Source organism: Triticum aestivum, chromosome 5B, assembly GCF_018294505.1.
Source record: "Triticum aestivum cultivar Chinese Spring chromosome 5B, IWGSC CS RefSeq v2.1, whole genome shotgun sequence".
In the NCBI taxonomy this organism is placed as follows: Eukaryota; Viridiplantae; Streptophyta; class Magnoliopsida; order Poales; family Poaceae; genus Triticum; species Triticum aestivum.
In genome coordinates, this window is record NC_057807.1 from 581,796,086 (window position 1) to 581,868,174 (window position 72,089).

Genomic DNA, 72,089 nt, shown 5'->3' on the forward strand with positions numbered 1-72,089 from the left:
CAAGCTTGTGGGAGACTCTCTTCTTCAATTTGCACAAAGTTAAATATTTCCTAAAGAGCAGCTTGTTTCTTATGAGCAGGAAAATATTTTTCAAAGAAGTAATATATCATATCCTGGGGACTTCGCACACAACCAGGAGCAAGAGAATTAAACCATATCTTAGCATCACCCTTTAATGAGAAAGGAAATAACTTATGAATATAGTAGTAGTGAATTTTTTTCCTCATGAGTAAATGGGGTGGCTATATCATTCAGTTTAGTAAGATGTGCCACAACAATTTCAGATTCATAACCATGGAAAGGATCAGATTCAACCAAAGTAATTAACTTAGAATTGACAGAGAATTCATAATTCTTATTAGTAACAAAGATAGGTGAAGTAGAAAACTTAGGATCATATTTCATTCTAGCATTCAAAGACTTTTCTTTCAACTTGACTAGCAATTTCTTAAGATCCTCTCTATCACTACAAGCAAGAAAATCCCTAGCTACCTCTCCATCCATAGCATAACCCTCACGTATATCAGGCAGTTCATATCTAGGATAGCTAGATCTAATAGATGTTCCAAAGTTTTCAGTTTCAGTAATTTCATTTTCTTTAGCTCTAGCAAGTTGTTCGTTAAGGAATTCACCTAATGGCACAATATTATCAAGCAAGGTACTAGCATCTTCATAAACATCATTCATAGCAGAAGTAGCATCATCAACTACTTGCGACATATCAGGATTAATAGCAGGTGTTGGTGTTGCAAGCTTACTCAAAACAGAAGGTGAATCAAGGGCAGGGCTAGATGGCAGTTCCTTACCTCCCCTCATCCTAGAGGGAACGATCTTGGCTCTGGTATCTTTTAGAGGATTCATAGTGATCAACAAATATAAATCCCAAGTGACTCAGCGAATAGAACTATGGTCCCCGGCAACGACGCTAGAAAAAGGTCTTGACAACCCACAAGTATAGGGGATCACAACAGTTTTCAGGGGTAGAGTATTCAACCCAAATTTATTTATTCGACACAAGGGGAGCCAAAGAATATTCGCAAGTATTAGCAGTTGAGTTGTCAATTCAACCACACCTGAAAGACTTAATATCTGCAGCAAGGTGATCAATAGCAACATAGTATGATAGTAACGGTAACACTGGCAATAGTGACAATAGCAATTTTATAGTGATTGTAATAGTAGCAACAATGAAAGTAACTTAGCGAAGATCAATATGCGAAAAGATTGAGGCATTGGATCAGCGATGGATAATTGTGTTGGACTAGGGACACGGTGTTTTGTCTATTTATCCATACATGTATCAAGTTTCCGATTAATACAATTCTAGCATGAATAATAAACATTTATCATGAAATAAGGAAATATAAAATAACAACTTTATTATTGCCTCTAGGGCATATTTCTTGAAGTACCTTCAGTTGTTGATCCAAGAGCTCTGCATGAGAAGGAACAACAGGTCAGATGAGACTATATGGGCGTGCGTGGAGTAAATAAAGAGCACCAATGGATGTGCCTGCAATTATCTATGGCCGGCAAGTGGCACACGCTGATCAGTTGCCATTAAAATCTTGTAACATCGATTATTACCTCCTCGATTTCCGACGACTATTTGCTTCTCGTGAGGTGACCTTTTCTCCCGTATCGAATGGAAAAGGCATAGAATCATCAGGCCAACGAGGCATACATGGAACTGTTAACCCATACGCCTAAATAACAAAGTGCGGATTTTGTTATGCGAGCATTAGCCCAGCTTGTATAGCACTCGATGTTCAGCACCAAAGCCCACACGGGATTGGAAGTACATCCAAGGGTCAGAAACGTATAGAAGTTTAGGTAGAATGGTTGAAAATGTTGACAGCCTGAGAATGATAGATTAAGCAAGGTTTATGGGAGAGGAAATTATTTTTATACCTCGGAGAAGCTGTTGTAGTGTAATTGAACTTTGGATAAATGGGAAACAAATTCGGTTTCTGTTGGGCTGTAAATCTTGTGGCACTTTATGATAACATGAACAACCTCTTGTCTGATGCCATCTCTAAAACAAAAAAGTTAAGCAATTAGTCTAGGGCATTTCTGTAGGGATGAGTTGGGTAAGAAATCACAAACTCCACAGAACTTGAAGGATTCACATTCATTTTAGCAAGTGCTCACTGTCGATTCACACTGTGAAAGGCCTGATAACGACTGCTCTGAAAATGTAAGCATATCCAGTAAGATTTCTTGTAAGCTATGGATCATCTTCCGTTGCCATCCACATATGATCTATAAATAAATAAGTTAGATGTAGAATAAACTTGTTGGTGCAGACAAAGGAACATGTCCAGACCGGGTGCTCGAGCAAGGTTGGATCTAGCGGCAGCACGCCCAAGGACTCCAGATGTTGTGTAGGAAAATCATCTACTGGCTCCCGCGGTGTGGTGCCGCAACCGGCCTGATGTGGAGCTCATCACCGTCACGAGAGAAGACGGAAAAAGGAGAGTGTGGCCGAGGCCTGAGGCACGAGGAGCTGCAAGGAAGGACAAGTGGTGGCGGCGCAACCTGTGTAGTGGGCGATAGAGGAGAGATCAATGGTGGAATCGAACGAGAGAGGCGAGAGGTCGAGGTTGTCCTAAAGAAATGAGAGGGCATTGATCGTGCATATTAAGCCCAGGAGCAGCCCATGCGCGAGAGGACGGCCGCCAATTTATTTGTTTAAGGAGCATCTGCCCAACCCGTGTAGCGCTCTCAACGGGATTGAAGTTGCATCCAACGGCCAGAAATGTCGAGAATCATAGATCCGATGGTCAAAATGCTGATGGCATGAGAGGGCTCGATTAGTGCTCGGTTTTAATGTATCTAAATAATATTCATCATGTAGCAGTCATAACCTAGGGCGACACAGAACTAGCTCCAATTCATCAATGTAATGTAGGCATGTATTCAGTATATAGTCATACGTGCCTATGGAAAAGAACTTGCATGCCATCTTTTGTCCTACCCCCCACCCCGGTGGCAGCGGGGTCCATAAGCAAACAAAGGGATATTAAGGCCTCCTTTTAATAGATAACCGGAACAAAGCATTAGCACTTAGTGAATACATGAACTCCTCAAACTACGGTAATCACCGGAAAGAATCCCAATTATTATCACCTTGGAGTATGCGGATCATAACTCGTAATAGGTGCATATCACTTGCAAGATAAGATCAAGGACACACATATATTCATGAAAACATAATAGGTTCATATCTGAAATCATGGCACTCGGGCCCTAGTGACAAACATTAAGCATAGCAAAGTCATAACAACATCAATCTCAGAACATAGTGGATACTAGGGATCGGTCCCTAACAAGACTAACTCGATTATATGATAGATCTCATCCTACCCATCACCGTCCAACAAGCCTACGAAGGAATTACCCACTCCCTGTGGTGCGCATCATGAAATTGGTGATGGAGAAAGGTTGATGATGGTGACGACGATAGATTCCATCCTCCGGAGCCCCGAACGGACTCCAGATCAGCCCTCCCGATGAAGATCGGGTGGTGGTGGTGGCTCCCTATCGTAAAACACGATGAATCCTTCTCTCTGATTTTTTCCTTGGCGAATAGGTATATATGGAGTCGGAGTTAGGGTTGTCGGAGGTCCAGGGGGCCCACAAGCCTGGGAGGCGCACCCTGGGGGGAGGGTAGGCGCACCCCAGAGCTTGTGGCTCTTGGGTGGCCCTCGTCTGGTATATTAGAGTCCAAAGCAAGGGCAAAAGAGTTTGAAAAAGTAGATACGATGGAGGCGTATCAAGCCTCCGCACGCTTCCCCGGCATCCCTTCTCACGTCGTCCCACACATCGGCTGCCCCGGCCAGTGGTGGAGGGGTGGGGAGTGGGGTGGCCTAGTCAGAAGGGGGCAGCTCGCGGCGCTCTAGAGGAGGGGCCAGAGCTCGTCGGGGCAGGTCAGGGGAGGGGTTGTGTCCCGGGAGCCACCAGATCTGGTGTGCGGCAGCGCGCACGGGATGCTGGGTTGCGGATCTTGCCGGCATTGGGAGGGAGAAAAGGTGGAGGAAGATGGAGGTGTCGAGGGGAGGGGGAGAGCAGATGGGGCGGCACCGGCCATGAGGAAGATGACGCGGGGGCGGCGGCGGCCATGAGGAGATGAAGTCGGGAGCGGTGGATGCCTGTGTATTCTTTAACAGTCAATGCAAACGGTGTTAGCATGGGGTGCCACGTGGACCTGACTAGTGGGCCCGCCATGTCTGAAATTGGATTAATTCATCTCAAATTGTCTTCACTGTTTATTGAGAAAATTAGTGAGAAAATCGGTAGATTTTTTAGGCGCTCAAGGAATATGGTAGCAAATCTGAGATTGAACTTAAAATGTGGTGGTCTTTTGTAATTCACTCCATTAACAAGAATATGAGGTTCTCTGTCGAATGCTTACTTTAATAGCCTTTGCGAGTGTTGTGAAGGGGCGCTACCTAACATTTCTGCAGTAAGGCCATGAAACATATTATTGTTGTTGTAAATTTTAGGGCGTCGAGATAATTTGAGGTAACAGTAAAATATTCGCTTCCACTTGTGCGCACGGACAAATATTATGTATGTTTTCAGAGCAGGGTTGGAGACGCCCTAAGCAACAAGGGGGGAATGGGAATGGTACGAGTACTTGCTCTATTTTGAATGTTTGATACCGGCAGCAAGGAAGCCCCGGCTTGCAAAATTTCATGTTTTGACCTTTTCACGTATAAAATCGAGATCTGACCCCGTTATGATTTTTTTCGACATTTGACCCTTTTGGCTACCGCCGTAGAACCCGGGGGTAGGAATGTACAGGCTACCGCCGTCTGCCCTGGCGGTAGGTTGCTTTGACGGTCGTCTAGCCGTTAACGGGGTCTGACATGGCAGAGGGGCCTACCGCCGCCCGCCCTGGCGGTAGGCTCCAACACCCTACCGCCGAGGTCTCTGGCGGCAGGGTCCTGGAGGATAAGGTTTGGTGGGGTCCACTCACCACCCACCCACTCATCTTCTTCCACCCCGAGCTCTCACTCTCTCCCCCTTTTCTCCCCCACCCAAGCACCCATTAGATCCCCCTCCATTGCTTGAGATTTGTCCCGTGGATCGAGGCCATTTGCATCACCCAAGGCACCTCCCCCATCCCTCCTTCATTTGGTTGGTTCAAATCATCTAGTTTTGTTGGAATCAACTAGTTTTGCAACCCCCCTAGTTCTTCCTCTAGTTTAGCATTTATTGTGCATTTATGGCACATTTATGGGGCATTTCTGGTGTATTTATGGTTGACCGAAGTAATATGTGTCGCTCTTTGTTGTGGCAAGCTGGATTAAGTGTTAGGGTTTGGGGTTTAGTTAGGTTAGGGTTAGGGTTAGTCCTATGATTAAGGTATACTAGATCTTAGATTCAAATGTTATATTTTAGATGGTTCATCCATATGAAATGGACGATCCATGGATGACTCAATTTTGTTTCATTGTTTTTAGATGGATAAACTAGTGAATGTGCATTATTTGGACAAGGCAACTTTCATGGATGGAAATGCCGGCGAAGGGGAGGAGGCCATGGTTTTTGACACAAGCCCGAGCTAAGATGATATTGTCGTGAAAGTGAGAAGCGTTCTCAATTGGATTAACCCAAGTGATGGTGTGAAGCTTATTGGACGGTATGATGTGGGAGTGGGAGTAAGATCCCGATTAAATAGTATGCCCATCACCTCTCAATTGCATTGGGATGTGTATAAGGAGAAAGTTGAGGGATCACAAGACAAGTCACTTGAGTTATTTGCCACAAGACAAGTAAAGGTTGAAGTTCCTCGGCCACTACTTGACTTGAACTGGAATGTGTCCTCCCCAATACATGATGCTGTCATGGTGTATGACCACAACGCGGCTAGCCAACCAAATGAAGAGGACATCAATGCTAGAGCAATAGTTCTTGTAGGTGATGATCATGTCGGAGATGAGGTCGTTGCTCATGTTGATGAACATGCAAATGTTCATGTTGATGAAGATGCCATTGCTCATGTTGATGGAGATGTTATTGCTCAAGATGATGTGTATGCGAAAGAAGAAGAGATTCATTACAATCCCATTGGTGACTTGGATGTCATTGTGCATCAACAAGACATGGACCGGAACCTCCCTTATAGCTGTATGTGTTGGTATGAGTCGGATGATGAGGGTCCACCGGAAGAATTGGATGAGGATGGATTCACGCCGCAAGAAAATCAAATTTACAAGAATGTTGGGAGCCATTGCTCATTGGAACCCGGGCATGCGCCATAGGGTCGAGTCAATCAAGGGAGTGTTTCATCGAGCTTTTTGGAGCTTCGGGCAATGCATCGATGCATTTAGGCATTGCCGCCCCGTGTTGTCAATTGATGGCACGTTCTTGACCGAAAAGTACAAGTGCACGTTGATGGTAGCAATGGCCCACTCGTCTAATGACAATGTGTTGCCGGTGGCATTTGCGTTGGTACCTTCTGAGCACGATGATAATTGGCAGTGGTTTATGGATCATGTTAGGACGAAGGTGATTGGCCCCCAAAGAGAGGTGTGCATCATATCGGATCGCCATCATGGGATTCTCAAAGCAACAGAAGTTGACATTCCAGGCTATCCAAAGCTCCAACACTGTTGGTGCATGAGGCATTCCGTGGCAAACTTTTACCGTGCATGCAAGAGTAAGGAGTTTTGCAAAGATCTTACCCATATTTTGCTGGGTTCTATGGTAGGGTGCGTCGACTACAAACTAAAATTTTCCTACGCGCAAAACAACCAAGAACATGCTACAGGAGATGGATCACATATTGTTACCACTAGACGCGCAATGTTGTGCAGCGGAAGAAGAGTTGGGGCAGCGCATCCGCGTGTATCGTCTCCTCCTCGTCCGATATCCCTCGAACAGCCGGTCGTCCGATCTGACGTACAAGTTCACCGGAGCGGCGCAAGTGCGCCGCCTCTAATGGTATCCGCGCGTGCAGGAGGAACACCGTGCGGCGGATTGCTAGGTCCGATCACACAGTCGGCGGCGAGTGGAGGTGGCTATTCGCAACACATGCAAACCCTAGTCGCAGCACCGAAGCAATCAACCGCATGAGTGTGTCGCACCTCTACCTTATATAGGCGTCCATCGCGGGCTCAACACTTGGGCCTCGCATGGACCCTAAAGCCCACAATTCTACTCGGCCACAATCTGAATACAGCTCGGATCACATCCGACCAGTGTCCTCGGATTCGACCTTGTAGGTTCCTTCCCTTAAGCGCGCGACCCCTTAGGTTCAAGTCGGCTTGGTCGCGGTTCGGATCACCTTCGAACTGCACAATTGGTAGCGGTCTCTAGCAAGGCATGCCGAACACCAAGCAGACTATGAAGCTGGTTAGGCAAACCTGTACAACATGTCACACTTCTGTTCCCTTTGCCTCACGATATATGTTGTCGGGCTCAAGGCGAGACTGTCATCCTTGTGCTAGCCCGACCTCTTTCTCGTTCCAGTGATACCGACCACAAACTGGATTATCTCATAATCCTTGTCGCATGGACATGCTTATCTTTGTCAGATCACACGAGGGGCCCAGAGTATATCTCTCCTAATCGGAGGGGCGAATCCCATCTTGCTCGACCACGTCTCGCGGCATGGGTCTGGACAAGCCCGAAACCTACCTTTGTAACTATCCAGTCAAGGAGTAGCGTTTGGTCGGCCCAAAGCAGGTCTGTCACCATCCCGAGTACATGCGTCAGCTCATGTCTTAGGACATAGAATGTATGTTGTACTAGAGACTCACAGATGACATATTGCTGCGTCTCGTAGTTGGGTCTGTCCGACTCGGGCCTTATCTCGACTCGGATCCAACTACATCGAATCCGACCACACCTTTCCAAGTCCATATTATCCGGTTAGCATCCAATGCTCCATGGCTAGTGAGACCAAGCCATCGACCGTGTCATATGCTAGTCTAGTCGGCTGCGCGTCCACACAGCCCTTTCGACTAGGGACCTTTTAGGGCAGTCATCATACAATGCATAGTCCCACAAACAAGTCACGTACTTGCTGATACACATCATTGATAATGTCCAAGGACTATCTTTATTCATAAACACATAGGAAATATCATCATACATGATTGCCTCTAGGGCATATCTCCAACATGTTTGTGTGGCATTCAACACCAACACATTCCAAAGCCGCTATGATAAGCTATTCAAGGCGTTGGAGAAGAACAAAGGAGGGAGAGAATTCTTGACAAGGAATTTTCCGGAGAAGCATAAGTGGTCACGTGCTTACGATGAAGGAGGTTTCTGATACGGAGACATGAGAAGTAACATGGTGGAATGCTTCAACAATGTGCTCAAGGGTGTCCGTTCCTTGCCGGTCACTACAATAGTGAAATATACCTTCTTCAAGCTCAACGAGTATTTTCTGAGGCATTCTGAAGAGACGGCCAAACGGATAGGTGAGAAAATGGAATTTCCCTTCAAAGTTGAGGATTGGTTGAAGCATCAAGCGCGCAAGTCTTGGCGTCAACAAATCATTAGTTTCAATGAAAAAGAACAAATCTACCAAGTCGATGAGCCGATTGGCACAACAAGGGACGGCATGACGTACGGTGGAGTAGCATATGAGGTGCGCCTCAAGACCTGGTGGTGTCAGTGCGAGAGACCTCACGAGTATCATTGGCCTTGCTCGCATGTGATGACCGCCGCAAGGTTCAGAAACTTGAAAGTATCCGATGGTACCACCTTGCGGTTGCATGATTTCACATTGGAACGAACGAGGTTGACATGGGCTCCTAGGTTTCATCCCTTCCTAGATTAGCCATAGTGGCCTGAGTATGATGGGCCACACATCGTCCCCGACCCCGAACTCATGGTGCCTACAAAGGGAAGAAGAAGAAAGAAGAGGTTTAGGGGTGACATCGATGACCTAGCTGGATACACCGGAATGAACCAATTTGGTAGCGGCCATTTCATGGAGGCACCGGACATCAATAGTTGTGGTAAATGTGACGAGCCGGGACACAATGTTAGGAAATGCACCAAAAAGCCACGGACCGATGCCAACACTCCGGATCCTAGTTAAAGTGGTGCCCCAAGAGGAGGTACCGGTGGCACACGAGGAGGTAGGAGTGGTAGTGGACGAGGAGGCGGGAGTGGTGCGCATGGAGGACGGACAAATCTTGGCGGTAGTGGACGAGGAGAGAGTATTAGAGGGCGTGGGGGACGGTCGGGTACCGGTGGCCGTGGTCATAGGATGAGAAGGGTTGATAGAGGAAGGCCTATTGACATCTTGCTTAACCCAGATGGTTGAAATAATGTGAATGGTATTTGTTATTTGGTCTTGTTTTTTTTGCATACATACATGTTATTTTACTTTACTAACTACCAAATTTGTCTTTATAGGCATGGCTTCTTACAGTTCTGTGACGAGGCCACCATGTGCTAACCGTGAGGACATGCTGGACAAGTGGACAGACGCCGAGTTGGATAAGGTGAAGGACAAAGATATGAGAACTCCATCATGTTGGTGTGGAGATGTTTGCAAAGTTAAGGTATCCACCGACCGCAAGAAATCATGGACGGAAGGAAGAAGATATTTTGTTTGTCCCAACTATGCCTACGATCGTCCTCGTCCAGCTCACGCCTATGATGTACCGCCGGTAAGTTGTTCAAGTTCAAAAATGTCGTCAACCATTGAATCTATCTTACTAATGACCACATTTTTTCTTTATTCGTACGTAGTCGCCGCCTCCACTTTGTAAGTACTTCACATGGATAGATCAAGATGTGCCAGAAGATGTTAAGAAAGATCAACATCGAGATTGTCTAAGGAGGCAGCGGTTGTTTGAAGAAGCATTTCAGAGAGGCTTGGATGAAGAGCGTCATGAAAAGGAGAGGCTGGAGCGAAAGAAGCGTGAAGAGGAGAGGGCACGCAAGGAGAAGATTGCTCGTCAAGAGGAGAGAGCAAGAAAGCTTGCAAGGGCTCGTGAAGCCCAAGAGGAGGATGAGGCACGCGACAAGAAAGGAAAATGACCTCGTGTGACTCAATAAGGCCTTACTTTCGAAAAACTAGTCATGAACTATGCCTCCGCTTCGAGAAACATATGATGAACCGTGTCTTTGATTTGTGAAACTTGTGTTGAACTATGTACTTTATTTGCGAAACTTGTGTTGAACTATGTCGTCAACTATGTCTTTGATTTGTGAAGCTTGTGTTGAAACTATGTCATGAACTACATCTGTTATGATGCTGTTTTTGTTGTCAATTAGAAATGATGAACACGATGGAAAACAGAGTAAATTTTAGCTCTGCTTTGCACCCTACCCCCAGAAGCCCCGGCGGTAGGTTATGACACCCTACCGCCATAAGGCCTGGCGGTAGGCCACGAATCCCAACAGCTAACCTACTAGAGCACAAAATCTCCCCTGTTTTGCGGTAGGGTTGGCTAGCCTACCGCCAAGGGCAACGACGGTAGGGTGACCACCCAAACGGCTGCTCTGCCGTGACCAAAATATGCATTTTTTGGCGGTAGGGTTGGCCACTCTACCGCCGTAGTCCCTGGCGGTAGGGTGGCCACCCAAACGGCTGATCTGCTGCTTCTCCTGTGACCAAAATATGCATTTTAGCGGTAGGGTTGGCCACGCTACCGCCATAGCCTATGGAGGTAGGGTTGGCCATGCTACCGCCGTAGCCTGTGGCGGTAGGGTGCTGATCCATGTCCCACTTCACTTATTTTATATGCTTTTCCTTTCCATTTCTTACAAACTTCTATGAACTAAGCATCCACAAATGACATCCACAAATGATCGAGTAGCAAAGACATAAATATCTGAGCATATAGTTCATTACATCCACAAAATGACACTCTTCTAGCGATTCATGTCCCCCTTCTAACGATTCGAATGACATAAGTTCAAACTACAAATGATCAAGTAGCAAAGACATACATAACTGATCCATGTCCCCCTTCTAGCGATTCAAATGACATAAGTTCAAACTACAAAGCTCAAGCTCGAGCATACATTTTCTACTTCAGAAAGAAAGATCTAAAACGCATAAGACGTTCAATTTGTGCGTCACGATATGATTAGGCTTCAGTTGATAATCCGACGATCCCGCCCAATTCTCCAACACACATTTCGTTTCGCTAAACTAGGCCCGTCGAGCACGGCGTTCCGGAATCTCTGACTTGCCTTGTCTAATTGCCCATCCAATGACCTGTCCGGGTTTTCTCAAGTCCAGCTCGCGGAATTCTTCTATGTTCACAGAGAAAAAGATCTCCGTTGCCACAGAATGTGTGCAAGCATATTCCTTCTCATGCAGCTCATTAAGTATCTTCTATTTTTCTTTCACAAGCCTACGAAAAACTTTTCTCTCCTTAAGATCAGAAGGTTCCTCCATGAATGGATAGTTGTTGAAATCCATCATGGCAGCAAACTTCTCATCATTGCTCTTGAACCATGCTTCAAGCTCCCTCTTGATACCAAGTTCTCGCTCCGGTACAATCTTCTCAGACGCTGCCGCCAAACTCTTAGATGCAATGCCACAACACTTCTCATATAATTTCGTCAACTGCTCCAGGGTCATGTTTTCCATGCTACATGAAATGGAACAAACCATAACTCAAATCAAATGATACAATACAAACACAAAGCATAACTTATTTATAATGACCTAGGTTACATAATGTTCTCACTGGTTCAAATGACATAGGTTGCATAAATGATAAGGGTACATGCCATTACAGTCCAAATGACACTACAACATCATTTTTTTCAACCCCCTCTACTACTCCATCAACAAGACATCTTTATTGTACGGCCCGAGGTTGCAACAAATGACATCATTTCTTTCACGGACCCAAGCCCAATGAGTTACCCGACTAAGTATCGCCGATGATGGTTGCCTAACTAGCCAATCAATGATCTGGCCAGGGTTGTTAAAGTCCATCTCATTCACTTCATCTCTTGTTCCACACAATGCAATTTGCCTTGCAAGAGCGCGTCTATGATTTTTCTCTTCATTCTTGAGGTTGCTTATGTTTTTCTCTTTAGCTTCGTATAACTTAACTCTAGCATCGTCGCACTTCGACACATAATACTTTGAAAAATCTCTACAAGCTGCATTCAATGCATCAACGGCTTTAACCCACAAGTCCATCTTTTCCTCAATGACTGCACGTTCACGCTTCGGCGCCGCCTCCGCGGAAGTCTCAACAAAGATGATCGATCCCATCCTACAAGTCGAGGGATTACTGTAACGGTCATCAAAGGCAAAAATCCTAACCATCTCTTGACAAAAACTAAGACCCTAGGAGTAGATCGAGCTATAATTCGAGAGGTAACTACTCTAACAAAACCCTAACTAAACTATAATCATAACGTTCGTCATATAGGCATTTACTTAAGCATAACCATAACCATAACCTTAACCCTAACAAAACCCTAAATGATATTTCTTACTACCCAAACAATGCTAGTGACACAATACATTGTCAAAGCACAAACATTACCCTAAATGCATCATTAATTTCACCACAACAAAACCATGAACTAGTGATTCCAACAAAATGAGCAAAATGCATGATTTGAACCAACCAAATGAAGGGGGGTGGGGGAGGTACCTTGGGTGATGCAAATGGCCTCGATCCACTAGCCAAATCTCAAGCAATGAAGGGGGATCTAATGGGTGATTTGGTGGGGGAGAAGAGGGGGAGAGAGCTTGAGCACGAAAGAAGAGTGGGGTGAATGAGTGGGTGGGGGAGCAGCTCAGCCCCCTCCCTCCTCACAATCTTATCCAGGAACCTACCGCCAGACTGCCCGGCGGTAGGTTGCAAGAGCCTACTGCCAGCGGCGGTAGGTCCCTTTGCCACGTGTACACGGCCGTTAACGGATAGACGGCGTCAGGCAACCTACTGCCAGGGTGGACGGCAGTAGCATGTACAACTCTACCACCGGGGTCTACGGCGGTAGCAAAAGGGTCAAATGTCAAAAAAATTCATAACGGGGTTAGATCTCGATTTTATACGTGAAAAAGATCAAAATACGAAATTTTGCCGCATCGGCTCGGCTCGGGTCGACATGGTCATGAAGCATCGCACGCGACGCACGGCACCAACAAAGATTCCACATGGAGTGCTCCCCCTGCCCCCAGTCTAGCACGCCATGGCCAGAGAAGAATCGCCTGCACACATTGACGCTCCTTCATTGCACCATTATTCCCTTTTGCTTTACCGCCTTAAATCCCGCAAGTGCCGATCCGCCGTCAGTCCCTGTCGCCGCCGCAGCGTCCATCCATCCTTTCTTTCTTTTCCCTCACGGCCTTAACCAGGAATCAATCAAATCCCCTTTGAATAAAAGAGAAAAATATTGGAGTAATACCACCACGAACTAATCAATACTCTTGTGCCGATCCCACTGGTGGGGGCCCCGCGGCCACCATTAGTACAGCCAACGATGAACCAGCCCTCTGACTGGCTGGGCCCTATCCTGGGGATCGACCGAAGCAGCCGCGCCGCGCCGTTCCGAGGCAGCCCCGCACGGACGGGAATGTGACGGGACAGGAAACAAACAGGCGATCCATCTGGTCCATTCCCCTCCACACTCCACCGGCCCGAGGAATCCGAGGCCGATCCCACCGAAACCCCCAAACCAAAGCCGGCCGCCGCCGCGCCGGACCTCTCTCTCCCCGCCGCCGGCACCGGCAGCGGCGGCCGTCGACCGCGTACCCGGACCGCGCAGGGGAATCCGAGCGTGTGGCCCCACGTGGCAGGCAGGAGGACTGACGAATCGTACCTTTTCTTTCCGCGGTTGGACTAGGGAGGGAGTGGTGGGGCCCTGGGAAGCAGGCTTTCGGGCGACCATTGGATCGACCAACACACAGGGATTAAAAGCGCTCATAATTGTTTTATTTTTGCTCTACTAGTACCGCTTTTACTACCGTGACGAGCTTCTTTTCTCCGGTGTGATGCTTGTGCCCCCCGCCGGTTTGTTTAATTGCGTTTGGTCCTTTGGCGACCGGGCGGTGGTTGCAAAGCGTACGCTGAGAATGCTCCACACAATGATGGCCGTGCCCAGTGCCCAGCCTATATGTAATCCAAAATGTAGCCTTCAGACAGCCGTGCGTCCTCCTCGGATGAATCCTTCTCGGATGAATGATAAATTGTAGCAATAATTTGTTTAAAAATATTAAATTTTTGACATATATTATAATACTGGTGAAATGTTGTTTTTCCCAAGCTTTTTAGAACACATTTTTCGGCCAAGGTAACGAATGACATTTTCTTCACAAGAATCTGCACTCAGATGGAAATCACAAACATGGTTGTTGTGAAAAAAATAGTTTTTATTTTTAAACCTATTTATTTTGTTAAAAAGTATTGGGTGGCATGCCGAAATCGTAGGGTACCTCACTATTTAGCACGAATATTCCTATATTCTAATATAAAGATAATCAATTACCGAGTGGCCACACACTTGGAATACCGTGAGAACATTTGGGCTATGTAAGTTGCAATGAAGAGCAGGGAGGGGTAATGAACAGGAGAAGAAAAGGTGGATAACAAAAGAACTAGCCAGAGAGGTTAACAAGAGTCATACTGGTAATGTAGCTCCCCGGCGACTTTGTATGTACGCCTGACCGGAGTTGTGTCACCTTTGTCTTGATGCTAGTGACGTGAGATGTGTAAGAAGACGAAGATTGTGGAATAGTAGCGACAGATGACGACGAAGTCATAGGCGAGCGCAGGATGCTGAAGACAGAAGAAACAAATAGCGCGAAGAGCAGAAAACACACAAACAGACACTAGAATCCCCACGCATAGATTTTTTTTAAGTGAAAAGCACCGCGCATAGATGATGTGATGAAGATGAGTGACATGATAAAGAAGGTGAAGTGGTCCCATGTCGCTCTGCCGCTAAGTCCATGGAGCTAACCATCGCTCCGTACTCCTAATCCCGTGATATTCGCATGTTGGCACGCCAACAACCTGTCATTTATTTTTGAGACACAACATAGATAGTTTGTTGTACAGTTTAGGTATCCATTAACTACGACATTTGACTAAACGAGTGAGGAGTATTATTGGGCAATCGGACACTATAGGATCCAAAGTACTTGCACTAAACCGGCGCGACAAATTTTGTGTGTATGAAAGTAGGATTAACACAATGAGAACGCGAGACAAGCATAAGGTAAACAATCAATGAGAAGATAACATACCGACATAATAAAAATAAATAAAAAATACAGTGACACATTAACACATCGCACTGTTCCTAAGCCATAAGTGCATGCAAATACATTCAACATGTCCAACCACCATTGCTAGTACCAGCAGCACATGTACATGCCACCACAGTACTCCTTGTAGTACGTACTTCGTTGAAAGGAGTCCAAAACAACCGCGTTGGTACATTCGGCTGGCTGGCCGGCCCATGTAAAGCTCCGGACGGCGTGTACGTAGCGAGTCCACCCAGGAGATAAAATGGAAGGCATCACGAGGGGAGGGATAGATAAAAAGATGGCCCGTTTTGCAAGGTTCGGAAAGGAGGTTGGGTGGTACTACTACTGTCCTCGAGTATTTTTAACACTTGGTGTCTGTTACTTTCTCTCTCTCCCCCACCGGGAAGCAAAGCCAAGGGTGGACAGATTCTCCCCCAAGTCCCAATCCCTAAACAAAGCCCATCCATTACTCTAAACAAACCGGACCGAGGAGAGAGAAATACTACATAAAAACCAATCGTCCTCATGATAACTGTCCCATAGGAAATCCGATCCCCCGGAATAATTATACCATATCATAGCATAGCATAGCATAGCACAGCAGCACACTTGGAATCGGAATTGGAAAGAGAGAAAAACGTAGTAGTACCACGAGTCGTCCAGTTCCACACCGGAACCGTGAGAGGGACAGCAGCCGGTGGCGATGCGTTGGCAGGGGAGGGAGGGGGGGAATGGTATAATAATACGGGGAGATGTCTGGGTTGGTGATTGATGAGAGAGAAAGCCGGGGGAGAGGGACAGGGCGGGTGATGGGGAGGATCAGCATCAGGGGGGAGAGGGAGAGGGAGAGAGAATATCAGATGTCAACAAATCTGCCGTCCTTGCGGCTCGTTTAGAAAGAGGGTCCAAGGTGGTTCCATTCCCATCCCCCCCCAGAGGAGAGAGGAGAGAGAGAGGCCAGGCCAAACGACGCCAATCCAAAACCCCCAAAAGGAGCAAGGGAAGAGAGAGAGAGAGAGTGGGGAGTGAGGAGCAGAGAGAGAGCAAACCAAGATACTCCTACATCCGCAGACAAGTGGTTCGTTCGTTCGTTCGGGGACGAGGACGAGGACGAGAACGAGAACCCACCGCTTTCTCTCCCTCTTCCTCGCCCTCCCTGGCCCGGCCCCAGCAAATCCGGTTCCGGCCGAACCCGTCCCGGATTCGTCGGAGCTCCCAGCGTCCTCCTCCCCGATCGCCCCCCCTGCCGCCGCCAGAGAGATTTGCCTCTTTTTTCTAGGACATATAGATAGATAAATAAATATCCTGCCTTGGTTGGGTTGGGTTGGGCGGGTTCTTGGGCGGCGCGGGGTTTCTTGGGGCATGGCCGTGGCGGCGGTGCCGGACACGACGCTCGCCCGCCGAATGCTGCGGGTCGTCAGGCTCAACCCGCTGCAGCGCAGCGCCAAGAATCCCTGAGGTCAGAATTTCCTCTCTTTGTACTAGCTGGTCTGGTTCAATTAATTAATTCTGCTCGCGCGCTGTCTGGATCGTCGAATCGAGCTAGCACAATCGAAAGGAGCGGTGTTGATTTGCTTTCCCGACGTGTTGGAGCTCCAATCCGGGGGCACCTGGGGGGATTGGAGCTCCGATTTCGGACGAATTTCTCTCTGCCCGACGCCCCTGTCGCTGTCGCCGTCGCCGTCACTGTCTCTTCGTCCGCTCCTGGCCTCCGCCCGACGTCCAGATCCGGCCGCCCTCCACGCGACACATCGGCCTCGGCCACCGGCGCCGCCTCCTGCTCATTGCCGCCCTCCTCCTGTTGTCTAGATCCGGACGCCTGCCGTCCGTCGCCATCCGTTCTTCGCTTTCCTCTTTGTACTCCAGGTGTCTGGCTCGACTTTGGCGTCCAGATCCACTTCCCCTTCTATTCCCACCTCCGTGCCTGTAGCTACCATTGTCAGTTCGTCGTGCGATTGCCTCAGTTTCCCCGTGCGTGCTTGCTCAAGTATGCTTGCCCATCTCTGGCCTTTATTTACAGTTCTTATCATCCAAACTGGAGTTGGAAATGGGTTAATCTTCTATTTCCAAGACACTTCGTAATTCTCCCCTTTCTGAACAAACTGGAATTTTCCTTGGTGAAACCAAACATAAAACTTCGAAGTGGACGCAAATTCCAGTTCAACTGAAATTGGAATTGGGACTCTTTGTGTTATAACTTGTTTGTTGTAATTTATTTTGGGCCTTTTATTAGGTTCCGGGGTTCTTATTTTCTGTTTTGGTGATTAGGTCTGTGTGACGTTTCAGTTGGATTGAACGTGAGAAGTCAATGATTGCATCGGATGGCCATAGGTTTCTATTTTCCACGTTTGGTAAAGATGATGATATATCTCTTTAAAAGAACTAGTCCTTAGGATTTTATTAAGTTGGTTGAACTATCGCCGGTTGACTCGTCTTCTCTCCTTTAGTTATTTCCCGCCCGATGAATTTAGAAACAAACAGGTGAAGTGCATATTCTATGCCATTATGTGAATACAGTATATATTAAAAAATTAGGCCTTTGGTGTTGTTTACTCTGTTGCTGTCTAGGTTTGTTTGATTATCGTAGGGGTAGTGAGTTTTTGTCATGCATTTTATCCATGATACATGTAGCATCTTATTTCCCAGATCCTTTGTTATTACTCACTGCAGTATTTATTGGCAGGTTATTTCTCTTGAAGTGATATTCAGATTGGAAGGTAGTATTGATTCACCTGAGCAAGTCAAGCTGTCCAGTTAGCTCAAAGCATTAAAGATTGGAATTTCACACGCGCATTGCATTCACACTGTGATTTCCCTTTGGTGTCCTGTGATGTGATGATCAGTGCTGGTTGCCGTCCGGGTCAAGGGGAATTTTAGCATGATTGCTACATGCTCATTGTTTTGGTAATTTATCAATGGAACCCCTAAATCCTTAGTTGTTTTTGTTTTTGTAAATCTCTGTTTGATATTACTTACTCAGATGCTAGATTCTTAGCTCTTCTCAACTTGCTCCCATGCTCTTAAGTAAAATATCTTGCCGAGGATCTTAAAAGCACTATCAAAATTTGTCTGCACTGTGTTATTTGTTTGGGTGTTGCACTTGGAAAAACCATTCAACAAGCAGTATGCTGTACGCTACTTGCTTTCAAGCTTGAATTTGATGTAAAAAAATGTGTTTTCACATTATGATTGTCAACATGCAAATGAGGAAATAAAGTTGCAACATCTAGTTGACTTTGATGTTTCTCTTGTAAGCTCAACTTGATCTTTTTGTTTCTTGTTCAAGGCTTCAAGCAATGAATAATGCATGTTTGTTATTTGAAATATTTGGGGCTGCTATTCCAAAAGCTTTACCTTTCGCACCCCACTTTTGTATATAATTCAGCATCATTTGACTGGTCTGTTCAACAGACTGTAATACTAATGGGAGCTAAAGTGGAAGGTGAGAGTTACAATCCTGGATACTATGCTACAGGGGATCTGCACATGGACTCAAATGGTTGGCGCTCTCCATACTATGAGGATAAGACATCAAATGGGCAGTTGTACAATGGCTTCATGACGAAGCAGGCAGACGGTTATTCAGAATACGACAACGAAACGCTAAAGCGCACAATGCTTTCACATGAAGCTATGTTTAGACAGCAGGTTGGTACCTTGGCATTAACTACGTAAACATCTTAATGCATGACACGTTACGAAAAGTATAAACTGCAGGCACACAGCCGATATTTTCACTTCCCATTTTGTGTTTTTCTTTCTCTTATCTTGTTAACTGATCAACTGAAATCATTATCCAGGTTTATGAACTGCACCGGGTTTACAAAATACAGAGAGACCTGATGAAGCATTATGAAAACAAAGACGCATATGCATACCCAGAACTGGCAGATGCATCACAGACAAATTCGTCATCACAAGTTCCACCAAATGGCTCAAAGATGATATGGCAGATGCCTCTGGTGGCCAAAACATACGGAGAGGCTACTGTTGCAGTGCACACTGATACAAACCACTCCTTGAAGTTCCTTAGTGATGGCAGTGTCCTGCCCTCTCCAAATGGATTCCCCTCAAATGGTGTTGCTTTAAATACCAAGCAAGGCATTATTGACCTTGAGCTTCCAGCTGATCATTATATAGATGATGACAACACATCAGATAATAAGCCTATAGATTTCCTTGGTGTAGATTCGGGTACAAAACCTCCGAATGATGCCAGGGTCACATTCAGTGGTGCAGAAGGCCTGGGGAGGTTCAATGATAATAGCTCAACCTCTGGTTTGCTGACTACCAATAAACCGGGAGGCTGCCATGTCGCTGACCTGAATGAGCCAATTACTGGGATGCATATGGGTGGAACAAACGGGTCCGTATCCAGAGCTCTCCTGTATACCTTGGAGAACTCTTGGCACCAATCTGCAGTGAGATCAAGCACAGCTAACTTTGGTTTCAATAAAGAATACTCCAAAGAGAAGCATACTGACGAAGGAACAAGCTCAAATTTCCTTGATGCAAGTGCCAAACTAAGACAGGAGGAGAAATCATTGATTGATAAAGGTAAGGATAAGCTTCACTTAGAACACCTTTATTTGCTTCTTTCCTTGTCATGCTTATCTTTCTATGTTTACACAATAAATATCACTAGTACATGTATTTACTATATCGGTCGACCAAAAAGTCATTTTGCATTAAGAGGTAAGGGTTCACTATGGAATTTTGGGGGGATATATGGTTACAACCTACCATCTGTTATGTGACTTGGATTTCATGCCCTCCTAGTACCTATTAATACGTATTAGACATAGCATTTCAACTGCATGTGAAGGTTTTTTCTGTCGCAGTGCATGTAGAACTCGCTTCCCTTAGCTGTGCATGTTCCATATATGTTTCCGACCATTCTTTTTCTTTTTCTATTTATGCATGATGTGGCAGTGGACTACATTATTATTATTATCTTGAGTACTTTATTCTATGCTGTTTATAACCAATCTGTAGTTCTGTACAAATCTTGCATATTTGGTTACTGCTCTGTACTTGCAGTGTCCTTGATCCGCTATATTGCTTTAATTCTTTCAGGAAAACAAGTCAGCAACCAATCTTTTTTTACACCCAGATACAGCAATGTTGATCTGCAAAAATCCTTCAAAGTTGCTGATGGGAGATCTGCAACCAATGAGTTTATTTACCATGGTCAAAACAGTTCAGTTGGATGGTTTTCAAAAGGTCCTATGGGAGCATCTCCCATCAATAATTTTGCTAGACTTGACCATCCACATCATTCAAGTATTGGTACACCTGTTGCTCCAATCTCCATTCCTCACATAGACCATCCTTCCGTCGCCTCTCCTATAGGTTCTTGCACAGTGGACCCAAGGAGCAGTGTTATCAACAATGCTTTCCAGCGAGTTCCAAGTTTCAATGGATCTTCAACTGTTAATTCATACAAGAGTCCTAGTGCTGTGACCCAAAGCATTGGACCTTCAATTCATAAGCTGAAAAGATTTGATAATTTGGATGGTAGTTACTTTGGCTTTCCACCTGATCCATTTTCCGCATCACGATCCAGACAACAGGTTGCAATTTCGAGCGAGTTGGAGCAAAGGAACTGCCTGATGTTTGAACATTCAGCAGCACGGCAGTCTCATGGGTATCCTCAGTCCACAAACGGCAAGGGCACAAAGAACTTTAATTTGAATGAAGCACTGTCAGATGGTCTGGAAGAGCTTGTAGAACAGGATGGGAGATCTGTTGGTAGTTTGCAGCATAGTAAAGGTGAAGGATCAGTATTTGGGATCTCTTGGCTAAAAAATAAAGCTACTTGTGCTGACCCAACAGGGCTGGAAAAGCAAAGAAAGATGCTTGGCCATTCCAACGGGACTGCAGCAGACACGAAAATCAACAATAACTTGACGGGAATAACACCGATTGTTTGCAATTTGTCAGATTCTGCCTCAACGTCCCTAGGTTGCAGAATTAAGATAGATGATGCTTCTGAAGGCATCACTGATAGAACTTGGCTGGTATGTAATAAGACTGAGGAGAGTACCACGAGACATTTACCACTTTCAAGCCAGAAACCCTTGGATAGAGATGGACAAGCTGCTGAAGGTGTTGTCAACAAAAGTGGTGCGGCCGTCGTCAGAAATTTGTTTGATCTGAATGATGATGTACCACATGAAGACAACTCAGAGTCATCAGTAGTGTCACATGAATGTGATGTGGCGGCCTTACAGAACAACCATGCTAAGCGCACATTTTTGTTTGACTTAGAAGAAGTGCCAGCTTGTGAAGATGGTGCTGCCTGGACTTCTCAACAGGAATGCACACCTTCTGGCAAACTTGGTGCATCCAAGGAAGTTGATTTGTGTTTTCCATCCGCTACAGATGCAGCGCAGATTATTCTTGCGTTGTCAACGGATGTGCCGACCACCACAGGCACACCCGATGATATGTTGCAGTGGTTTGCGGAGCTCGCAATATCAAACATGGATGACCATGCCGAGCAAGCAAAAGTCCAGGGTTGCATCGATAATTCCAGTGATGATGGTTCAGACTCATTTGAAGCCTTGACACTGAAGCTGGAAGAGTGCAAGACCGATGAGCGCTGGACCAGGACACCAGAACCACCACTGACAGATGATGACCAAGCTGTTTCAGCGGTGAACCTGCTGTCCAAGCCAAAAAGAGGACCGCAAAGGAAGCGGCGGCAGAAGCGAGACTTCCAGAAGGACATCTTGCCCGGGCTTTCATCGCTTTCCCGGCCTAAGATCATAGAGGACATTCAGCTAATTGAGGGGTTAGTACAGGCATCTGGTGGATCATGGGAGTCGAGTTTAACCAGGCGAGCGCGTGGTGGGCGAACAAGAGGTAGAAAGCCCCGCAAAAACGAGCCAGCTACCGTAGAGATAGAAGCCGAGGCCGAGGCGAGCCCGCCCTCGAAACCCAACTCCATTGGCTTAGAAGCTGATGAAAGGGGCATGGTTAGCTGGGGGCGAACAACAAGGCGGTGTCGCAAGCCAAGATGCCCGTTGGGCAATAGCGTCGCCGCTTCGTCCTGAACGACCTCTGATACTGGTCGGTTTCGGATTCAGATTCTCCATCAGAGATTGCGGTGGACTGGTATAAAGGTAAAAAAAAATATCACAGCCATGAGTGTGCATACTCTGCTGGCCTGTTTGGCCGGCCTCCCCCCTGCAGAGATTTCAGGTCGAAACATGGTGTACATTTTTTTCTATAATAAATTCTTAAACTAGTCTATATATGACAATTTCTGTAACAGCGTTGTATTAAGCTGGGTCCAGGGCCTGAGCTGAGAGGCCTGCTGTAATTCTTGAGATAGTGGCGAGGTACCTTGACTGGCCGGTACTCGGAAATCAAAGAGGCTAATCGGTGTAGTTCTATATAGTTTTATCATGTTTTGTTTTGTGTTTCTGTATGTAAGTTTCTGTGTTTCTGTATGTAACTTGCTGCTTCATTTGGCTGCAATTTTTGCTTCGCGGCCTGTAACTCAGCGCTGCCTAGTTGGAGTGGAGACTGGACACCACCACCACCGTTAATGACTTGATCCAGACAGAACTGGTAGTTCATGGCTTGTTTGGAATAGCTTTATTTTCATCAGTTTCGGTAGAACTGAACTACTAGCACCCTTTGAGAAAGGAGAGTGTGGTAAATGTAAACGAGCTACTGGCAAATATATATATCCAGCTCGAACATGACCTGTTGCATGCAACTGAACCTAAACAGCACCTACGCGGGCATTCAAATGTGTCTGCAAGAACATAGCACACGGGAGGAGACAAGCAGAGGCTGCACTTAGCAGGAGCTTCCTCGCCTTCTCTCTCTCTTTTTTTTAGCAAAAGAGACGATTTCCGGGGGCCTTCCTCTCCGATTTCATTAAAGAAACCACATGGTCTTTGTTACAGCTACCAAACGGACAAGCAATCGGTGCTCCGCTGCAGATTAGGCTTAGGGCATGTTCAATGGGAAGCGCTTACATAGACGTTTAGGAATAAAAATAATAATGAATTATCGTTTAAACGTTTCTCTAAGAGCCTGTACCTCCAACGCTAACTGTGGTGATTATAGGCGCTATGCGGTCAAAAAATGGAACAGCTAGCGTCTGCTTCCTCCAACGCAGAAATATCTCTAGTTAGTTGAGGCAAAAGCCTCCTAGGAGATTTTCTAGGGGAATTTTAGCGCCCGTTGTTAGTGCCTGACTCCAGCCCAATCGCTCGTGCGAAAAAAAAGCAGGTGAAGCGCCCGGCGAATACTTTGGAGTCGACGCAACAGAGTTTCCCGGGGTCGAACGGGAATCGGACGGGAATAGGGAGAAACTACCTGAAAATCAATCCTGGCGCCCGCGTTGGAGATGCCCTTAGTATTAGTATAGTGTTTCGGCATCTCCAACCCTGACCCTAAACCGGACACTATATCTGTTCATGGATCAGTAAGGACAGTTCAGATGTAGGAGCCGACCATCCAATTGATATCTCATGTGTTCGTTTATTTTAACTTTAAATAAATTACCTCAAATCTAAAAAGTGCTTACGCACTATTTGGTGAAAACGAGCGGCCGACTCTCACACAAACAAGCATGTAGTTTTATGGTCTAAATTTTGTCTTTACTCATGACGTGACAAGTACTAATAGGATGGGCACACGGAAAAGTCAGCGCATCAATTTCATGTCTGTTGGATGTGCATATGCATTTATTCGGGTTTACAAATTTTCAAAAAGTCATATCTTTCAAACCGTGCGTCGGAATTCAGATCCGTTTTCACCGTTGATATCCTCGCGACGAGATCTTCGAAACTAGATCCCGCATGATATGTTTTGATGAATTTTTTTGATGTCAATTTTGATGCTATATTGTGCAACTCTATTACTACATCGTGCAATTCTAGTACAACATGATGCAATTTTTTTCAAAACCATTTTGTAAAGCTACATGATCGAAATTTTTATGAGATTTGCAACCTAGCCACCATGACAATCATTTTTTAGTGATGTGCAACTAGTCTACTACTCGGCCAATTACTTAGTAGTCGATGTGCAACCCTCCCATTCCCTATTCATGGATGATATAGGTTTTCACTGCTGTCATACCATGCCTCACTTACCTTATCAGCTATATGTGCAACTTAATCTGTTGTTTCTAACTTTGCAGTAGTCAATGGGCAACTCCTTCCCCTCCATACTTGTCGATATTTAGTTTTAGTTGGCGGTGGCAATAGGCGAAGTTTCACATAATCTACTAGGCAGTTGGCTGGGGCAGTAGAGAAAGTTGCACATCTCACCGACATGGATTTGTTGGATGGTGAAAAACTGCACATCCATAAGACCATGAGGGTAGAGAAAAATTGTCTATAGGTGAGACCCTAAAGATGTACATCTCACTATTTGGGGTGGGTGGGAAGGGGTGCTAGTAATGAAAACTACACACCCACGGGTACGGGGAAAAGTTGCACATCAACCATTAGGTAGTTGGCTGGGACAATTTTCGTAGTTGTATATTCACTGCTTGTTAGTTGATCGAGGTAGCAAACAATAAAAAACTGCATTCCAGCTATAGGGAAAAAGTTGCACATTGACTACTAAGAAGTTGACTGGGATAGCAGACGAAATTGCACATCTCAATTGATAGTGGGTAGTTTGGGGTGAGGTGCCATCAATGAAAACTGGACATCCATGGATAGAGAGAAAGTTACACATCGACTATTAGGTAGTTGCACATAACAACTGCACGGTTACGCAAAATGGAGACAAAATTGCACAAAAAAAAGTTTGTCGAAACATACTCATGTGGTATCTAGTTTCGAAGAGCACATCGTGATGATTTCAACGGTGAAAGCGGATCTTAATTTCAATGTTCGATTCAAAAGTTATGACTTTTCTAAAATTGCAAAATCTGAATTTAATACGTTCACACTTATTCGCATGTGGGCTTTTTCAGTTTTGGTTAAACACGTTGTATGGTCTTTGTCTTTTTCCTATTAAGAGGATAAAATATTTTCTAGTCTGTTTGATTAGGACAAATATATACTTAAAAAAGGAGGGTTGCCCTGGAGTGCTACCAAGCCAACGGCCCCTCGGTAGACACATCCAATAAATTATCTCTCTGTCCAAACTTGATCAGTAGCTTCTTATTTGGCGAAAGGCATGATATTAGCTTCCGCCAAATCTATGTACTCCCTCCGTTCCATAATACTTGTCGTGGATTTAGTTAGTCGCTAAATCCACAACAAGTATTATGGGATGGAGAGAGTAGCAATTTAGCCCAATAGGTAGCTACATAGCATGCTATTTGGGGGAACCACAGCTTGCTTCCGCCAAATCACGACGTGATTAGTAGTAGCTTTAGGCATGCTATTTGGTGGAATCAATCTAGCTAGCTTCTACTCCTTTGTAAAGAAATATAAGAGCCTTCTACTGCTTGCATCCACCAAATCTTATACTCCCTCCATTTACTTATACAAGACCATTATGGAATATACATTTTGTATCTATATAAGGCCACCAACAGTAATCGGGGCAAAAATTAATGATATTTTCTTATACTAGCAACTTGTTTAATATTTGCATGCATGCAGTCATAATGACACCCAGCTACTTTCTCCACTCAATTTTCTTGCATGCATGCGGTGTATTAATGATCTCAGTAAACGAAAAGAAAAACTGGGTTACAAAACATGTATTAAATTTTACCTTGGTACCTGTAATTTGAGTTTGTGGCCTTGTATATAAAAATGGAGGGAGTAGCTTTTAAATAACAAAGTGAAACAAAGTGATTAGCGGCTTCTGCCAACTTCAAACATGCTATCCACCAGACCTAAATAGCAACATGAGCGGCGTTCTGCCATCCGGACGGAGGGGAGAGGATATGACTTTTGGTTGTTGCATGGATGTCTGGACTCTTGCATAGCCCCCTTAGTTTGGTTCCGATTTGCGGGACTTCGGAACGGGTATCTGACCGTGTTGGATTACAAAACACGTCCAGGTTGCGCGGTCCGGACGGATAAGGGGGGTTTGGGGGTCAGCTTTGGAGATGCCCTTAGTGGAGTTTGACTTTATGCGAGAGTCTGGCGATATGCGATGGGGATCTGGTCATCGGCGTGCCCGAGCCGCATATGATGGTGAAGGAAATATGCCCTAGAGGCAATAATAAAGTTGTTATTTATATTTCCTTATATCATGATAAATGTTTATTATTCATGCTAGAATTGTATTAACTGGAAACTTAGTACATGTGTGAATACATAGACAAACATAGTGTCACTAGTATGACTCTACTTGACTAGCTCGTTAATCAAAGATGGCTAAGTTTCCTAGCCATAGACATGAGTTGTCATTTGATGAACGGGATCACATCATTAGAGAATGATGTGATTGACATGACCCATTCCATTAGCATTAGCACTTGATCGTTCAGTTTGTTGCTATTGTTTCTATTCATGACTTATACATGTTCCTATGACTATGAGGTTATGCAACTCCTGAATACCGGAGGAACACCTTGTGTGCTATCAAACGTCACAACGTAACTAGATGATCATAAATATGCTCTACAGGTGTCTCCGATGGTGTTTGTTGAGTTGTCATAGATCGAGATTAGGATTTGTCACTCCGATTGTCGGAGAGGTATCTCTGGGCTCTCTCGGTAATGCACATCACTATAAGCCTTGCAAGCAATGTGCCTAATGAGTTAGTTACGAGATGATGCATTACGGAATGAGTAAAGAGACTTGCCGATGACGATATTGAACTAGGTATTGAGATACCGACGATCGAATCTCAGGCAACTAACATACCGATGACAAAGGGAACAACGTATGTTGTTATGCGGTTTGACCGATAAAGATCTTCATAGAATATGTAGGAGCCAATATGAGCATCCAGGTTCCGCTATTGGTTATTGATCGGAGACGTGTCTCGGTCATGTCTACATAGTTCTCGAACCCGTAGGGTCCGCACGCTTAACGTTCAGTGATGATCGGTATTATGAGTTTATGTGTTTTGATGAACCGAAGGTAGTTTAGAGTCTCAGATGTGATCACGGACATGACGAGGAGTCTCAAAATGGTTGAGACATAAAGATTGATATATTGGACAGCTATATTCGGACACCTGAAGTGTTCTGGGTGATTTCGGAGAAAACCGGAGTGCCGAAGGGTTACCGGACCACCCCCCGGGGAAGTAATGGGACTTATGGGCCTTAGTGGAGAGAGAGAAGGGCCAGCCAGGGCAGGCTATGCGCCCCCCTCCCCCTTGGGTCCGAATTGGACTAGGGAAGGGGGCGGCGCCCCCCCTTTTTTTCCCCTCTCCTCCTTCCACCCCCTCCTAGTAGGACTAGGAAAGGAGGAGTCCTACTCCTACCAGGAGGAGGACTCCTCCCCTCCTTGGCACGCCCAAGGGTCGGCCGGCCTCCCCCCTAGCTCTTTTATATACTGGGGCAAGGGGGCACCCTAGAACACACAACATACATTGTCTTAGCCGTGTGCGGTGCCCCCCTCCACCATAATCCACCTCGGTCATATTGTTGAAGTGTTTAGGTGAAGCCCTACGCCGGTAACTTCATCATCACCGTCATCACGCTGTCGTGCTGATGAAGCTCTCCCTCGACACTCAGCTGGATCAAGAGTTCGTGGGACGTCACTGAGCTGAACGTGTGCAGATCACGGATGTGCCGTACTTTCGGTGCTAGGATCGGTTGGATCGCGAAGACGTTCGACTACATCAACCACGTCTCTTAACGCTTCCGCTTACGGTCTATGAGGGTATGTAGACAACACTCTCCCGCTCGTTGCTGTGCATCACATAGATCTTGCGTGATCGTAGGCAAAATTTTGAAATTACTGCGTTCCCCAACAATGGCATCAGAGCCAGGTTTATGCGTAGATGTTATATGCACGAGTAGAACACAAAGGAGTTGTGGGCGATAATAGTCATACTGCTTACCATCATGTCATACTTTGCTTCGACGGTATTGTTAGATGAAGCGGCCCGGACCAACATTACGCGTACGCAGATATGGCCTCGGAACACTGAGATCGAAAGATCGAGCGTGAGTCATAGAGTAGATATGATCAACATAGTGATGTTCACCATTGAAAACTACTCCATCTCATGTGATGATCGGACATGGTTTAGTTGATTTGGATCACGTGATCACTTAGATGATTAGAGAGATGTCTATCTAAGTGGGAGTTCTTAAGTAATATGATTAATTGAACTTTAATTTATCATGAACTTAGTACCTGGTAGTATTTTGCATGTCTATGTTGTAGTAGATCAATGGCCCGTGCTACTGTTCCTTTGAATTTTAATGCGTTCCTTGAGAAATCTAAGTTGAAAGATGATGGTAGCAACTACACGGACTGGGTCCATAACTTGAGGATTATCCTCATTGCTGCACAGAAGATTTACGTCCTGGAAGCACCACTGAGTGTGAAACCCGCTGCAGGAGCAACGCCGGACGTTATGAACTTTTGGCAGAGCAAAGATGATGACTACTCGATAGTTCAATGTGCCATGCTTTACGGCTTAGAACCTGGACTTCAACGACGTTTTAAACGTCATGGAGCATATGAGATGTTCCAGGAGTTGAAGTTAATATTTCAAGCAAATGCCCAGATTGAGAGACATGAAGTCTCCAATAAGTTCTACGGCTGCAAAATGGAGGAGAATAGTTCTGTCAGTGAACATATACTCAAAATGTCTGGGTATAACAACCACTTGATTTAGCTGGGAGTTAATCTTCCTGATGATAGTGTCATTGACAGGATTCTTCAATCACTGCCACCAAGCTACAAGAGCTTCGTGATGAACTATAATATGCAAGGGATGAACAAGACAATTCCCGAGCTCTTCGCAATGCTAAAGGCTACAGAGGTAGAAATCAAGAAAGAGCATCAAGTGTTGATGGTAAACAAGACCACCAGTTTCAAGAAGGGTAAAGGGAAGAAGGGTAAATTGAAGAAGAACGGCAAGCAAGTTGCTGCTCAAGAGAAGAAACCCAAGTCTGGACCTAAGCCTGAGACTGAGTGCTTCTACTGCAAAGGGACTGGTCACTAGAAGTGGAATTGCCCCAAGTATTTGGCGGATAAGAAGGATGGCAAAGTGAAGGGTATATTTGATATACATGTTATTGATGTGTACCTTACTAATGCTCGCAGTAGCGCCTGGTTCTGTTGCTAACATTTGCAACTTGAAACAGGGGCTACGGATCAAGCGAAGATTGGCTAAGGATGAGGTGATGATGTGCGTGGGAAATGGTTCCAAAGTTGATGTGATCGCCGTCGGCACGCTACCTCTACATCTACCTTCGGGATTAGTCTTAGACCTGAATAATTGTTATTTGGTGCCAGCGTTAAGCATGAACATTATATCTGGATCTTGTTTGATGTGAGACGGTTATTCATTTAAAACAAAGAATAATGGTTGTTCTATTTATATGAGTAATATCTTTTATAGTCATGCACCCTTGAAGAGTGGTCTGTTTTTGTTGAATCTCGATAGTAGTGATACACATATTCATAATATTGAAGCTAAAAGATGCAGAGTTGATAATGATATTGCAACTTATTTGTGGCACTGCCGTTTGGGTCATATTGGTGTAAAGCGCATGAAGAAACTCCATGCCGATGGACTTTTGGAATCACTTGATTATGAATCACTTGGCACTTGCGAACCATGCCTCATGGGCAAGATGACTAAAACGCCGTTCTCCGGAACAATGGAGCGAGCAACTGATTTGTTGAAAATCATACATACTGATGTGTGTGGTCCGATGAATATTGAGGCTCGCAGCGGGTATCGTTATTTTCTTACCTTCACAGATGATTTGAGCAGATATGGGTATATCTACTTGATGAAACATTTGAAAAGTTCAAAGAATTTCAGAGTGAAGTTGAAAATCATCGTAACAAGAAAATAAAGTTTCTACGATCTGATCGTGGAGGAGAATATTTGAGTTATGAGTTTGGTCTTCATTTGAAACAACGCGGAATAGTTTCGCAACTCATGCCACCCGGAACACCACAACGTAATGGTGTGTCCGAACATCGTAGCCGCACTTTATTAGATATGGTGCGATCTATGATGTCTCTTACTGATTTACCACTATCGTTTTGGGGTTATGCTTTAGAGACAGCTGCATTCACGTTAAATAGGGCAGCATCTAAATCCGTTGAGACGACACCATATGAACTGTGGTTTGGCAAGAAACCCAAGTTGTCATTTCTTAGAGTTTGGGGCTGCGATGCTTATGTGAAAAAGCTTCAACCTGATAAGCTCGAACCCAAATCGGAAAAGTGCGTCTTCATAGGATACCCAAAGGAGACCGTTGGGTACACCTTCTATCACAGATCCGAAGGCAAGATATTCGTTGCTAAGAATGGATCCTTTCTAGAGAATGAGTTTCTCTCGAAAGAAGTGAGTGGGAGGAAAGTAGAACTTGATGAGGTAACTGTACCTGCTCCCTTATTGGAAAGTAGTTCTTCATAGAAACCGGTTCCTGTGACTCCTACACCAATTAGCGAGGAATCTAATGATGATGATCATGAAACTTCAGATCAAGTTACTACCAAACCTCGTAGGTCAACCAGAGTAAGATCCGCACCAGAGTGGTACGGTAATCCTATTCTGGAGGTCATGTTACTTGACCATGACGAACCTACGAACTATGAGGAAGCGATGATGAGCCCAGATTCCGCAAAATGTCTTGAGGCCATGAAATCTGAGATGGGATTGTTGGGGAACGTAGCAGAAATTCAAAATTTTCTATGCATCACCAAGATCAATCTATGGAGATTCTAGCAACAAGAGAGGGAGAGGATGAGCATCTTCATACCCTTGAAGATCGCTAAGCGGAAGCGTTACAAGAACGCGGTTGATGGAGTTGTACTCGCAGCGATTCAAATCACGGAAGATCTGATCTAGCGCCGAACAGACGGCGCCTCCGTGTTCAACTCACGTACAACCCGGGGACATCTCCTCCTTCTTGATCCAGCAAGGATAGAGGAGAAGTTGAGGTAGAACTCCGACAACACGACGGCGTGGTGGTGGTGGAGCTCGTGGTTCTCCAGCAGGGCTTCGCCAAGCACTACGGAGGAGGAGAAGGTGTTGGAGGAGGGAGAGGGCTGCGCCAGGGGAAGGGTGCAGCTGCCCTATCTCTCCCTTACTATATATAGGGGGAAGGGGGAGGAGGAGGCGCCCTAGGGTTTCCCTAGGGGAGGGGCGGCGGCCAGGGGAAACCCTAGATGGGTTTGGGCGCCCCCACCCCCTAGGAAACTTGTCCCCCAAGCCGGGAGGGGCGGCTGCCCTAGGGGTGGTGCCCCCACCTCTCCAGGTTACGTGAGATGGGGTGGGAGGGGCGCTCAGCCCCTTAGTGGGCTGATGTGCCCCCTCCCCTTGTCCCATAAGGTCCCCCAACGCTTGCCGGGGCCTCCGAAACCCCTTTTGGACACGCTGGTCATCACCTGGTACCCTCGGAACAATTCCGGACTCCAATACCCTTCATCCAATATACCAATCTTCACCTCCGGACCATTCCGGAGTTCCTCGTCACGTCCGGGATCTCATCCGGGACTCCGAACAACCTTCGGTAACCACATACTATTTCCCATAACAACTCTAGCGTCACCGAACTTTAAGTGTGTAGACCCTACGGGTTCGGGAACCATGCAGACATGACCAAGACACCTCTCTGGCCAATAACCAATAGAGAGATCTGGATACCCATATTGGCTCCCACATGTTCCATGATAATCTCATCGGATGAACCACGATGTCGAGGATTCTGTCAATCCCGTATACAATTCCCTTTGTCTATCGGTATGTTACTTGCCCGAGATACGATCATCGGTATCCCAATACCTCGTTCAATCTCGTTGCCGGCAAGTCACTTTGCTCGTTCCGTAATGCATGATCCCGTGACTAACTACTTAGTCACATTGAGCTCATTATGATGATGCATTACCGAGTGGGCCCAGAGATACCTCTCCGTCATACGGAGTGACAAATCCTAGTCTCGATTCGTGCCAACCCAATAGACACTTTCGGAGATACCTGTAGTGCACCTTTATAGCCACCCAGTTACGTTGTGACGTTTGGTACACCCAAAGCATTCCTACGGTATCCGGGAGTTGCACAATCTCATGGTCTAAGGAAATGATATTTAACATTAGAAAAGCTTTAGCAAACGAACTACACGATCTTGTGCTATGCTTAGGATTGGGTCTTGTCCATCACATCATTCTCCTAATGATGTGATCCCGTTATCAATGACATCCAATGTCCATGGTCAGGAAACCATAACCATCTATTGATCAACGAGCTAGTCAACTAGAGGCTCACTAGGGACATGTTGTGGTCTATGTATTCACACATGTATTACGGTTTCCAATTAATACAATTATAGCATGAACAATAGACAATTATCATGAACAAGGAAATACAGTAATAACCATTTTATTATTGCTTCTAGGGCATATTTCCAACAGTCTCCCACTTGCACTAGAGTCAATAATCTAGTTCACATCACTATGTGATTGTAATGAATTCAACACCCATGGGGTTTAATCATATCTCGCTTGTGAGAGAGGTTATTAGTCAACAGGTCTGAACCTTTTAGATCCGTGTGTGATTTACAAATCTCTATGTCATCTTGTAGATGCAGCTGCCACGCTCTATTTGGAGCTATTCCAAATAACTGTTCTACTATACGAATCCGGTTTACTACTCAGAATCATCCCGATTAGTGTCAAAGTTTGCATCGACGTAACCCTTTACGACGAACTCTTTTACCACCTCCATAATCAAGAAAATTCCTTAGTCCACTAGTTACTAAGGATAACTTTGACCGTTGTCCTGTGATCCATTCCTGGATCACTCTTGTACCCCTTGACTGACTCATGGCAAGGCACACTTCAGGTGCGGTACACAACATAGCATACTGTAGAGCCTACGTCTAAAGCATAGGGGACGACCTTCGTCCTTTCTCTCTCTTCTGCCGTGGTCAGATCTTGAGTCTTACTCAATACTCACACCTTATGACACAGCCAAGAACTCCTTCTTTGCCGATCTATTCATTTAAAAGTACTATTAAGCGTTTTTGATCTATCCTTATAGATCTTGATGCTCAATGTTCAAGTAGCTTAATCCAGGTTTTTATTGAAAAACACCTTTCAAACAACCCTATATGCTTTCCATAAATTCTACATCATTTCTGATCAACAATATGTCAACAACATATACTCATCAGAAATTCTATAGTGCTCCCACTCACGTCTTTGGAAATACAAGTTTCTCATAAACTTTGTATAAACCCAAAATCTTTGATCATCTCATCAAAACATATATTCCAACTCCGAGATGCTTACTCCAGTCCTTAGAAGGATTGCTGGAGCTTTGCATATTTGTTAGCATCTTTCAGGATTGTCAAATACTTCTGGTTGTATCACATACAACCTTTCCTAAAGAAAATTATTGAGGAAACAATGTTTTGACATCCTATCTGCAAGATTTCATAAATAATGCAGTAATTGCTAATATAATTCCAACAGACTCTTAGCATCGCTACGAATGAGAAAGTCTCATCGCAGTCAACTCCTTGAACTTGTCGGAAAACATCTTAATGACAAGTCGAGCTTTCTTAATGGTGATACTTACCATCATTGTACGTCTTCCTTTTAAAATCCATCTGTACCCAACAGCCTCTTACGACCACCAGTAGTTCTTCCAAAGTCTATACTTTGTTTTCATACATGGATCCTCTCTCGGATTTTATGGCCTCGAGCCATTCGTCGGAATTCGGGCCCACCATCGCTTCTCCATAGCTCGTAGGTTCATTGTTGTCTAGCAACATGGCCTCCAAGACAGGATTACATACCACTCTAAAGTAGTACGTATCCTTATCAACCTACAGTTTTGGTAGTGACTTGATCCAAAGTTTCATGATCAATATCATCAGCTTCCACTTCAATTGGTGTAGGTGCCACAGGAACAACTTCCTGTGCCCTGCTACACACTAGTTGAAGTGATGGTTCAATAACCTCATCAAGTCTCCACCATCCTCCCACTCAGTTCTTTCAAGAAAAACTTTTCCTCGAGAAAGGACCCGTTTCTGGAAACAATCACTTTTGCTTCCGGATCTGAATTAGGAGGTATACCCAACTATTTTGGGTGTCCAATGAAGATGCATTTATCCGTTTTGGGTTCGAGCTTATCAGCATGAAACCTTTTTTTCACATAAGCGTCGCAGCCCCAAACTTTTAAGGAACGACAGCTTAGGTTTCTCTAAACCATAGTTCATACGGTGTCATCTTAACGGAATTGTGTGGTACCCTATTTAAAGTGAATGCGGTTGTCTCTAATGCCTAACCCATAAACAATAGTGGTAATTCGATAAGAGACATCATGGTATGCACCATATCCAATAGGGTGCAGTTATGATGTTCGGACACACCATCACACTATGGTGTTCCAGGCGGTATTAATTGTGAAACAATTTCCACAATGTCTTAATTGTGTGCCAAACTCGTAACTCGGATATTCATCTCTATGATCATATCATTGACATTTTATCCTCTTGTCATGACGATCTTCAACTTCACTCTGAAATTACTTGAAGCTTTCAATAATTCAGACTTGGGTTTCATCAAGTAAATATACTTAGCATCTACTCAAATCATCTGTGAAGTAAGAACATAACGATATCCACTGCGTGCCTCAGCACTCATTGGACTGCACACATCAAAATGTATTAGTTCCAACAAGTTGCTTTCTTGTTCCATCTCACTAAAAACAAGGCCTTTCAGTAATCTTGCTCATGTGGTATGATTTTCATGTCTCAAGTGATTCAAAATCAAGTGAGTCCAAACGATCCATCTGTATGGAGTTTCTTCATGCATATGTACCAATAGACATGGTTCGCACGTCTCAATCTTTTCAAAAACGAGTGAGTCCAAACGATCCATCAACATGGAGCTTCTTCATGCGTTTTATACCAATATGACTCAAACAGCAGTGCCAAAAGTATGTGGTTCTATCATTACTATCTTATATCTTTTGGCATGAACATGTGTATCACTATGACCGAGATTCAATAAACCATTCATTTTAGGTGCAAGACCATTGAAGGTATTATTCAAATAAACAGAGTAACCATTATTCTCCTTAAATGAATAACCATATTGCGATAAACATAATCCAATCATGTCTATGCTCAATGCAAACACCAAATAACAATTATTTAGGTTTAACACCAATCTCGATGGTAGAGGGAGCATGCGATGCTTGATCACATCAACCTTGGAAACACTTCCAACACACATCGTCATCTCACGTTTAGCTAGTCTCTGTTTATTCTGTAGCTCTTTTATTTCGAGTTACTAACACTTAGCAACCGAACCGGTATCTTAATACCCTGGTGCTACTGGGAGTACTAGTAAAGTACACATTTAATATAATGTATATCCAATATACTTCTGTCAACCTTGCCAACCTTCTCATCTACCAAGTATCTAGGGTAGTTCTGCTTCAGTGACCGTTCCCCTCATTACAGAAGCACTTAGTCTCGGGTTTGGGTTCAACCTTGGGTTTCTTCACTAGAGCAGCAACTGATTTGCTGTTTCATGAAGTATCCCTTCTTTCCCTTGCCCTTCTTGAAACTAGTGGTTTTACTAACCATCAACAATTGATGCTCCTACTTGATTTCTACTTTCGCAGTGTCAAACATCACGAATTGCTCAAGGATCATCATGTCTATCCCTGATATATTATAGTTCATCACGAAGCTCTAGTAGCTTGGTGGCAGTGACTTTGGAGAACCATCACTATCTCTTCTGGAAGATTAACTCCCACTAGATTCAAGTGATTGTAGTACTCAGACAATCTGAGCACGTGCTCAATGATTGAGCTTTTCTCCCTTAGTTTGCAGGTTAAGAAACTTGTCAGAGGTCTCATACCTCTTGACATGGGCACGAGCCTGAAATCCCAATTTCAGCTCTTGGAACATCTCATATGTTTTGCGACGTTTCAAAAAATGTCTTCGGTGCCTCAATTCTAAACCGTTTAACATTACGCATTGAATTATCACGTAGTCATCAAAACGTGTATGTCAGATGTTCGCAACATCCACAGACGACGCTCGAGGTTTAGCACACCGAGCGGTGCATCAAGGACATAAGCCTTCTGCGCAGCAATGAGGACAATCCTCAGTTTACGAACCCAGTCCGCATAGTTGCTACTATTAACTTTCAACTAAATTTTCTCTAGGAACATATCTAAAACAGTAGAACTAAAGCGCGAGCTACAACATAATTTGCGAAGACCTTTTGACTATGTTCAGGATAATTAAGTTCATCTAACGAACTCCCACTCAGATAGACAACCCTCTAGTCATCTAAGTGATACATGATCCGAGTTAACTAGGCCGTGTCCGATCATCACGTCAGACGGACTAGTCATCATCAGTGAACATCTTCATGTTGATTGTATCTACTATACGACTCATGTTCGACCTTTTGGTCTCTTGTGTTCCGAGGCCATGTCTGTACATGCTAGGCTCGTCAAGTCAACCTAAGTGTTTTGCATGTGTAAATCTGGCTTACACCCGTTGTATGTGAACGTTGGAATCTATCACACCCGATCATCACGTGGTGCTTCGAAGCAACGATCTTTCGCAACGGTGCACAATTAGGGGGAACACTTTCTTGAAATTATTATGAGGGATCATCTTATTTACTACCGTCGAACTAAGCAAATAAGATGCATAAACATGATAAACATCATATGCAATCAAATAGTGACATGATATGGCCAATATCATTTTGCTGCTTTTGATCTCCATCTTCGGGGCTCCATGATCATCATCGTCACCGGCATGACACCATGATCTCCATCATCATGATCTCCATCATCGTGTCTCCATGAAGTTGTCTCGCCAACTATTACTTCTACTATTATGGCTAACGGTTTAGCAATGAAGTAAAGTAATTACATGACGTTATTCAATGACACGCAGGTCATACAATAAATAAGGATAACTCCTATGGCTCCTGCCGGTTGTCATACTCATCGACATGCAAGTCGTGATTCCTATTACAAGAATATGATCAATTTCATACATCACATATATTTCATTCATCACATCCTTCTTGGCCATATCACATCACACGACATATGCTGCAAAAACAAGTTAGACGTCCTCTAATTGTTGTTGCAAGTTTTTTACGTGGCTGCTATAGGTTTCTAGCAAGAATGTTTCTTACCTACGCCAAAACCACAACGTGATATGCCAATTGCTATTTACCCTTCATAAGGATCCTTTTCATCGAATCCGATCCGACTAAAGTGGGAGAGACTGGCACCCGCTAGCCACCTTATGCAACAAGTGCATGTCAGTCGGTGGAACCTGTCTCACGTAAGTGTACGTGTAAGGTCGGTCCGGGCCGCTTCATCCCACAATACCGTCGAAACAAGATAGGACTAGTAACGGTAAGCATACTGAACAAAATCAACGCCCACAACAACTTGTGTTCTACTCGTGCATAGAATCTACGCAATATACCAAGCTCATGATGCCACTGTTGGGGAACGTAGCAGAAATTCAAAATTTTCTACGCATCACCAAGATCAATCTATGGAGATTCTAGCAACAAGAGAGGGAGAGGATGAGCATCTTCATACCCTTGAAGATCGCTAAGCGGAAGCATTACAAGAACGCGGTTAATGGAGTCATACTCGCGGCGATTCAAATCGCGGAAGATCCGATCTAGCGCCTAACGGACGGCGCCTCCGTGTCCAACACACGTACAACCCGGGGACGTCTCCTCCTTCTTGATCCAGCAAGGATAGAGGAGAAGTTGAGGGAGAAATCCGACAACACGACGACGTGGTGGTGGTGGAGCTCGTGGTTCTCCAACAGGGCTTCACCAAGCACTACGGAGGAGGAGAAGGTGTTGGAGGAGGGAGAGGGCTGCGCCAGGGGAAGGGTGCGGCTGCCCTATCTCTCCCTTACTATATATAGGGGGAAGGGGGGAGGAGGAGGCGCCCTAGGGTTTCCCTAGGGGAGGGGCGGCGGCCAGGGGAAACCCTAGATGGGTTTGGGCGCCCCCACCCCCTAGGAAACTTGCCCCCCAAGTTGAGAGGGGCGGCTGCCCTAGGGGTGGTGCCCCCACCTCTTCAGGTTACGTGAGATGAAGTGGGAGGGGCACTCAGCCCCTTAGTGGGTTGATGTTCCCCCTCCCCTTGGCCCATAAGGCCCCCCAACGCTTGCCGGGGCCTCCGAAACCCCTTTCGGACACGCTGGTCATCACCTGGTACCCTCGGAACAATTCCGGACTCCAATACCCTTCGTCCAATATACGGATCTTCACCTCTGGACCATTCCGGAGTGCCTCGACACGTCCAGGATCTCATCCCGGACTCTGAAAAACCTTCGGTGACCACATACTATTTCCCATAACAACTCTAGCGTCACCGAACCTTAAGTGTGTAGACCCTACGGGTTCGGGAACCATGCAGACATGACCGAGACACCTCTTCGGCCAATAACCAATAGCGGGATCTGGATACCCATATTGGCTCCCACATGTTCCTTTGTCTATCGGTATGTTACTTGCCTGAGATTCGATCGTCGGTATCCCAATACCTCGTTCAATCTCGTTGCCAGCAAGTCACTTTACTCGTTCCGTAATGCATGATCCCGTGACTAATTACTTAGTCACATTGAGCTCATTATGATGATGCATTACCGAGTGGGCCCAGAGATACCTCTCCGTCATACGGAGTGACAAATCCCAGTCTCGATTCGTGCCAACCCAACAAACACTTTTGGAGATACCTGTAGTGCACCTTTATAGCCACCCATTTACGTTGTGACGTTTGGTACACCCAAAGCATTCCTACGGTATCCGGGAGTTGCACAATCTCATGGTCTAAGGAAATGATACTTGACATTAGAAAAGCTTTAGCAAATGAACTACACGATCTTGTGCTATGCTTAGGATTGGGTCTTGTCCATCACATCATTCTCCTAATGATGTGATCCCGTTATCAATGACATCCAATGTCCATGGTCAGGAAACCATAACCATCTATTGATCAACGAGCTAGTCAACTAGAGGCTCACTAGGGACATGTTGTGGTCTATGTATTCACACATGTATTATAGTTTCCAATTAATACAATTATAGCATGAACAATAGAAAATTATCATGAACAAGGAAATACAATAATAACCATTTTATTATTGCCTCTAGGGCATATTTCCAATAGGGATCCATGTATGAGAACAAAGTGAGGACTTTGGTCGACTTGCCCGATGATCGGCAAGCCATAGAAAATAAATGGATCTTCGAGAGGAAGACTGACGCTGATGGTGATGTTACTGTTTACAAAGCTCGACTTGTTGTGAAAGGTTTTCGACAAGTTCAAGAAGTTGACTACGATGAGACCTTCTCACCCGTAGCGATGCTTAAGTCCGTCCGAATCATGTTAGCAATTGCTGCATTTTATGATTATGAAATTTGGCAAATGGATGTCAAAACTGCATTCCTTAATGGATATCTTAAAGAAGAGTTGTATATGATGCAACCAGAAGGTTTTGTCGATCCAAAAGGTGCTAACAAAGTGTGCAAGCTCCAGCGATCCATTTATGGACTGGTGCAAGCATCTCGGAGTTGGAATATATGCTTTGATAGTGTGATCAAAGCATATGGTTTTATACAGACTTTTGGAGAAGCCTGTATTTACAAGAAAGTGAGTGGGAGCACTGTAGCATTTCTGGTATTATATGTGGACGACATATTGTTGATCGGAAAAGATATAGAATTTCTGGATAGCATAAAGGGATACTTGAATAAGAATTTTTCAATGAAAGACCTCGGTGAAGCTGCTTATATATTGGGCATCAAGATCTATAGAGATAGATCAAGACGCTTAAATGGGCTTTCACAAAGCACATACCTTGATAAAGTTTTGAAGAAGTTCAAAATGGATCAAGCAAAGAAAGGGTTCTTGCCTGTGTTATAAGGTGTGAGGTTGAGTCAGACTCAATGCCCGACCACTACAGAAGATAGAGAGAAAATGAAAGTTGTTCCCTATGCTTCAGCCAAAGGCTCTATCATGTATGCAATACTGTGTACCAGACCTGATGTGTGCCTTGCTATTAGTTTAATAGGGAGGTACCAAAGTAATCTAGGAGTGGAACTGGACAGCGGTCAAGAACATCCTGAAATACCTGAAAAGGACTAAGGATATGTTTCTCATTTATGGAGGTGACAAAGAGCTCGTCGTAAATGTTTACGTCAATGCAAGCCTTTGACACTGATCCGGATGACTCTAAGTCGCAAACTAGATATGTATTTATATTGAATGGTGGAGCTGTTAGTTGGTGCAGTTCCAAGCAAAGCGTCGTGGCGGGATCTACGTGTGAAGTGGAGTACATAGCTGCTTCAGAAGTAGCAAATGAAGGAGTCTAGATGAAGGAGTTCATATCCGATCTAGGTGTCATACCTAGTGCATCGGGGTCCAATGAAAATCTTTTGTGACAATACTGGTGCAATTGCCTTGGCAAAGGAATCCAGATTTCACAAGAGAACCAAGCACATCAAGATACGCTTCAATTCCATCCGCAATCAAGTCAACGAGGGAGACATAGAGATTTGCAAGATACATACGGATCTGAATGTTGCAGATTCGTTGACTAAGCCTCTCTCACGAGCAAAACATGATCATCACCAAGACTCCATGGGTGTTAGAATCATTACTGTGTAATCTAGATTATTGACTCTAGTGCAAGTGGGAGACTCAAGGAAATATGCCCTAGAGGAAATAGTAAAGTTGTTATTTATATTTCCTTATATCATTATAAATGTTTATTATTCATGCCAGAATTGTATTAACTTGAAACTTAGTACATGTGTGAATACATAGACAAACATAGTGTCACTAGTATGCCTCTACTTGACTAGCTCGTTAATCAAAGATAGCTAAGTTTCCTAGCCATAGACATGAGTTGTCATTTGATGAACGGGATCACATCATTAGAGAATGATGTGACTAACATGACCCATTCCATTAGCATTAGCACCTGATCGTTCAGTTTGTTGCTAGTGCTTTTATTCATGACTTATACATGTTCCTATGACTATGAGATTATGCAACTCCCGAATACCGGAGGAACACGTTGTGTGCTATCACATGTCACAATGTAACTGGGTGATCATAAACATGCTATACAGGTTTCTCCGATGGTGTTTGTCGAGTTGGCATAGATCGAGATTAGGATTTGTCACTCCGATTGTCGGAGAGGTATCTCTGGGCTCTCTCGGTAATGCACATCACTATAAGCCTTGCAAGCAATGGGACTAATGAGTTAGTTATGGGATGATGCATTACGGAATGAGTAAAGAGACTTGCCAGTGACGAGATTGAACTAGGTATTATGATTGTAGCTTCTTATTTGGCGAAAGGCATGGTATTAGCTTCCGCCAAATCTATGTACTCCCTCCGTTCCATAATACTTGTCGTGGATTTAGTTAGTCACTAAATCCACAACAAATATTATGGGATGGAGAGAGTAGAAATTTAGCCCAATAGGTAGCTACATAGCATGCTATTTGGCGGAACCACAGCTTACTTCCGCCAAATCACGATGTGATTAGTAGTAGCTTTAGGCATGCTATTTGGTAGAATCAATCTAGCTAGCTTCTACTCCCTTTGTAAAGAAATATAAGAGCCTTCTACTGCTTGCATCCACCAAATCTTATACTCCCTCCATTTACTTATACAAGACCATTATGGAATATACATTTTGTATCTATATAAGGCCACCAACAGTAATCGAGGCAAAAATTAATGATATTTTCTTATACTAGCAACTTGTTTAATATCTACATGCATGCAGTCATAATGACACCCAGCTACTTTCTCCACTCAATTTTCTTGCATGCATGCGGTGTATTAATGATCCCAGTAAACGAAAAGAAAAACTGGGTTACAAAACATGTATTAAATTTTACCTTGGTACCTGTAATTTGAGTTTGTGGCCTTGTATATAAAAATGGAGGGAGTAGCTTTTAAATAAAAAAGTGAAACAAAGTGATTAGCGGCTTCTGCCAACTTCAAACATGCTATCCACCAGACCTAAATAGCAACATGAGCGGCATTCTGCCATCCGTACGGAGGGGAGAGGATATGACTTTTGGTTGTTGCATGGATGTTTGGACTCTTGCATAGCCCCCTTAGTTTGGTTCCGATTTGCGGGACTTCAGAACGGGTATCTGACCGTGTTGGATTGCAAAACATGTTCGGGCTGCGCGGTCCGGACGGATAAGGGGGTTTGGGGGTCAGCTTTGGAGATGCCCTTAGTGGAGTTTGACTTTATGCGAGAGTCTGGCGATATGCGATGGGGATCTGGTCATCGGCGTGCCCGAGCCGCATATGGTGGTGAAGGAAATATGCCCTAGAGGCAATAATAAAGTTGTTATTTATATTTCCTTATATCATGATAAATGTTTATTATTCATGCTAGAATTGTATTAACTGGAAACTTAGTACATGTGTGAATACATAGACAAACATAGTGTCACTAGTATGCCTCTACTTGACTAGCTCATTAATCAAAGATGGCTAAGTTTCCTAGCCATAGGCATGAGTTGTCATTTGATGAACGGGATCACATCATTAGAGAATGATGTGATTGACATGACCCATTCCATTAGCATTAGCACTTGATCGTTCAGTTTGTTGCTATTGTTTTTATTCATGACTTATACATGTTCCTATGACTATGAGATTATGCAACTCCTGAATACCGGAGGAACACCTTGTGTGCTATCAAACGTCACAATGTAACTGGGTGATCATAAACATGCTATACAGGTTTCTCCGATGGTGTTTGTCGAGTTGGCATAGATCGAGATTAGGATTTGTCACTCCGATTGTCGGAGAGGTATCTCTGGGCTCTCTCGGTAATGCACATCACTATAAGCCTTGCAAGCAATGTGACTAATGAGTTAGTTATGGGATGATGCATTACGGAATGAGTAAAGAGACTTGCCAGTGATGAGATTGAACTAGGTATTGAGATACCGACGATCGTTTCTCAGTCAAGTAACATACCGATGACAAAGGGAACAACGTATGTTGTTGTACGGTTTGACCGATAAAGATGTTCGTAGAATATGTAGGAACCAATATGAGCATCCGGGTTCCGCTATTGGTTATTGACCGGAGACGTGTCTCGGTCATGTCTACATAGTTCTCGAACCCATAGGGTCCGCACGCTGAATGTTCGGTGACGATCGATATTATGAGTTTATGTGTTTTGATGTACCGAAGGTAGTTCAGAGTCCCAGATGTGATCACGGACATGACGAGGAGTCTCGAAATGGTCGAGACATAAAGATTGATATATTGGACAGCTATATTCGGACACCGGATGTGTTCCGGGTTATTTCGAAGAAAATCGGAGTGCCGGAGGGTTACCGGAATCCCCCTAGGGAACTAGTGGGCCTTATGGGCCTTAGTGGAGAGAGAGAAGGGCCAGCCAGGGCAGCCCGCGCCCCCCTCCCCCTTGTGTCTGAATTGGACTAGGGAAGGGGGGGGGGCGCCCCCCTTTCCTTCTCCCTCTCCTCCTTCCTTCCCCGTCCTAGTAGGACTAGGAAAGGAGGAGTCCTACTCCTACTAGGAGGAGGACTCCTCCCCTCCTTGGCGCGCCCAAGGGCCGGCCGGCCTTCCCCCTTGCTCCTTTATATACGGGGGAAAGGGGGCACCCGAGAACACACAACAGACATTGTCTTAGCCGTGTGCGGTGCCCCCCTCCACCATAATCCACCTCGGTCATATCGTTGCAGTGTTTAGGCGAAGCACTGCGCCAGTAACTCCATCATCACCGTCATCACGCCGTTGTGCTGACAAAGCTCTCCATCGACACTCAGCTAGATCAATAGTTCGTGGGACGTCACCGAGCTGAACGTGTGCAGATCACGGAGGTGCCGTACTTTCGGTGCTAGGATCAGTTGGATCGCGGAGACGTTCGACTACATCAGCCGCATCTCTTAACGCTTCCGCTTATGGTCTACAAGGGTACGTAGACAACACTCTCCCGCTCATTGCTGTGCACCACATAGATCTTGCGTGATCGTAGGCAAAATTTTGAAATTACTGCGTTCCACAACAGGTGGCTGGCGGTGATTTGGTTGCTGCCGCTGGACAAACGCAAGACGGAATCGCTGGTAACAAGCTCGAAGATCTCCCTGGTATGCAGGAGCTTCCTTGCCTTTCTCTCATTGCCGGTAGCCATTGCTACTTGTGAGCTGCGTTGGGATTTCCCTAAGGAGGAGAGGATGATGCGGTACAGTAGAGATAAGTATTATTCTTAGTTATGAAACCAAAGGTTATCAATCTAGTAGGAGAACCAAGCAACACTATGTAAACAACACCTGCACACAAACAACAAATACTTGCAACCCAACGCATAGAGGGGTTGTCAATCCCTCAACGTTACGAGCAATATTAAACTGTATAGTTTTTGATAGATAGATCTGACAAAAATACAAACTAAAATAAATAAAATAAAATTTCAGCAACATGTTTTTAGGATTTTTATATGATAAAGATAGACCCGGGGCCATAGTTTTTATTAGAGGCTTCTCTCGAGAAAATAACATACGGTGGGTAAACAAATTACTGCTAGGCAATTGATAGAAAAACAAATAATTATGAAGATATCCAAGGCAATGATCAAATATCTAGGCATCCCGTCCAAGATTAGTAGACCGAAACTATTTACATCTACTACTATTACTCCACACGTCGATCGCTATCCAGCATGCATCTAGTGTATTAAGTTCATGGAAAACGGAGTAATGCTTTAAGCAAGATGACATGATGTAGACAAGATAAACTCACGTATGAATAAACCCTATATTTTTACCCTTAATAGCAACGATACATACGTGTCATGTTGTTGGGGAACGTTGCATGAAAACAAAAAAATTCCTACGCCCACGCAAGATCTATCAAGGAGATGCATAGCAACGAGAGGGAGAGTGTGTCTACGTACCCTCGTAGACCGTAAGCGGAAACATTTCACAACGTGGTTGATGTAGTCGAACTTTCTTCACGATCCAACAAATCGAGTACCGAACGTACGACACCTCCGCGTTGAACACACGTTCAGCTCGGGGACATCAGCGCCTTCTTGATCCAGCAAAACGACGAGGTAGTGGATGAGTTCCCGCAACATGACGGCATGGTGACGGTGATGGTGAAGTTATCTCCGCAGGGCTTCACCCAAGCACTACGAAAATATGACCGGGGGTGTAAACGGTGGAAGGGACGCCGCACACAGCTAGCAATTGTCTGTTGTGTGCTAGGCGCCCCCCTCCCAAGCCACGCCCCTTGCCTTATATAGGTGCGGGAGAAAGGTAGGGGAGGGTGCCCCCCTTTCCTTTCTCCCATGAGAGGGAAAGGAAGGAGGGGCTAGCCCTCCCCCTTTCCTTCCCTTAGGGCCTACTGTCCAAAGAAGGGGCGCACCAGGGGCTGGTCTGCTCCCCCTTTGGCCCATTAGGCCCATATTTTTGCCGGGGGTGCTCGAAACTCCTTCATGGTGACCCGATAAGTACCTGATACCCTCCAAAACACTTCTGATGTCTGAATACCATCATCCTATATATCAATCTTTACCTATCGACCATTTCGAGACTCCTCATCATGTTCGTGATCTCATTCGGGACTCCGAACAACATTTGGACACCAAATCACATAACTCATATAATACTATATCGTCATCGAAAGTTAAGCGTGGGGACCCTACGGGTTCAAGAACTATGTAGACATGACCGAGACACCTCTCCGGTCAATAAAAAATAGCGGAACCTGGATGCCCATATTGGCTCCTACATATTCTACGAAGATCTTTAGCGGTCAAACCGTTATGACAACATATGTAATTCCCTTTGTCCATTGGTATGTTACTTGCCTGAGATTCGATCGTCGGTATCTCTATACCTAGTTCAATATCGTTACCGGCAAGTTTCTTTACTCGTTCCGTAATACATCACCTCATAACTAACTCCTTAGTCATTTGCTTGCAAGCTTATGATGTGTATTACCGAGAGGCCCCAGAGATACCTCTCTGATACCCGAAGTGACAAATCCTAATCTCGATCTATCCCAACTCAACAAACACCTTCAGAGATACCTGTAGAGCATTTTTATGATCACCCAGTTACATTGTGACGTTTGATAGCACACAAGGTATTCCTCCGGTATCCAGGAGTTGCATAATCTCATAGTCGAAGGAATATATATTTGACATGAAGAAAGCAATAGCAATAAAATTGAATGATCATTATGCTAAGCTAACGGGTGGGTCTTGTCCATCACATCATTCTCATAATGATGTGATCCCGTTATCAAATGACAACACATGTCCATGGTTAGGAAACCTTAACCATCTTTGATCAACGAACTAGTCTGGTAGAGGCTTACTAGGGACACTGTATTTGTTTATGTATTCACACATGTATTTAAGTTTTTGATCAATACAATTCTAGAAAGAATAATAAACCTTTATCATGAATAAGGAAATATAAAATAACAATTTTATTATTGCCTCTAGGGCATATTTCCTTCACATGTCCCCTTCTGTCACTGGGATTGAGCACCGCAGGATCGAACCCATTACAAAGCACTTCTTCCCATGGCAAGATAAATCAATCTAGTTGGCCAAACCGAACCAATAAATTGGAGAAGAAATACAAGGCTATATTAATCATGCATAAAAGAGTTCAAAGAAAACTCAAATAATATTCATGGATAGATCTGATCATAAACTCACAATTCATTGTATCCCAATAAATACACCGCAAAAACGAATTACATCGGATAGAACTCCAAGACATCAAGGAGAACATTGTATTTAAGAACATCGAGAGAGACATCATCTAGCTACTAACTATGGACCCATAGGTCTGTGGTAAACTAATCACGCATCATCGGAGGGGCAAAAGTTCATGAAGAACCCCTTCGGGATTGATTGATTTCCCCTCCGACAGAATGCCAGAAAGGGTCCCCAGATGGGATCTGTCATGAACAGAGGCTTGTGGCGGCGAAAAAAGTATATCGTGGACTCCCCTATTGGTTTCCTGATTTTAGTGAATTTATAGAGGCGGAGCTAGGTCAAATGGAGCCTCATGGCCCCACCACCCATCAGTGTGCGCCTACCCCTCCCGGGCACGCCCTGGTGGGTGGTGGGCCCATGCTCCCATGTCTGGTCTTCTCTCAAAGCTTCACTGTCTCTTTTGTCCAGAAAAAAATCTCCAAAAAGTTTCGTGGCATTTGGACTTTGTTTGGTACTGATATTCTACGAAACCAAAAATAAGCAAGAAAACAACAACTAGCACTAGGCACTAAGTTAATAGGTTAGTCCCAAAAATGATATAAAGTTGCTTGTAAATGTATATAAAATATCCAAGATTGATATTATAATAGCATGGAACAATAAAAAATTATAGTTACGTTGGAGATGTATCAGCATCCCCAAGCTTAATTTCTGCTCGTCCTTGAGTAGGTAAATGATAAAAACAGAATTTTTGACGTGGAATGCTACCTATCATGTTCATCAGATTTTATTTTCTTTTATAGCATGGATATTTGGACTTAAATGATTCAAAGCAATAGTCTATAATTTGACATGAAGACATCAATACTCAAGCATATCAACAAGCAACCATGTCTTTTAGAATATCAGTGCTAAAGAAAGCTATCTCTACCCCATTATGCTCAATCGTCGATCCATTCATGAAACACACTCAAATATTAGCTACATCCAATGCACTAGTATGGCAATAGGGTTCCCTAGTTGGTGCTTTATAAGAGAAGATGAAGACTCAACATAAAAATAAAAATGCATAAAAGTAAATAGAAAGGCCTTTGGCAGAGGGAAGCAGAGATTTTTATAGGTGCCAGAGCTCATAGCTTAAATTTAGAGATAAAATTATTTTGAGAGGCATGTTTTTCGTGTCAACGAAAACGACTAAGAATTCTCAATATCTTCCATGCTAGATAAATCATAAGCGGTTCCCAAATGGAAAGTAAATTTTATTTCCTTTCCACCATTCTTACACAATCCATGGCTAGCCATATCCACGTGTGCCTTCCATACCAGCACTTTCCAAGGAATTTATTATTAACATCATATTAACTTTTTTTCATTTCGGGACTGTGGATCCCTATTACCTTCCACACTCTCGTGCAATGACAAGTGAATAAAACCTCACCTTAAGAATAAAATACCTAGCATGAAAAATATTGGCCACCCCCTGCAGCGTCATGAGGGGTATGGGCACACAAAATGGAAATTTATTTTGAATAGTAGAGTTAGCACATACAAATTTACTTGGAACGGTAAGGTAAAACACATATAGGTAGGTACGGTGGACTCATTTGGCACAACTTGGGGTTTAAGGAATTGAATGCACAAGTAGCATTCCGCTTAGTACACATGAAGACTAGCAAATAGATTGAGAAGTGACCAACGAAAAAACGAAAATGGTCATAAACATACATTGAACATAACTAACACTGAATAATTCACCACAAGTAGGATGTAGTTTCGTTGCATAACTATTCACTTTACGTGCCTGCATAGGGAATCACAAACTTTAACAGAAATATTCTTACTAAAGCACAATTACTCACCAAGATGACTCACATATCACTATCTCCATATCGCAAAACTATTGTAAGGAATCAAGTTTATCATATCCAATGCCCGGATAATTAAGCTACAGTAAACCCCTATTAATGGTGCCATGTCATCATGTTACTATTGCTAATCTCTGCTTGATCCAAATCGCAATTCAAATTCAAAATCGAGTTTAAGTCAAAATTCAAATTTTGTCAAACATGCAAACTAAAATGTTAAAAGTGTGGCAAAAATCCGAGGATATTTTCCATGTTTAAACAACATTTTTATAATGTGTTTAAATGCTCTGAAATGAATAAAACAGGGGCTAGCTGTTTAACTTATAAAACTACAAAAAGAAAAGGCAAAGAGAAAGAAAAGGAGAAAGAAGAAAACAGCCCCACCCTCTGGACCCTGGCCCAACTGGTCCAAGGCCCATCGGCCGGCCCACCCCGTCCTCCCTTATCCCCCCGTCCTCGGCGCCATCGCACCGGCGACCCCCGACGCCCTATGCCTCGCGCCGCCCGGAGCCACCTCGCCATCCGTCGTCTCCGTCCTCCTCCGCGAAGCCACCTCGCTGGACCGCCCCGTCCCCACCTCTCCCTCGCCGGACGCCATCGAGCCTCGCCGCCCTCTTCCCACGACGCCGGTGAGGGCCGCGCCCTCCCCTCTCTCCCCGTCCCCGTCAGAGGTCACCATGCACGCTCCCTTGCCGCCCCGTGCCCCGGCGCACGCTCGCCCGCGCGAGGCCGCGCCCCCGCCGTGGCCGTCGTCTCGTGTCTGGCGAGCTCCGGCCGAGCTCGCGTCGCCAGCGACCGTGCCTCCCCGCAACCGCGCAGGCCCCTGCTCGCCCCGCCTCCGCCCGGGTCGCCCGGCGGCATCGCCTGCCCCGCGCCGCCACGTCCCCTCCTCCCCGCCGCGTCTGCTCCGGCCAGCCGCGCCCCCTGGCCGCGCTGCGCCCGGCGGCCTCCCCCGTGTTCGGGCGGGCTGCGCCCTGCCTGGCGCCCAGGCGGGCTCGCCCACGCTCGGCGCCCGCCCCGGTTGGCCTCAGGCCTATGACAGTCGGGGCCCAGCCCCTTTTCAGAACGAAAAGAAACAAAAAAAGATATAAAAAGTAGTAAATAATGATTAAAACAATTAACTAAATAAATGAATTAATTAATTTAATTAACCTTGTTAATTAACCTGCTAATTACCTGTTAGTTAAACTGAGACAATGACAAGCGGGCACACATGTCAGGGTTGACCTGGTCAACCTGTGGACCTGCTGCCATCATGCTGATGTCATGCTCCCACAGTAATTGCTTTTATCTCATTGATTTAATTCTGTTAATTCCGGAATGTTTTTAAAACTTTGAAAATTAATAGAAAAATAACCGTGACTCGGATGAAAATGTTTCATATATGAAAGTTGCTCAGAATAACGAGACGAATCTAAATACGCAGTCCGTTCTTCTACCACATGTCTCTAGCTTAGCGAACATGCAACCACCCCCCTCCGGTTACATTCTCGGATGTTTTCCCCTTCGCCGGTATTGTGTAGTAGTGTGTTAGAACACCCCTAGCTCTGCGCATTGTAATGTCCTGCATCTGTTTGCTTGTATCTACTGTTTCTTCCCCTTCTTCTCCCCGGTAGACCCTGAGACCGCTGATGATATCGCTGTGATCGACTACGTCGACGACGACCCTTCCTCCCTTTCAGCAGAGCTTCCAGGCAAGCAAACCCCCTTGATCATTCTGATATCCCCAGTTCATTCTCTCTCATGCTTGCATTAGATTTTGCTACTGTACTTGATTGATCCTATCTGATGCATAGCCTGCTTTTGTAACTGATGTTGTACCTTACCTGCTTATCCTAAAACTGCTTAGTGTAGGTTGGTTTGTGATCAATCAGTGACCCCTCACCTTGTCCCACTTGCCTCAGCTTGATGACCGATGACTCGTTCAACGTGATCGACGTCCAGAGCCCGACACATCACCTCACCCCCCTAGTTGTACAACTCCGCAGAGCTACTATCGAGTGCCAAGGGTGATACCTCGTAACGCACACCTGATGATTACTCTGTAGTGTAGCTATTCAGTCATGGTCATCGAGGGTGATTCCTCCTTCACCACTCCTGATACGACTCTGTCGTGCAACACCTCAAGTCTGAACCTCGAGGGTGATTCCTCATATGTTCACCTTCATGATTACATCGAGTGGAATCCATCGAGGCTGATTCCTCGGGTTTTCCCCCTTGATGTTTTGGACACGCGGTTACCTGGACTTTACTTGAGACCATTACTAAAGTCGGGTCGGCCCTGAGGGGTACCCGTGAGTTGAATTGAAAATCGGGCGGGCCCGGAGAGCACCCGCGAGATAATTACGAGGCACGGCCGGGCACGCAGGATGCCCCCGAGTGGGCTGGGCTAGCCCTTGTCGTATTTCATCTAGACAGGACGACAGGGTCACATGATCGTGAGTCTGCTCGTCTACGCGAGCTCCTAATACACTAAGGGTTTGGGTATTTGATCTGAGTTGGCCAATGGCCTTTACGCACTAACCACCACGCGGGAACAATTATGGGCACTCGGCGTCGTAGTATCAGCCGAAGCTTTGTCAGACATCGAGTTCAGCATTATGGTCGGGACGGATCGCACCATCCAGGCAGAGATGGTGCTAGTTGTTGGGGAACATAGTAATTTCAGAAAATTTCCTACGCACACGCAAGATCATGGTGATGCAAAGCAACAAGAGGGGACAGTGTTATCTACGTACCCTTGTAGACCGAAAGCGGAAGCGTTAGAACAACGCGGTTGATGTAGTCGTACATCTTCACGGCCCGACCGATCAAGCACCGAAACTACGGCACCTCCGAGTTCTAGCACACGTTCAGCTCGATGACGATCCCCGGACTCCAATCCAGCAGAATGTCGGGGAAGAGTTCAGTCAGCACGACGGCGTGGTGACGATCTTGATGTACTACCATCGCAGGGCTTCGCCTAAGCACCGCTACAATATTATCGAGGACTTTGGTGGAAGGGGCACCGCACACGGCTAAGAGATCAAGAGATCAATTGTTGTGTCTATGGGGTGCCCCCTCCCCCGTATATAAAGGAGTGGAGGAGAGGGGGCCGACCAAGGGGGTGGCGCGCCCTAGGGGGGGAGTCCAACCCCAACCGGGAGTAGGACTCCCCCGTTTCCTATTAGGAGTATGAGAGGGAAGGAAGAGAGGGGAGGGAAGAAGGAAAGGGGGGTCGCCCCCCCTCCCAATTCGGATTGGGCTTGGGGGGGGGGGCGTCCCCTCCTTTGCTCCTTCTCCCTCCTTTCAACTAAGGCCCAATAAGGCCCATATAGCTACCGGGGGGTTCCGATAACCTCCCGGAGCTCCGGTATAGTCCCAATCTCACCCGGAACCATTCCGGTGTCCAAATATAGTCGTCCAATATATCGATCTTTATGTATCGACCATTTCGAGACTCCTCGTCATGTCCGTGATCACATCCGGGACTCCGAACAACCTTCGGTACATCAAAACTCATAAACTCATAATAAAACTATCAACGAAACCTTAAGCGTGCGGACCCTACGGGTTCGAGAACTATGTAGACATGACCTAGAACTGTTTCCAGTCAATAACCAATAGCGGAACCTGGATGTTCATATTGGCTCCTACATATTCTACGAAGATCTTTATCGGTCAAACCGCATAACAACATACGTTGTTCCCTTTGTTATCGGTATGTTACTTGCCCGAGATTCGATCGTCGGTATCTCAATACCTAGTTCAATCTCGTTATCGGCAAGTCTCTTTACTCGTTATATAATGCATCATTCCGTAACTAACTCATTAGCTACATTGCTTGCAAGGCTTATAGTGATGTGCATTACCGAGAGGGCCCAGAGATACCTCTCCGACAATCGGAGTGACAAATCCTAATCTCGAAATACGTCAACTCAACAAGTACCTTTGGAGACACCTGTAGAGCACCTTTATAATCACCCAGTTATGTTGTGATGTTTGGTAGCACACAAAGTGTTCCTCTGGTAAACGGGAGTTACATAATCTCATAGTCATAGGAACATGTATAAGTCATGAAGAAAGCAATAGCAACATACTAAACGATCAAGTGCTAAGCTAACGGAATGGGTCAAGTCAATCACATCATTCTCCTAATGATGTGATCCCATTAATCAAATGACAACTCATGTCAATGGTTAACCATCTTTGATTTACGAGCTAGTCAAGTAGAGGCATACTAGTGACACTATGTTTGTCTATGTATTCACACATGTATTATGTTTCCGGGTAATACAATTCTAGCATGAATAATAAACATTTATCATGATATAAGGAAATAAATAATAACTTTATTATTGCCTCTAGGGCATATTTCCTTCAGTCTCCCACTTGCACTAGAGTCAATAATCTAGATTACACAGTAATGATTCTAACACCCATGGAGTCTTGGTGTTGATCATGTTTTGCTCGTGGAAGAGGCTTAGTCAACGGGTCTGCTACATTCAGATCCGTATGTATCTTGCAAATCTCTATGTCTCCCACCTGGACTTGGTCCCGGATGAAATTGAAGCGTCTCTTGATGTGCTTGGTTCTCTTGTGAAATCTGGATTCCTTTGCCAAGGCAATTGCACCAGTATTGTCACAAAAGATTTTCATTGGACCCGATGCACTAGGTACGGCACCTAGATCGGATATGAACTCCTTCATCCAAACTCCTTCATTTGCTGCTTCAGAACAGCTATGTACTCCGCTGCACATGTAGATCCCGCTACGACGCTTTGTTTAGAACTGCACCAACTGACAGCTCCACCGTTTAATATAAACACATATCCGGTTTGCGATTTAGAATCGTCCAGATCAGTGTCAAAGCTTGCATCGATGTAACCATTTATGACTAGCTCTTTGTCACCTCCATAAACGAGAAACATATCCTTAGTCTTTTTCAGGTATTTCAGGATGTTCTTGACCGCTGTCCAGTGATCCACTCCTGGATTACTCGAGTACCTCCCTGCTAAACTAATAGCAAGGCACACATCAGGTCTGGTACACAACATTGCATACATGATAGAGCCTATGGCTGAAGCATAGGGAAATTCTTTCATTTTTTCTCTATCTTCTGGAGTGGTCGGGCATTGAGTCTGACTCAACTTCACACCTTGTAATACATGCAAGAATCCTTCCTTTGCCCGATCCATTTTGAACTTTTTCAAAACTTTATCAAGGTATGTGCTTTGTGAAAGTCCAATCAAGCGTCTTGATATATCTCTATAGATCTTGATGCCCAATATGTAAGCAGCTTCACCAAGGTCTTTCATCGAAAAACTTTTATTCAAGTATCCCTTTATGCTATCCAGAAATTCTATATCATTTCCAATTAACAATATGTCATCTACATATAATATCAGAAATGCTAGAGAGCTCCCACTCACTTTCTTTTAAATACAGGCTTCTCCAAAAGTCTGTATAAAACCATATGCTTTGATCACACTATCAAAGCGTTTATTCCAACTCCGAGATGCTTGCACCAGTCCATAAATGGATCGCTGGAGCTTGCACACTTTGTTAGCAGCTTTTGGATCGACAAAACCTTCCGGCTGCATCATATACAACTCTTCTTCCAGAAATCCATTCAGGAATGCAGTTATGACATCCATTTGCCAAATTTCATAATCACAAAATGCGGCAATTGCTAACATGATTCGGACAGACTAGGCATCGCTACGGGTGAGAAAGTCTCATCGTACTCAACCCCTTGAACTTGTCGAAAACCTTTTGCAACAAGTCGAGCTTTGTAGACAGTAACATTACCATCAGCGTCAGTCTTCTTCTTAAATATCCATTTATTCTCGATGTCTTGCCGATCAACGGGCAAGTCAACCAAATTCCACACTTTGTTCTCATACATGGATCCTATCTCAGATTTCATGGCTTCAAGCCATTTTGCGGAATCTGGGCTCATCATCGCTTCCTCATAGTTCATAGGCTCGCATGGTCAAGTAACATGACCTCCAAAATAGGATTACCGTACCACTCTGGCACGGATCTTACTCTGGTGACCTACGAGGTTCTGTATCAACTTGTTCTGAAGTTTCATGATCATCATCATTAGCTTCCTCACTTATTGGTGTAGTCGTCATAGGAACCGGTTTCTGTGATGAACTATTTTCCAATAAAGGAGTAGGTACAGTTACCTCATCAAGTTCTACTTTCCTCCCACTCACTTATTTCGAGAGAAACTCCTTCTCTAGAAAGGATCCATTCTTTGCAACAAATGTCTTGCCTTCAGATCTATGATAGAAGGTGTACCCAACAGTTTCCTTTGGGTATCCTATGAAGACACATTTCTCCGATTTGGGTTCGAGCTTATCAGGTTGAAGCTTTTTCACATAAGCATCACAGCCCCAAACTTTAAGAAACGATAACTTTGGTTTCTTGCCAAACCATAGTTCATAAGGCGTTGTCTCAACGGATTTTGATGGTGCCCTATTTAACGTGAATACAGCCGTCTCTAAAGCATAACCCCAAAACGATAGCGGTAAATCAGTAAGGGACATCATAGATCGCACCATATCTAGTAAAGTACGCTTACGACGTTTGGACACACCATTACGCTGTGGTGTTTTGGGTGGCGTGAGTTGCGAAACTATTCCGCATTGCTTCAAATGTAAACTAAACTCGTAACTCAAATATTCTCCTCCACGATCAGATCGTAGAAACTTTATTTTCTTGTTACGATGATTTTCAACTTCACTCTGAAATTCTTTGAACTTTTCAAATGTTTCAGACTTATGTTTCATTAAGTAGATATACCCATATCTGCTCAAATCATCTGTGAAGGTGAGAAAATAACGATATCCGCCATGAGTCTCAACATTCATTTGACCACATACATCAGTATGTATGATTTCCACCAAATCAGTTGCTCTCTCCATAGTTCCGGAGAATGGTGTTTTAGTCATCTTGCCCATGAGTCATGGTCCGCAAGTACCAAGTGATTCATAATCAAGTGATTCCAAAAGTCTATCAGTATGGAGTTTCTTCATGCGCTTTACACCAATATGACCTAAACGGTAGTGCCACAAATAAGTTGCACTATCATTATCAATTCTGCATCTTTTGGCTTCAACATTATGAATATGTGTATCACTACTATCGAGATTCATCAAAAATAGACCACTCTTTAAAGGTGCATGACCATAAAAGATATTACTCATATAAATAGAACAACCATTATTCTCAGATTTAAATGAATAACGGTCTCGCATCAAACAAGATCCAGATATAATGTTCATGCTCAACGCTGGCACCAAATAACAATTATTTAGGTCTAAAACTAATCCCGAAGGTAGATGTAGAGGTAGCGTGCCGACGACGACCACATCGACTTTGGAACCATTTCCCACGCGCATCGTCACCTCGTCCTTAGCCAGTGTCCGCTTAATCCGTAGTCCCTGTTTGGAGTTGCAAATATTAGCAACAGAACCAGTATCAAATACCCAGGTGCTACTGCGAGCTCTGGTAAGGTACGCATCAATAACATGTATATCACATATACCATTGTTCACCTTGCCATCCTTCTTATCCGCCAAATACTTGGGCAGTTCCGCTTCCAGTGACTAGTCTGCTTGCAGTAGAAGCACTCAGCCTCAGGCTTAGGTCCAGACTTGGGTTTGTTCTCCTGAGCAGCAACTTGTTTGCTGTTCTTCTTGAAGTTCCCCTTCTTTTTCCCTTTGCCCTTTTTCTTGAAACTGGTGGTCTTATTGACCATCAACACTTGATGCTCCTTCTTGATTTCTACCTCCGCAACTTTTAGCATTGCGAAGAGCTCGGGAATTGTCTTTTCCATCCCTTGCATATTATAGTTCATCATGTAGCTCTTGTAGCTTGGTGGCAGTGATTGAAGAATTCTGTCAATAACGCTATCATCTGGAAGATTAACTCCCAGTTGAATCAAGTGATTGTTATACCCAGACATTCTGAGTGTATGTTCACTGACAGAACTATTCTCCTCCATCTTGCAGCTATAGAACTTATTGGAGACTTCATATCTCTCAATCCGGGCATTTGCTTCAAATATTAACTTCAAATCCTGGAACATCTCATGTGCTCCATGACGTTCAAAACATCGTTGAAGTCCCGGTTCTAAGCCGTAAAGCATGGCACACTGAACTATCGAGTAGTCATCAGCTTTGCTCTGCCAGACGTTCACAACATCTGGTGTTGCTCCTGCAACATGTTTGGCACCCAGCGGTGCTTCCAGGACATAATTCTTCTGTGAAGTGATGTCAACTACACAACCTTCTTCTTGTAGACGTTGTTGGGCCTGCAAGTGCACAAGTTTGTAGGACAGTAGCAAATTTCCCTCAAGTGGATGACCTAAGGTTTATCAATCCGTAGGAGGCGTAGGATGAAGATGGTCTCTCTCAAACAACCCTGCAACCAAATAACAAAGAGTCTCTTGTGTCCCCAACACACCCAATACAATGGTAAATTGTATAGGTGCACTAGTTCGGCGAAGAGATTGTGATACAAGTGCAAAATAGATAGTAGATATAGGTTTTTGTAATCTGAAATAATAAAAACAGCAAGGTAACAAGTGGTAAAAGTGAGCGTAAACGATATTGCAATGGTAGGAAACAAGGCCTAGGGTTCATACTTTCACTAGTGCAAGTTCTCTCAACAATAATAACATAGATAGATCATATAACAAGCCCTCAACATGCAACAAAGAGTCACTCCAAAGCCACTAATAGCGGAGAACAAACGTAGAGATTATGGTAGGGTACGAAACCACCTCAAAGCTATTCTTTCGGATCGATCTATAAAAGAGTTCGTACTAGAATAACACCTTAAGACACAAATCAACCAAAACCCTAATGTCACCTACATACTCCATTGTCACCTCAAGTATTTGTGGGCATGATTATACGATATACATCACACAATCTCAGATTCATCCAACCAACATAAAATTACTTCAAAGAATGCCCCAAAGCTACTACCGGAGAGTCAAGAACGTGTGCCAACCCCTATGCATAGGTTCATGGGAGGAACCCGCAAGTTGGTCACCAAAACATGCATCAAGTGGCACATGATATCCCATTGTCACCACAGATAATCACGGCAAGACATACATCAAGTGTTCTCATAAAAGACTCAATCCGATAAGATAACTTCAAAGGGGAAACTCAATTCATCACAAGAGAGTAGAGGGGGAGAAACATCATAAGATCCAACTACAATAGCAAAGCTCGGGATACATCAAGATCGTGCCATAGAGGGAACACGAGAGAGAGAGATCAAACACATAGCTACTGGTACATACCCTCAGCCCCGAGGGTGAACTACTCCCTCCTCGTCATGGATAGCGCCGGGATGATGAAGATGGCCTCTGGTGATGGGATCCCCCTCCGGCAGGGTGCCGGAACAGGGTCCCGATTGTTTTTTGGTGGCTACAGAGGCTTGCGGCGGTGGAACTCCCGATCTATCTTCTGTTTTGGAAGTTTTAGGGTACGTAGGTATATATGGGTGCAGGGGGTACGTCGGTGGACCTCCGAGATGCTCACGAGGTAGGGGGGCGCACCCAGGGGGGCGCCCCCCACCCTCGTGGGCAGCACGGGACTCCCCTGACGTGCACTCCAAGTCCATCAGGTTGCTTTCCTTCCAAAAATAACTTCTCCAGTTGATTTCGTTCCGTTTTGACTCCATCTGATATTCCTTTTTCTCGAAACACTGAAATAGGCATAAAACAGCAAATCTGGGCTGGGCCTCCGGTTAATAGGTTAGTCCCAAAAATAATATAAAAGTGGATAATAAAGCCCAATATTGCCTAAAACAGTAGATAAAAGTAGCATGGAGCAATCAAAAATTATAGATACGTTGGAGACGTATCAAGCATCCCCAAGCTTAATTCCTGCTCGTCCTCGAGTAGGTAAATGATAAAAAAGAATTTTTGATGCGGAGTGATACTTTGGCATAATTTCAATATAAATCTTCTTAATTGTGATATGAATATTCAGATCCGAAAGATTCAAGACAAAAGTTCATATTGACACAAAAATAATAATACTTCAAGCATACTAATCAAAGCAATCATGTCTTCTCAAAATAACATGCCAAAAGAAAGTTCATCCCTACAAAATCATATAGTTAGGCTATGCTTCATTTTCATCACACAAAGATGTTCCCAACTTCTATACCCCTGATGACAAGCCAAGCAATTGTTTCATACTCAAATAATCTCAAACTTTTCAACCTTCACGCAATACATGAGCGCGAGCCATGGATATAGCACTATGGGTGGAATAGAATATGATGATGGGGATTGTGTGGAGAAGACAAAAAAGGAGAAAGTCTCACATTGACGAGGATAATCAATGGGCTATGGAGATGCCCATCAATTGATGTCAACATGAGGAGTAGGGATTGCCATGCAACAGATGCACTAGAGCTATGAATGCTCAACAAAAGAAAACTAGTGGGTGTGCATCCAACCCGCTTGCTCATGAAGACCTAGGGCATTTAAGGAAGCACATCGTAGGAATATACAAGCCAAGTTCTATAATGAAAAATTCCCACTAGTATGAAAAGACAACTTATGAGACTCACTACATGAAGAACAAGGTGCTACTTTGAAGCACAATATATGAGACTCACTACATGAAGAACAAGGTGCTACTTTGAAGCTCAAGTGTGGAAAAGAGATAGTAGCATTGCCCTTTTTTTCTTTTCTCTTTTTTTGGGCCTTTTTTTGGGCCTTTCTTTTTTTTTCTTTTTTTTTCTTTTTGGGCAATGCTCTAATAATGATGATCATCACACTTCTATTGATTACAACATAAGGGTTACAACTCGAAACTTAGAACAAGATATGACTCTAGATGAATGCCTCCGGCGGTGTACCGGGATGGTGCAATGAATCAAGAGTGACATGTATGAAAAAATAATGCATGGTGGCTTTGCCACAAATATGATGTCAACTACATGATCATGCAATGGCAATATGACAAAAGAAATGTATGTCATGATGATGATGATGGAAGTTGCATGGCAATATATCTCGGAATGGCTATGGAAATGCCATAATAGGCAGGTATGGTGGATGTTTTGAGGAAGATATAAGGAGGTTTATATGTGATTGAACATATCGTATCACGGGGTTTGGATGCACCGGTGAAGTTTGCACCAACTCTCAAGGTGAGAAAGGGCAATACACGGTACGGAAGAGGCTAGCAAAGGCGGAAAGGTGAGAGTGCGTATAATCCATGGACTCAACATTAGTCAAAAGAACTCATATACTTATTGAAAAAATTTATAAGTCATCAAAAATCAAGTACTACACGCATGCTCCTAGGGGGATAGATTGGTAGGAAAAGACCATCGCTCGTCCCCGACCGCCACTCATAAGGATGCACAAGCCAGGTACACTTCATGTTTCAAATTTGTTACACAACTTTAACCATATGTGCATGCTACGGGACTTGCAAACTTCAACACAAGCATTTCTCAAATTCATAATCACCCAACTAGCACGACTTTGATATTATCACCTCCATATCTCAAAACAATTATCAAGCATCAAACTTATCTTAGTATTCAATTCACTCAAAAGAAAGTTTCACATATCTTGAATACCAAGTATATGAACATTAAGCAAATTACCATGCTATTAACGACTCTCAAAATAATCTAAGTGAAGCATGAGAGATCAATATTTTCTTTAAAACAAATCCACCACCGTGCTCTAAAAGATATAAGTGAAGCACTAGAGCAAAAATTATCACGCTCAAAAGATATAAGTGAAGCACATAGAGTATTCTAGCAAATTCCAATTTGTGCAAGGCTCTCTCTCATTAAAGAATTTCAGATATTGATACTTATTCAAACAGCAAGCAAAGCTAAAGAAAACTACATTGCAAGGATAGCACAACTCATGTGAAGAAGCAAAAACTTAGGCTCAACCGATACTAACCGATAGTTGTTGAAGAAGGAAGGTGGGATGCCTACCGGGGTATCCCCAAGCTTAGATGCTTGAGAATTCTTGAAATATTATCTTGGGGTGCCTTGGGCATCCCCAAGCTTGAGCTTTTGTGTCTCCTTAATTCCTCTCATATCATGGTTTCTCTTTTTATCAAAAGCTTCATTCACAACAAACTCAACAAGAACTCGTGAGATAGGTTAGTATAAACCAATGCAAAACCTTATCATTTTCTACTGTAACAAATCACTAACATTATTATTCAACATTGCATACTAAATGTCTCTGCATATTCAATACTCCTACCCTCAAATAGAATCATTAAACAAGCGAACGTACGCAAACAATGCAACCATAACAGCAATCTGCCAAAACAGTACAGTCTGTAAAGAATGCAAGAGTATCAATACTTCCCTGACCTCAAAAATTATGAACTAAAATTCCCACTTTAATAAATTTATCATATCTCAATATGCAAAAAGATTCAACGTTAGACCATTCTCTGACTTTTCTAGGTAATTTTTGCAACAGCGGTAAAATTTCTGTTTTCAAACAGCGACATGTATACAAGCAAAATAAGCATGGCAAAGGCTATCCTTGACTTTTTATTGAAACTAAAGATGCAAAACATTATTCTAACTAACATCAAGCAAAAACTAACAAAATAAGATGATGCTCCAAGCAAAACACATATCATGTGGTGAATAAAAATATAGCTTCAAGTAAAGTTACCGATGAATGAAGACGAAAGAGGGGATGCCTTCCGGGGCATCCCCAAGCTTAGTTGCTTGGTTGTCCTTGAATATTACCTTGGGGTGCCTTGGGAATCCCCAAGCTTAGGCTCTTGCCACTCCTTATTCCATAGTCCATTGAATCTTTACCCAAAACTTGAAAACTTCAACCACACAAAACTCAACACAAAACTCGTAAGCTCTGTTAGTATAAGAAAATAAAACCACCACTTAAGTACTGTAATGAACTCATTCTAAATTCATATTGGTGTAATATCTACTGTATTCCAACTTCTCTATGGTTCATACCACTTAATACTAGCCATAGATGCATCAAAATAAGCAAACAACACATAGAAAACAGAATCTGTCAAAAACAGAACAGTCTGTAGTAATCTGTATAAAACGTATACTTATGGAACCCCAAAAATTATGAAATAAATTGATGGACCTGAGAAATTTATATATTAATCATCTTAAAAAATAATCAACCTAAAAGTACTCTTCAGTAAAAAATGGCAGCTAATCTCGTGAGCGCTAAAGTTTCTGTTTTTCACAGCAAGATCATATAAACTTCACCCAAGTCTTCCCAAAGGTTCTACTTGGCACTTTATTGAAACAAAAGCTATAAAACATGATTACTACAGTAGCATAATCATGTGGACACACAAAAACAGTAAGGATAAATATTGGGTTGTCTCCCAACAAGCACTTTTCTTTAATGCCTTTTAGCTAGGCATGACGATGACAATGATGCTCACATAAAAGATAAGGATTGAAACATAGCGGGAGCATCATGAAGCATATGACTAGCACATTTAAGTCTAACCCACTTCCTATGCATAGGGATTTTGTGAGCAAACAACTTATGTGAACAATAATCAACTAGCATAGGATGGCAAAACAATCATAACTTCAAAACTTTAAGCACATAGAGAGGAAACTTGATATTATTGCAATTCCTACAAGCACATGTTCCTCTCTCATAATAATTTTCAGTAGCATCATGAATGAATTCAACAATATAACCAGCACCTAAAGCATTCTTTTCATGATCTACAAGCATAGAAAATTTACTACTCTCCACATAAGCAAATTTCTTCTCATGAATAGTAGTGGGAGCAAACTCAACAAAATAACTATCATACGATTGAAAATTAAGATCAAGATGACAAGTTTCATGGTTATCATTATTCTTTACAGCATACGTGTCATCACAATAATCATCATAGATAGGAGGCATGCTTTCATCATAGTAAATTTGCTCATCAAAGCTTGGGGGACAAAAAATATCATCTCCATCAAACATAGCTTCCCCAAGCTTGTGGCTTTGCATATCATTAGCATCATGGATATTCAAAGAATTCGTACTAACAACATTGCAATCATGATCATCATTCAAATATTTAGTGCCTAGCACTTGAGCACAATTATCCTTTCCATCATACTCACGAAAGATATTAAAAAGGTGAAGCGTATGAGACAAACTTAACTCCATTTTTTTAGTTTTCTTTTATAAACTAAACTAGTGATAAAACAAGAAACAAAAAGATTCAGTTGCAAGATCTAAAGATATACCTTCACTTACCTAGCCTCCCTGACAACGGCGCCAGAAATGAGCTTGATGTCTACTACACAACCTTCTTCTTGTAGACGTTGTTGGGCCTGCAAGTGCACAAGTTTGTAGGATAGTAGCAAATTTCCCTCAAGTGGATGACCTAAGGTTTATCAATCCGTAGGAGGCGTAGGATGAAGATGGTCTCTCTCAAACAACCCTGCAACCAAATAACAAAGAGTCTATTGTGTCCCCAACACACCCAATTCAATGGTAAATTGTATAGGTGCACTAGTTCGGCGAAGAGATTGTGATACAAGTGCAAAATAGATAGTAGATATAGGTTTTTGTAATCTGAAATAATAAAAACAGCAAGGTAACAAGTGGTAAAAGTGAGCGTAAACGATATTGCAATGGTAGGAAACAAGGCCTAGGGTTCATACTTTCACTAGTGCAAGTTCTCTCAACAATAATAACATAGATAGATCATATAACAAGCCCTCAACATGCAACGAAGAGTCACTCCAAAGCCACTAATAGCGGAGAACAAACATAGAGATTATGGTAGGGTACGAAACCACCTCAAAGCTATTCTTTCGATCGATCTATAAAAGAGTTCGTACTAGAATAACACCTTAAGACACAAATCAACCAAAACCCTAATGTCACCTAGATACTCCATTGTCACCTCAAGTATCCGTGGGCATGATTATACGATATGCATCACACAATCTCAGATTCATCCAACCAACATAAAAGTACTTCAAAGAATGCCCCAAAGCTACTACCGGAGAGTCAAGAACGTGTGCCTACCCCTATGCATAGGTTCATGGGCGGAACCCGCAAGTTGGTCACCAAAACATACATCAAGTGGCACATGATATCCCATTGTCACCACAGATAATCACGACAAGACATACATCAAGTGTTCTCATAAAAGACTCAATCCGATAAGATAACTTCAAAGGGGAAACTCAATTCATCACAAGAGAGTAGAGGGGGAGAAACATCATAAGATCCAACTACAATAGCAAACTCGGGATACATCAAGATCATGGCATAGAGGGAACACGAGAGAGAACACGAGAGAGAAAGAGATCAAACACATAGCTACTGGTACATGCCCTCAGCCCCGAGTGTGAACTACTCCCTCCTCGTCATGGATAGCGCCGGGATGACGAAGATGGCCTCCGGTGATGGGATGCCCCTCCGGCAGGGTGCCGGAACAGGGTCCCGATTGGTTTTTGGTGGCTATAGAGGCTTGTGGCGGCGGAACTCCCGATCTATCTTCTGTTTTGGAAGTTTTAGGGTACGTAGGTATATATGGGTGCAGGGGGTACGTCGGTGGACCTCCGGGAGGGCGCCCCCCACCCTCGTGGGCAGCCCGGGACTCCCCTAACATGCACTCCAAGTCCATCAGGTTGCTTTCCTTCCAAAAATAACTTCTCCAGTTGATTTCGTTCCGTTTTGACTCCGTCTGATATTCCTTTTCCTCGAAACACTGAAATAGGCATAAAACAACAAATCTGGGCTGGGCCTCCGGTTAATAGGTTAGTCCCAAAAATAATATAAAAGTGGATAATAAAGCCCAATATTGCCTAAAATAGTAGATAAAAGTAGCATGGAGCAATCAAAAAGTACGCGTAATGTCAGTCCAGGCCGCTTCATCCAACAATACCGTTGAACCAAAGTATGACATGCTGGTAAGCAGTATGACTTGTATCGCCCGCAACTCACTTGTGTTCTACTCATGCATATAACATCAACGCATAAAACCTAGGCTCAGATGCCACTGATGGGGAACGTAGCAATTTCAAAAAATTTCCTACGCACACGCAAGATCATGGTGATGCAAAGCAACGAGAGGGGAGAGTGTTGTCTATGTACCCTCATAGACCGAAAGCGGAAGCGTTAGAACAACGCGGTTGATATAGTCGTACGTCTTCACGGCCCAACCGATCAAGCACCGAAACTACGACACCTCCGAGTTCTAGCACACATTCAGCTCGATGACGATCCCCGGACTCCGATCCAGCAGAATGTCGGGGAAGAGTTTAGTCAGCATGACGGCATGGTGACGATCTTGATGTTCTACCATCGCAGGGCTTCGCCCAAGCACCGCTACAATATTATCGAGGACTTTGGTGGAAGGGGGCACCGCACACGGCTAAGAGATCAAGAGATCCATTGTTGTGTATATGGGGTGCCCCCTCCCCCGTATATAAAGGAGTGGAGGAGAGGGGGCCGGCCAAGGGGGTGGCGCGCCCTAGGGGGGGAGTCCAACCCCAACCGGGAGTCCTACTCCCCCTTTCCTATTAGGAGTAGGAGAGGGAAGGAAGAGAGGGGAGGGAAGAAGGAAAGGGGGCCCGGACCCCCTCCCAATTCGGATTGGGTTTGGGGGGGGCGTCCCCTCCTTTGCTCTTTCTCCCTCCTTTCCACTAAGGCCCAATAAGGCCCATATAGCTACCGGGGGGTTCCGATAACCTCCCGGAGCTCCGGTATAGTCCCAATCTCACCCGGAACCATTCCGGTGTCCAAATATAGTCGTCCAATATATCGATCTTTATGTATCGACCATTTCGAGACTCCTCGTCATGTCCGTGATCACATCCGGGACTCCGAACAACCTTCGGTACATCAAAACTCATAAACTCATAATAAAACTATCAACGAAACCTTAAGTGTGCGGACCCTACGGGTTCGAGAACTATGTAGACATGACCTAGAATTGTTTCCAGTCAATAACCAATAGCGGAACCTGGATGTTCATATTGGCTCCTACATATTCTACGAAGATCTTTATCGGTCAAACCACATAACAACATACGTTGTTCCCTTTGTTATCGGTATGTTACTTGCCCGAGATTCGATCGTCGGTATCTCAATACCTAGTTCAATCTCGTTATCGGCAAGTCTCTTTACTCGTTATATAATGCATCATTCTGTAACTAACTCATTAGCTACATTGCTTGCAAGGCTTATAGTGATGTGCATTACCGAGAGGGCCCAGAGATACCTCTCTGACAATCGGAGTGACAAATCCTAATCTCGAAATACGTCAACTCAACAAGTACCTTTGGAGACACCTGTAGAGCACCTTTATAATCACCCAGTTATGTTGTGATGTTTGGTAGCACACAAAGTGTTCCTCTGGTAAACGGGAGTTACATAATCTCATAGTCATAGGAACATGTATAAGTCATGAAGAAAGCAATAGCAACATACTAAACGATCAAGTGCTAAGCTAACGGAATGGGTCAAGTCAATCACATCATTCTCCTAATGATGTGATCCCGTTAATCAAATGACAACTCATGTCAATGGTTAACCATCTTTGATTTACGAGCTAGTCAAGTAGAGGCATACTAGTGACACTATGTTTGTCTATGTATTCACACATGTATTATGTTTCCGGGTAATACAATTCTAGCATGAATAATAAACATTTATCATGATATAAGGAAATAAATAATAACTTTATTATTGTCTCTAGGGCATATTTCCTTCAGTCTCCCACTTGCACTAGAGTCAATAATCTAGATTACCTAGTAATGATTCTAACACCCATGGAGTCTTGGTGTTGATCATGTTTTGCTCGTGGAAGAGGCTTAGTCAACGGGTCTGCTACATTCAGATCCGTATGTATCTTGCAAATCTCTATGTCTCCCACCTGGACTTGGTCCCGGATGAAATTGAAGCGCCTCTTGATGTGCTTGGTTCTCTTGTGAAATCTGGATTCCTTTGCCAAGGCAATTGCACTAGTATTGTCACAAAAGATTTTCATTCGACCCGATGCACTAGGTACGACACCTAGATCGGATATGAACTCCTTCATCCAAACTCCTTCATTTGCTGCTTCAGAACAGCTATGTACTCCGCTGCACATGTAGATCCCGCTACGACGCTTTGTTTAGAACTGCACCAACTGACAGCTCCACCGTTTAATATAAACACATATCCGGTTTGCGATTTAGAATCGTCCAAATCAGTGTCAAAGCTTGCATCGATGTAACCATTTATGACTAGCTCTTTGTCACCTCCATAAACGAGAAACATATCCTTAGTCTTTTTCAGGTATTTCAGGATGTTCTTGACCGATGTCCAGTGATCCACTCCTGGATTACTTGAGTACCTCCCTGCTAAACTAATAGCAAGGCACACATCAGGTCTGGTACACAACATTGCATACATGATAGAGCCTATGGCTGAAGCATAGGGAACTTCTTTCATTTTTTCTCTATCTTCTGGAGTGGTCGGGCATTGAGTCTGACTCAACTTCACACCTTGTAATACATGCAAGAATCCTTTCTTTGCCTGATCCATTTTGAACTTTTTCAAAACTTTATCAAGGTATGTGCTTTGTGAAAGTCCAATCAAGCGTCTTGATATATCTCTATAGATCTTGATGCCCAATATGTAAGCAGCTTCACCGAGGTCTTTCATCGAAAAACTTTTATTCAAGTATCCCTTTATGCTATCCAGAAATTCTATATCATTTCCAATTAACAATATGTCATCTACATATAATATCAGAAATGCTAGAGAGCTCCCACTCACTTTCTTTTAAATACAGGCTTCTCCAAAAGTCTGTATAAAACCATATGCTTTGATCACACTATCAAAGCGTTTATTCCAACTCCGAGATGCTTGCACCAGTCCATAAATGGATCGCTGGAGCTTGCACACTTTGTTAGCAGCTTTTGGATCGACAAAACCTTCCAGCTGCATCATATACAACTCTTCTTCCAGAAATCCATTCAGGAATGCAGTTATGACATCCATTTGCCAAATTTCATAATCATAAAATGCGGCAATTGCTAACATGATTCGGACAGACTAAGCATCGCTACGGGTGAGAAAGTCTCATCGTACTCAACCCCTTGAACTTGTCGAAAACCTTTTGCAACAAGTCGAGCTTGGTAGACAGTAACATTACCATCAGCGTCAGTCTTCTTCTTAAATATCCATTTATTCTCGATGTCTTGCCGATCAATGGGCAAGTCAACCAAAGTCCACACTTTGTTCTCATACATGGATCCTATCTCAGATTTCATGGCTTCAAGCCATTTTGCGGAATCTGGGCTCATCATCGCTTCCTCATAGTTCGTAGGCTCGCCATGGTCAAGTAACATGACCTCCAAAATAGGATTACCGTACCACTCTGGCGCGGATCTTACTTTGGTTGACCTACGAGGTTCTGTAGCAACTTGTTCTGAAGTTTCATGATCTTCATCATTAGCTTCCTCACTTATTGGTGTAGTTGTCATAGGAACCGGTTTCTGTGATGAACTATTTTCCAATAAAGGAGTAGGTACAGTTACCTCATCAAGTTCTACTTTCCTCCCACTCACTTATTTCGAGAGAAACTCCTTCTCTAGAAAGGATCCATTCTTTGCAACAAATGTCTTGCCTTCAGATCTATGATAGAAGGTGTACCCAACAGTTTCCTTTGGGTATCCTATGAAGACACATTTCTCTGATTTGGGTTCGAGCTTATCAGGTTGAAGCTTTTTCACATAAGCATCGCAGCCCCAAACTTTAAGAAACGATAACTTTGGTTTCTTGCCAAACCATAGTTCATAAGGCGTCGTCCCAACGGATTTTGATGGTGCCCTATTTAACGTGAATACAGCCGTCTCTAAAGCATAACCCCAAAACGATAGCGGTAAATCAGTAAGAGACATCATAGATCGCACCATATCTAGTAAAGTACGCTTATGACGTTTGGACACACCATTATGCTGTGGTGTTTTGGGTGGCGTGAGTTGCGAAACTATTCCGCATTGCTTCAAATGTAAACTAAACTCGTAACTCAAATATTCTCCTCCACGATCAGATCGTAGAAACTTTATTTTCTTGTTACGATGATTTTCAACTTCACTCTGAAATTCTTTGAACTTTTCAAATGTTTCAGACTTATGTTTCATTAAGTAGATATACCCATATCTGCTCAAATCATCTGTGAAGGTGAGAAAATAACGATATCCGCCACGAGTCTCAACATTCATTTGACCACATACATCAGTATGTATGATTTCCACCAAATCAGTTGCTCTCTCCATAGTTCCGGAGAATGGTGTTTTAGTCATCTTGCCCATGAGGCATGGTTCGCAAGTACCAAGTGATTCATAATCAAGTGATTCCAAAAGTCTATCAGTATGGAGTTTCTTCATGCGCTTTACACCAATATGACCTAAACGGTAGTGCCACAAATAAGTTGCACTATCATTATCAATTCTGCATCTTTTGGCTTCAACATTATGAATATGTGTATCACTACTATCGAGATTCATCAAAAATAGACCACTCTTTAAAGGTGCATGACCATAAAAGATATTACTCATATAAATAGAACAACCATTATTCTCAGATTTAAATGAATAACCGTCTCGCATCAAACAAGATCCAGATATAATGTTCATGCTCAACGCTGGCACCAAATAACAATTATTTAGGTCTAAAACTAATCCCGAAGATAGATGTAGAGGTAGCGTGCCGACGGCGACTGATACGTCTTTGTCGTATCTACTTTTCCAAACACTTTTGCCCTTATTTTGGACTCTAACTTGTATGATTTGAATGGAACTAACCCGGACTGACGCTGTTTTCAGCAGAATTGCCATGGTGTTGTTTTATGTGCAGAAAATAAAAGTTCTCGGAATGAGCTGAAACTCCATGCAACACCTTAGAAAAAACAATAAAAAATCCTCGCCAAAGATTAGAAAAAACAATAAAAAATCCTCGCCAAAGATGAAGACCATGGGGCCCACATCCTGTCCATGAGGGTGGGGGGCGCCCCCCTGGGTGCGCCCCCTACCTCGTGGGCCCCCTGGTGGCCCTCTGACGCCAACTCCAACTCTATATATTGGCTTTCGGGGAGAAAAAATCAGAGAGAAGAAATCATCACGTTTTACGATATGGAGCCGCCGCTAAGCCCTAATCTCTCTCGGGAGGGCTGATCTGGAGTCCGTTCGGGGCTCCGGAGAGGGGGATTCGTCACCGTCATCATCATCAACCATCCTCCATCACCAATTTCATAATGCTCACCGCCGTGCGTGAGTAATTCCATCGTAGGCTTGCTGGACGGTGATGGGTTGGATGAGATTTATCATGTAATTGAGTTAGTTTTGTTAGGGTTTGATCCCTAGTATCCATTATGTTTTGAGATTGATGTTGCTATGACTTTGCTATGCTTAATGCTTGTCACTAGGGCCCGAGTGCCATGATTTCAGATCTGAACCTATTATGTTTTCATGAATATATGTGTGTTCTTGATCCTATCTTGCATGTCTATAGTCACCTACTATGCGTTATGATCCGGCAACCCCGAAGTGACAATAATCGGGACCACTCCCGGTGATGACCATAGTTTGAGGACTTCATGTATTCACTATGTGCTAATGCTTTGTTCCGGTTCTCTATTAAAAGGAAGCCTTAATATCCCTTAGTTTCCAATAGGACCCCGCTGCCACGGGAGGGTAGGACAAAAGATGTCATGCAAGTTCTTTTCCATAAGCACGTATGACTATATACGGAATACATGCCTACATTACATTGATGAACTGGAGCTAGTTCTGTGTCACCCTATGTTATGACGGTTACATGACGAACAACATCCGACATAATTATCCATCGCTAATCCGGTTCCTACGAGTTTTCCATATACTTGTTCTCACTTATTTACTTTTCCGTTGCTACTGTTACAATCACTACAAAATACCAAAAACATTACTTTTGATGTCTTTACTTTTGTTACCGTTACCACCACTATCATATTACTTTGCTACTAAACACTTTGCTGCAGATACTAAGTTTCCAGGTGTGGTTGAATTGACAAATCAGCTGCTAATACTTGAGAATATTCTTTGGCTCCCCTTGTGTCGAATCAATAAATTTGGGTTGAATACTCTACCCTCGAAAACTATTGCGATCCCCTATACTTGTGGGTTATCAAGACCTTTTTCTGGCGCTGTTGCCGGGGAGCATAGCTCTATTCTTTGAGTTACTTGGGATTTATATCTCCTGGACACTATGAAGAACTTGAAAGACGATCGAACTACTATTTTGCCCTCAACTACGAGGGGAGGCAAGGAACTGCCATCTAGCTCTGCACTAGATTCTCCTTCCGTTATAAGTAAGCTTGCGACACCTAAACCTGCTACTGCTATGAATTCTGATATGTCGCATGTTATTGATGATGCCACTTTTGCTATGCATGATACTTATGATGAAACTACTTCTATGCCTGATAATACTGTGCCTCTTGGTAAATTTCTCGATGAGCAAATTGCTAGGTCTAGAGAAAGAGAAATTATTGGATCTGAATACGATGATGATAGTGATGATGAGAATATGCCTGCTATTCCCGAGGGTTATCTTTTTGATGCAGAATCTTTTGCAGCTATTTTTGCTTGCCATGATAGATATGAACTTAAGAGGTTGCTAGTTAAATGGAGTAAATAATCTCTTAGAGATAGAATGAGAACCGACCCTGCTTTTGCTACTTCACCTATTTGTGTTCCCGATAAGGATTATTATGTTTTTTCTGTTGATCTAGATATAATTACTTTCGTTGAATCTGATCCTTTCTATGGTTATGAATCTGAAACTATTGTGGCACATCTTACTAAGTTGAATGATATAGCTGCCCTGTTTACTAATGATGAGAGATCGCGCTACCTTTATTTACTCAAAATATTTCCTTTCTCATTAAAGGGTGATGCTAAGTATGGTATAATTCTCTTGATCCTGGTTGTGTGCAAAGTCCCCAGGATATGATTTATTAGTTCTCTGCTAAATATTTCCCTGCTCATAAGAAACAAGATGCTTTGAGGGAAATATACAACTTCGTGCAAATTGAAGAAGAGAGTCTCCCACAAGCTTGGGGGAGGCTTCTCAAGTTACTTAATGCTTTGCCTGATCATC

The 72,089-nt window shown here is 43.9% G+C and overlaps 1 protein-coding gene across 2 annotated transcripts; it reads left to right on the forward strand.

The window, feature by feature from the left end:
• The first annotated feature begins 16,013 nt into the window (after nt 1-16,013).
• LOC123113385 (uncharacterized) lies at nt 16,014-22,636 on the forward strand. Of its 2 annotated transcripts, none has more exons than XM_044534606.1 (5): nt 16,014-16,664; nt 17,889-18,109; nt 18,681-18,853; nt 19,006-19,762; nt 20,282-22,636. In XM_044534606.1, the coding sequence occupies exons 3-5, from the start codon at nt 18,692-18,694 to the stop codon at nt 22,261-22,263; spliced, it is 2,901 nt and encodes a 966-aa protein (XP_044390541.1). In that variant the 5' UTR covers nt 16,014-16,664; nt 17,889-18,109; nt 18,681-18,691; the 3' UTR covers nt 22,264-22,636. The 2 variants fall into 2 exon arrangements, with proteins under 2 accessions (XP_044390541.1, XP_044390540.1); XM_044534605.1 differs by having other exon boundaries at nt 16,015-16,664; nt 18,617-18,853.
• The last annotated feature ends 49,453 nt before the right edge of the window (nt 22,637-72,089 follow it).

Coding starts and splice junctions, on each gene's coding strand:
- LOC123113385 (XM_044534605.1), top strand. Junction 18,854..19,005: donor AAGCTATGTTTAGACAGCAG/GTTGGTACCTTG, acceptor ATCATTATCCAG/GTTTATGAACTGCACCGGGT. Junction 19,763..20,281: donor GAAATCATTGATTGATAAAG/GTAAGGATAAGC, acceptor TAATTCTTTCAG/GAAAACAAGTCAGCAACCAA.